We start from the raw sequence: 72089 nt of genomic DNA, 5'->3' as shown, positions 1-72089 counted from the left end.
TTTGTCGCTCGTGACTTCTCCCAGAAGGAAGCTATAGACTATGATGAGATATTTTCACCTATTGCCCGATATACCACAATCCGCTCGATCATATCCCTTGCTGATTCGCAAGGATGGAACCTACATCAGATGGATGTCAAGACTGCGTTCTTACATGGTTCGATCAAAGAGGAGGTCTATGTGGAGCAACCAAAAGGATTTGAAAGTTATGATCGAGAATCTCATGTGTGCAGGTTGAAGAAGGCCCTCTAGGAGTGAAGTCGACCCTAAACTTTACTTTAAGTTTATATATGACAAGCCTCTCATATTGGTGCTATATGTTGACGACCTCTTTCTAACAGGTGCAGACCCTCTCATTCACGAATGTAAGAGGGAGTTGGATTCTGAGTTTGAGATGAAAGACCTAGGACCTATGCACTATTTCCTAGGACTGGAAGTCTGGCAAAAACCAGGGGAGATTTTCCTATCTCAAGGAAAATATGTGGTGAAGATATTGGAGAGATTCGACATGGTGGACTGCAAGCCCGTAACTACCCTGATGGAGCTTGACTTCAAGAAGTTAATCGATAGTGCTGCTGAACCTATTTTATGAAATGCTACTGAGTATCGTCAACTAGTCGGAGCATTAATGTTCTTGGTGAACTCCCGTCCAGATATATGCTTTATAGTCAACACATTGAGTCAACATATGGTTGAGCCTCACCACTCACATTGGATTGGTGCCAAGAATTTGTTGAGATATCTTCGTGGTATAATCACTCATGGGTTGAGATACAATGTCGGAGATGTGAGACTACTTGGGTATACTAATGTTGATTGGACAGGCAGTGTGGTGGACCAAAAGAGCACTTCCCGGTGTTGTTTCTCTTTGGGATCTGCCTCGATATCCTGGTTGAGCTGGAAGCAGAAGTCGGTGGCTTTGAGCGCCGACGAGGCAAAGTACATTGCTACTAGCATGGCCTCCTATGAGGCAGTCTAGTTGCAAAAGCTCTTCAGTGAGTTGTTTGGATTTACATTGGCTACCACCGTGATCCTGTGTGACAAGCAGAGTGGGATCTGTTTATCAGAGAATCTCGTATTTCATGATTGATCCAAGCATATCGATATCAGGTACTACTATATTTGAGATATGGTGCAGCGAGGAGCAATAAGGCTCCAACATATCAGTACAGATGAATAGGTCGCCAACATTTTGACAAAGCCCCTAAGAAAGATAAAATTCCTGACTTTCTGAGAACAACTTGGTGTCATTCAGAGACCCTCTTATGAGAGTCGAGTATGATGTATTGAGCTTTGGGAGCTCCAGGGGGGCACGGGGTACTTCTTGGAGCGACATGTGACCACAAGATGACTCACCATCCCCCGTGGTGCACTATGTATAGGGTAAAGGTTCAACCTTCCCCTGTGACACCCCATGGCGAGTGGAACAGGATGATTAGTTCTCCTATGGGCCAGGATGATTTGTTCTCCGTGGCGACTGTGGAACAGGATGATTAGTTCTCCTGTAGGCCAGGATGATTAGTTCTCCATGGAATCCACTGGACATGATGATTAGTTCTCCTGTCGAGGCATCCTACCCATGTAGTCTGGTACTCATGGGAAGTACCTCCCATATGATCAATGAGCAGGGAAATGAGGATAGGGACCATAGTAGTACTATCGATGGACGCATCGTTGTATCTACCATACTCCCTATGCTAGGATGACCTCCATTGATCTGGGATCAATGATACTGATCTAGGATCAGTGAGAGTGGTTCACACTCTGAGACTGACTTCGGGTCAGTGGAGGATGGTATGATACATCCTCGATCATTTATTTTTCTTCATAGTTCAAGCAGAGCAGAGTGGGGTCAATTTGTACATGACAGTGCATTTGATGGATAGATAGTAGCGACGGTTTGACGGATTGCAGATGAAGTTCTCCCTAGTTGAGAGGGAGTGTTAAAATTGGCAACTAGGGCCAAACTCCATGTGGATCACCTTATTTATGGCTTCCGATATTTTTCCTAGATTCCTCTCGTCGAGAGGTGTAGGATTGATCTAAAGATCATCCGATTCTGATAAGTATTTATGGAGATATGAATTTATTTTGATTATGGACAAATTGTCAAGGTCAGCTAGCAACCTTATGTGGGCTCAAAATCCCAATAGTCACATCTATTCAGCCTCAAAATTTGCATATAAATACAAGGACCCTCCTCCTCATTTAGACAATTCATTCACTCATCTTCTCTCTCTCTCTCCTACACATAAAAGGAGCCTCTCTCTCTCACACACCTGTGGCTGAAAGGAAGACGTCCTAGGGCAAGGAAGACGTAGAAAGAAGGATGCTAGGGCAGCAAGTCATCTCTTTGACCAGTGTTGACCATACAAAAGTGCAGATTGGGTGTGGTTGCCTCTCCTAGGCAGGCTGCAATTTTTGGCACGAAAACCAAGGTGATATGAACTCTGGTTTTCCCAGTGTGGACTGCCCTAGTTTAGGGCTGCAAGTTGACTTCAGAAATCTGCAAATTGACTGTACTTTTGGGGTTGTTCAATCGTTGTTTCTTCAGGTTGTTCGAGGACAAGTTGACTGGAAATTAACTAATCATTTTAGAGGTTAATTTCAACTAGTTTGACCAAGTTTGACTTTGCTAATCTAGGGTTTGTTGTCGCTGATATAAAATTACAGAATTTAGATTTTGTATTATTTCTCTCTGTTGAACTATTGAAGATAAAAGAAGATTTGATCAAAAGGTTTCCCCACATTGGGGTTTGTCCCTGGCTAGCCGCCACATCTTGTGTCCCTTGTCTTGGCTTGTTTTCTGTTGATCATTTAATGTTCTATCTGCACTTTAGTTAATGTATATGTGATTGCTAATCTGTGGGTAATAAGAAGAAAAATAAGTAAACTTCTCTAAGTATAGAACATACCATAATTTAACATTTTCTTAGTCTTCTTCAGTCGCGCTTTGCGACCCATGACTGCGGTCTTTCCTCTATCTTATGATTTATTTCCTGATTTCATGAGGTTATGTTCCATATCGCCCTCAAAAAAAATATGACTTTCAATATGTGCCCCCGTAAGGTACAATCTTCACCTTAAAAACTGTCATGCTTGACAAAAACCCAAATAATTTTGTAGACTGATAGACTTTACAAAGCCCTAAATTCTTTTTCCGATAAAAATTCCCAAATCCACAAAACAATTATCACTTAACTCTTCCTTATAATAAACCATACACCTTTTTTTTAATATATAAAGAAAACTTCATAAATACCGTACCAAGTAAAACCCTCTGTGACTCTTTTTATAACCTTCAACTTAGTCTTTTATAAAAAAAAATCTATAATACTTCAAATATATGTAGAAAGTCCTTTTTTCAAACATACGAAGAAATACCATTTTGTTTTATGCACATGCCATTTTTTTAAAAACCTTAAAGAAAAAACCTTTGGAATCTAATAAATAAGCTCATGTGACTTTAATTGAATTTTCTCGTTCTCTTCACGGTTTTTTGAAAAATGCGTTCCACTTTGAATTTCACTTACACTAACTTTTTTGTGTTGGAGGTACTACACACCTAAGCATTTCATTATTGGAAAATGTGGACACTTAGTTAGAGCATTCACTGACATGCAAGGCTTCAACATTGGAATCTTCACCAGATTGACGCCTTTGACTGTCCATGCATGCATGGGACTACATGCAAGATCCTTTCTGCATGACTTACTCCCTAATTTGCTCATCCTTTCAATCCGCAATTGGCTAGTTCTCTCTAGAACTTGTTGTAGGTGTCGAGTCCTCTCATTGATCACCACTATGGTGAATTACTTTGGGATCTTCACCTAGTGATGTTATATCATGAGAATTGTAACCTATTTTCTGAATATCAACATAATCCTTTTTGTTCTTTCGATTTTCTTTTAGTGTTTTTGCTTGCAACGCTGTGTGTTCAACCTTTACTAGTTAAATTCATCTATGCAGATTTCCTCACACATTTACACTCTGCTAGTGGCGGCATAAAATTCCACTCTAAAGAACTTGCTGCAAGAACTAGGGCTCTCTTTTACTAAAGGCGGCTCAACAAATTGGACTTGTAGACTAGCTACATACACAGAAGTCGTTGGCTCAAGGCTACGGACTTAGCAAAATAAAAAGGAATCACTGCTTTGTACTCCTTCCTTCCACTAAAATATTAAATGGCTTATCACTCTATTGCGGAGGCACTTGTGGCTCTCTCCTCTCCCACACTTTGTTCTTTGAGGATTCGTGGAGGCACTTACGGCTTTCTCTTCTCCCACGCTCTGTTCTTTGAGGATGCCATGATGGTTGTTGACTGCAGCTGTGGCTGTTCACAGATCTTCCAAACCATAAATTTTTCCTTTTAGTGGATTTTGGCTTTAGCCTGGCTCTGATACCAATTTGTTGGAAAGATGGAGGAGGCAAAGCATGAATTCACACATAAAACATGAGTTGCTGCTCTTCTATTGATCACACAAAACTTGATTCTTACAATGAACCCGGTGAAGGGTATTTAACCTTTTCCAAGTAGTGACTTGCCTAAAATATCTTGACATGCACACACTTAACTCAATTAACTCACACTCTAAATATGAACTGCACTTAACTTTTCATCCATCACTCGACTTAACTCAACACTTAACACTGAGTTAACTGATTCTGTAATTTTAGCCAACTCCAACTCCACATGGAAGAGTAATTACAATTTATAAGTAGATAAAAGAAAAAACCCTTTGTGAAACCCTAATGGGAAGAAGTTCTTTCTAAAACATTAAAAATAATAAAAAATAAGAAGTTTTTTCTAAAACATTAAAAATAATAAAATTAATTTTGTTTTCGAAAAAAGGAAGGCAACCCTTAAATCTGGTAGTGACATTCGAATACTCACCATTTCGTTTTAAGATCCCATTACTAACGTTCTCCTACCCTCTGAAGATTATGAGAATGCACGAAGAAGCATTATCTCTGAACACAAAAATACACCTTTTTTAACCCTGAGAAAGAAGGCAATCAATAATATCAGTTACAGAATGAATATTTTTCTACTGCAAATATAACAGGAAAAATACTAGAAAATACAACTATTATAGTAGTTCATTTAAGGCTTTATCTTGAGAAGAGTCACAAATATAGTTCAAAGGAACACTTTTTCCTTAGACAGGTTGCAAAGCCAAAGTGCCATTGTATGACAAATGGAGGCAATATGGTGGAGGACGATAATATGAGCACACCTATTAATATGATGTCGATGGGAATGGCAGATTATCGTTGAATACGAGGGCAGAACCCTAGCCATAAAAGTTGCGAAAACAGAGGTAAAATAAAGAAGAAATGAAATGGCACTTTAGTGATTAAGGTCATTAACTGGGTATGAAACCCTATCGTTAATCTTGATCGTTGATTTTACAATAAATTATTTGAACCGTCACCGTCAGGTGAGGCCATACAAGTATTGCAAACGTGGCAATATGGAATGGCTTTCCCACTTGGATGCAGAACAATCCAAAAGGTTTCCAAGAACATAGATAGTTTCAGGTTCTCATACGAATAATCCCATATTAAGATGAAAAATAAGGAAAGAAAACCTTATATACATTTGTGCAATAATCATAAACCAAAACTTATGAGACTCCTTTAATGAAAGTGTATTGCATACATGATTGGATCAATAAAGTAATTACGTACCTTGGAAAGGTTAAAGTATGTTGAAACAACTACGAGTACACATGGTATACATATTTCTCAATTGTGGAATAGACTAAGTCCATTCTTAAAATACGAATGCAGGGGGATTTTATGATAGAACCCCAACAAAACCCAATCTATTATCCAAATAATAAAGATTACCATATAACCATTTATAACTTTACTTCTTCGTAAAGTAAACAATAATCTATTATCAAAAAAGGAAAATACAGATTACCATATAACCATTTATAACTCTACTTCTTCGTAAAGTAAATAATAATTTACTATCAAAAAAGGAAAGAAATATCCAATGTATTATCCAAATAATAAAGATTACTATATAACCATTCATAAGTTTAGTTAAGGAAAATACAGATTACCATATAATCATTTATAACTCTACTTCTTTGTAAAGTAAATAATAATCTACTATCAAAAAAGGAAACAAATACCCAATGTATTATCGAGATAATAAAGATTACTATATAACCATTCATAAGTTTAGTTTTTCGTAAAGTAAACAATAATCTACTATCAAGATGTTGTGACAGTTAGATATGATGTTGTTTGGTTAAGGAGGGATGATATGGCTAATTATTGAAGAATGAATTTATAAGTTTAGTTTTTCGTAAAGTAAACAATAATCTATTATCAAAAAAGAAAGAAATACCCAATGTATTATCGAAATAATAAAGATTACCATATAACCATTCATAAGTTTAGTTCCTCGTAAAGTAAGCAATAATCTACTATTAAGATGTTGTGACAGTTAGGTATGATGTAGTTGATGATATGGCTAATTATATTAGTTTAAAAAAATAAAATTAGTTGGGGTGTGAGGATTTTTACAATGAGAATGTCGGAGTAAAAAAGAGTTATAAAATCTCATTTTAGTCACGTTATTTTATTATTAGGTTTCCATACCTTAGGACTTTTTATTCATAATGATGTTATGCTTTCTTTCTATACTCTAGAAAAACAGATCTTGATGGAGCCCATATTTTCTCAATGGATACAATATACTCATGGTAAGGCGTTGTATGATTTTGATGTACTCCTATCTTCAATAAGTGTTCCAATATTTGATGTAGGTAATCGTATATGGATACCTCTTTGGTTAAATGTTATTAATAATAAGAATAATTTATTGTTCTCAATAAACGGTCTTGGATACATTTTGGTTCATCATGTTATTTCTCTAGGTTTACATACAGCTACATTGATCCTAGTTAAAGGTGTTTTGGACGTGTGTGGTTCTAGGATAATGCTAGATAAGAAATATTTTGGTTATAGTTTTCCTTGAGATGGTTTGGGACAAGGTGTTAATTGCAATATCTAGGCCTAGGATGCTTTTTATATAGTACTTTTATGGATGTTGAATATTATTGGATGGGTTACTTTCTATTGGCATTGGAAGCATATAATGTTATGGTAGGGTAATGTAGTGCAATTTAACGAGGCTTTCACTTATTTACTGGGATGGTCAAGACATTATCGATGGTTAATTTCTTCACAACTTATTAATGGATACAACCCTTTTGGTATGAACAATTTATTTGTTTGGGCGTGGATGTTCTTATTCAGGAATCTTGTTTGGCCTATAAGATTTATGTTCTTGATTTCTTGGCATTGATGTTGGTAGGAATTGATTGAAAATCTCACATGAGCCCATGAATGCACACCTTTAGCTAATTTAGTTTGATGGAGAGATGAGCTAATATCCTTTCCATTTTCAAGCATAATTAGTTGGTTTAGCCCACTTTTTCATAGCTTATATATTCACTTGTGCAATTTTTTAATTACCTCTACATCAAGTAATTTCGTTAATTCCTCATCAATTTCATGAGTGAATGGGATATCATTGTTCAATGAAAATGCCCCACAGAGAAAAGTAATCAACACAATATTTTTCCATTAATCTATATTTTTATTCTTGAGAAGTAACAATGCCGATTGAACTGTTATGGAGAGAAAGAGTCTCATTTAGAGAGAGAGAAAAAGATACAAGCATTGGAAATAAATGTCATTTTATTCATCAATATTTGGAGGAAAAAAGAAAAATTTCATCATTAGATGACAAATGAAAAACTCATGTAAAATTGCAATATTCCCCACATAATAGTGCACCTAAATGTCTCCATCGATGTTGTTCTTCGACTTGAAGACATAGGGTCAATTATTAGGATTTTAGATTGTCTTGACACATACTCCATGAAATAGCCTATGCATATTTATTTCACAGGATAATAAATTCAAGTTGGTAGGAAGAGGAAAATAAAGTCTTTGAAGTTTATTATGATAATGGAAAAGTACTGCCACCACTGTATAGGGATAGGCATAGTATATCCCATAATTGTTTGGTGTACCCACTTTGATTATGATATTAATCAATGGTATGGAGTAGAGTAGTTTGGTAGCTCATAAGTCCCATAACCTTGAGGTCACAAGTTCAAATATTGTCTTCACTAGGCCAAAACATTTGAAGTATTCTTGCTACTTGACCAACCATCGAGAGAGCCAAGTGCAATAGGTACACCAATCACTAATAAAAATTGATATGGAAATTAATGCAAACACAACCAATTGGAAAATAATAGTCATGGTTGTGATCTTACAAGCTCCCAACCATCGAGAGAGGCAAGTGCAACAGGTACACCAATCACTAATAAAAATTGCAATGGCAATAAATGCAAACACAACCAATTGGAAAATAATAGTCATGGTTGTGATATTACAAGCTCCCAATAGATTGAGTAGATTATACCATCTAATCCACAATTTTCAGTTCTAATCAAATTCACTAAGTGTTAACACTCCGTAAATTTCCCTGGGCTAAGGAGAGAAATCCAAGAGGTAAACCACATACCACTTGTATGTTAAGGTCTAGTCCCCCTAATCTTAAAGAGGTCTCTCTCGTTGGATCAACTATCAATCAAAGATTGATAGGATGTGGATTTTAGAATGGTTATTAAGCTCAGAAGGTAGATGCCATAAGATTTAATGAAAATTGTTGGGAGAGGGAGCCACTAAAATATAAGATCATAGAAAATTAGGGCATGCATGAGCCATCTAGATAACAGAGACAAGGTAGGAACATATTCCAAGTTAATTATTGATTGTAGTATAGTGAAGAATAAGGGAAACATAGAAATATCCAATCAAATGCAACAAAGCATATGATAATGAATTATACTACATAACTAATGACCAAATATTCAAAAGAACCATGACAGAGTGATGAAGAATTCCATCATGTATGAGATCCACAATTATCTTAAGCATGTAAGGATGAATTCAAGACAACAAATTCATAAATGGATATCAAATTAATATAAAGAAAACACAAAAATTGAAACCACACACCACAGAAATATCTGAAAACAAAGGCACAAGCATGCTCTGAGCATTTTATTAAAATATTTACACATAGTGGGCCTCCTCCTACTTTCAACGATTCCTTGTTATATATCCATTACATCATATGATTAGCCATTAAATACCATTTCATCCAAGGACCAGATACATTGCATTCATCCACTAAGTGGATCAAAATCAAGCTACCAAAACTGATTTTATCCTAATCTTCTAGTTGGTGGCCTATCGGTGCGTTTTATCATTGTTTATAATAGAACAACAAGATTCAGGTCATACACATGAATAACATTAAACTCAAAAAATCATCATTATCCTCATATGCCTCGCCTGAACAACATTAAACTCATAAAATCGGTTTTATACATCTGACCATAGTCCTTTGGAAAATCTCAAATTGCCTGCCATCGTGCCAAAAACTTTCTTAGAATGGCAAAAACTCCTCTAGATGCCTTGGTACATTCCCCTTCTCCCTTATCGACCTCCTTCAGAGCTTATCGAGTCACTTTTCCGGCTTTTCGGGTTCCTTTCGAACAGTCTAGACCATTAAAAACATGGTGGATTATCAAATAAAATCTTGACTATGGAAAGGATATAAGCGTCTTTGCATTTTAAGCCATTAAGCATGGGAAATTATGCGACAAATGTTCTCCATTGCCATTTTATTTTTCTCAATCTCATTTCCCATAAATGGGCCCCACCATCCATCACTACTTCTATGAACATGCTTTGTTAAAGCCCATGCTCCCATTGTCAATATATTTCATTTAGATTGTTAACAACGAAGAATGAGGATCTCAAAACATATGTTGGAGGTGGAAGTGCATAGGAATAGCTCTAGTTGTGGATATGAGTCCCAATAAAGTTGTTACTCCTTCAACTTGTAAATCCTCTCGGTGCATGGAGGAACAAGTTTATAAGTTGACAACTTTCCTGATGTCAGCAGATTTCCCATGCTTGCCTGTGGTATGCAATAATTGATGCCAAGTTCCAAATATCATTTTGAAGCATATATCTCCAAGCATAGTGACCATATTAGACATAAAGATATATGGTTGGGAAAGTACTGTAGAAACCACAATCGTCAAAACACTTCCAGATTTTTCTTTTTCTTCAGAGTAGAACCTTCGATATACTTGTACCCCTTCCTTGACTGTTTGATACCAGGAATAATGTTCCCTATACTCTCCGCCTCTATAATTTCATAAAAGGAACCATACCAATTCACAACCTTCTCAGTAAGCAGTAAACATCGATTTACAAGAAATTTGCAGGCAAAATTATATTGAATTCCCAAGAGCACATCTTCCTTCCATTGTATTTTGTCCATTTCTAAGTTGTGTAAAGAAGGGTTCTTGCATATCAATATGAAATTTTTCCCTCTCTAGCATATATGTCATCCACACTTAACAATTATCAATTATCAATTATCTTCATCCACGCTTCAAACTTCAATGCCCATGTTTCATTTTCGTTAATTCCTGGCATATATTCATTCTTTCTTGGAAAGGTTCCACAAGTTTTGGACTTATACAATGTAGTTGCTAACTGTTTATACAATGGATAACTGGCATGCCCTCCTCAAGTGCTTCTAAAAACCCCCCTCGGAATTTAATGAAAAATAATTTATGATCGTGCGGATGCCTTGCAGGGTGCCAAAGAATCGATGCGAAGTGGTTGGGCAGCATTGTGCAACGACCAGGTTGGGTAGCATTCGATAGTAAAATTTGAATTCCCTATATATAGCTATCTTTTCCTTTTCCCAAGCTTTTGAAGAGGGATTTTTACGTGGCCATAACTTTTGATTCTTGCATCCATTTGGGGAGATCTATAGTTCGTTGGAAATTTGATTTAGAGCCCTTCATATTTGATTCTACCCACAAGGTCATTTTACAAAAACTTGATAGGAAAAAAGCCTTCCCAACCTTAGACTGGTTTGATTAATGACCCTTTTAACATGAAAACCTTTTAGGTTATGACACCCAGTAATTTATGGGCTAAACTGACCAAAATGAATAGTAAAATACCAACACCACTGATTCCTCTTGTAAGACCCTAACACCATGAAAAGAATTTGACCATAAATTGATAGAAATTTTCAATCTTTTTCAATTTGAAACTTGAGTATACCAGGAAATAATTTCACTTTTTCAAATCTTCATTCTTTCTCCCCATAAAAAAAAATATAACACATTATTTAAAATTATAATCCCAACTATATAATTAACCAAAAAAAATACCAATCAAAACCATATAATTAATATTTTGTAAAAATAAAATTATATATATATAATATTAATTAATCGAATAATAATACAAAATTCTATTAAATTATTATTATATATATATATATTCGGGCAATACCTTAATATACTTTTCTCCTTTTATCACTCAGTAACCGCGAAAACCTTTTCCCTAGGTTTTCCCTAAGCATGATAAAGGTTAATCCCTTACCTCAATTATGTGTCTAAGCCGAGAAATAGCCGTAAAAGAATAATGTTTGATAAAGAAGTCACCATTGTTATCAATATTTTTAAACCATTTTTATTAATATTTTAAAACCAAAGTTAATTATAAATTTATATATTTTTAAATTAGCACAATTAACTATTAAATAAAATAATCTAAAATTTAAATATATTTATAATATTTGTTTAATGGTTAATTGAGTTTAGTTTGAGTGATAGTAAAAATGTTATTTTCGCTTAAATTTAAATCTTCTATGTAACACTTTAAGTTTATTATATCAACGATAAGTGTGTTTATTTTGTAATAAAATATCTCTACACTTGTTATCCATAAATTAGTAGTTATATTCCTCACACACTAGATACATGTTACTCATGTTGGTGCGACTGCAACAACAACATCATCATCATCATCATTTCTGTTAGATCTAAGACTTTTATGATCCATATAGTAGAGAAATGCCTTTAGCATTAATCACATCATTAATAATGCCTTAAAATTACATGAGCGACAACATTATCATCATCATTTATTTTTCACCATTAATAATATTTTAAACTATATCCAATTTTATGTAAAACCAAATTCAAAAATTTTTGATAATCAATAAAATAATTAAAAAATAAAGCAACCTAAAAGATCCTTACGCCCTATAATTATTAATCAAATAATAATTAAAAAATAGAGCAGCTTCAGATATCCCTACCCCATCTAATTATTACTCAAATAATTAAAAAACAAAGAGAAGGTTGGAAGATTTCCACCCTATATCATTTATACGTAATCAAATAATTAAAAATACAGTGGTTGCCGTTGAAAATAATATTTAATTGAATAAAAGAAAATATCAAATGACCGAACTTCTAAATAAATTAATCATCATGCATGTTCAGCCCTTGATTCGCGGTTAATTATCAAACACACTTTCGGGTCCCCTTCACATAAAGTCATTGAAAATTAGGGATTTATATTTCCAAAGTCGTATACCCTTACATGGGGCAAACACAGAGACAATGTAGGGAAACGAAGGGACAAAAGATGCCGAGTATCTGGCTTCTTGAAAGCATTGGAAGGGGTGGAAAGACGCGAAGAGGTCAACTATCTATTTTGAAATTGCGAGAAGGAAAGGGGCGACTTATGAACGAGTATTTAATTGGTCTTTTCATTTGAAAGTTATCCTTTTCATTTATTTAACAGGATAGGTATTGAAACGAACGACGGACACGGACGATGCACTGTCTTTTTATTTTATAAATCTGAGCATGAAGCATGTTCGCAACACATGAAATCCTTGCCGTTGACTTTTAAACCCACGTTGGCTCATCTACCCGAAATTGATACATACAAGCCTTCAGCGAATTATTAATTAAATAACTAAAAAAATATAGCAATTTGGAAGATCTCTACCCTGTATCATAATAATTAAAAAAATACGGTAAATACAGTTGAAAATAACTGAATAAAAAAGAATGTCAAATCATAAAAAAATTCGTACATCCTAAAAAATAGAGCAACTTCCAAGATCCTTACACGATATAATTATTAATTAAATAATAATTAAAAAATAGAGCAACTTCCAAAATCCATACACGATATAATTATTAATTAAATAATAATTAAAAAATAGAGCAACTTCCAAGATCCCTACACTATATAATTATTAATTAAATAATAATTAAAAAAATAGAGTAACTTCCAAGATCCTACCTCATATAACTATTAATTAAAAAGTAAAACAACTTCGAAGATCCCTGCACCCGATAATTATTAATTGAATAAATCAAAAAATAATTAAAAAATTAGAGCAAGTTGGAAGATCTCTACCCTGTATCATAATTAAAAAATACACTGAGTACAGTTGAAAATAATATTTACCTAAATAAAAAGAAATATCAAATCACGGAACCTTTAAATAAATTAATTATCAGGCATGTCCAGCTTTTGATTCCCTATAAATTATCAAACACGCCTTACAGGCCCCTTTGCATGAAGTCATTGAAAATTGAGGGTTTATATTTCCAAAGTCGTATAGGGTTACACCACATAATTTATTCAATGACGGGGAAGAAGATGGAATCATTAATAGCCAATTATTAGAGCAAGTTGGAAGATCTCTACCCTGTATCATAATTAAAAAATACACTGAGTACAGTTGAAAATAATATTTACCTAAATAAAAAGAAATATCAAATCACGGAACCTTTAAATAAATTAATTATCAGGCATGTCCAGCTTTTGATTCCCTATAAATTATCAAACACGCCTTACAGGCCCCTTTGCATGAAGTCATTGAAAATTGAGGGTTTATATTTCCAAAGTCGTATAGGGTTACACCACATAATTTATTCAATGACTGGGAAGAAGATGGAATCATTAATAGCCCAGGGTCACCCCACCCAGGCTTCGAGCACTACCCAAACACTTAAGGTTCAAAAAGTATCACTAGCGGAAATGGCGGAAAGAAGAAAGCAAGGATCGTGTTACTACTGTGATGAGAAATACTCCCCGGGGCATAAATGCAAGGAACCCAAATTCTTTCAAATTGATGCTACTGATCACAGTTCATCGGAGGAAGCCCCACCATTTGAGGAACCAGAGGAGGAAGATGAGGACAACCAGCCGGACAATGCGCTCCCAACTACACCTAACGAACCAGTTATCTCACTTCATGCTTTGGCAGGGATTTCTTCTCCCCAAACTCTCAAAATCAGAGGTTTTATTAAGCATCGCCCTGTAGTAGTCTTGATTGATAGTGGCAGTACGCATAACTTTATCCATCAAAGAGTCGCTGAAGCAGTGCATTGTTTTGTTAGAGCAGTCTCTAATTTCCAGGTCCAAATTGTTGATGGGGGGACAATGAAATGTGAAGGCCGCTATGAAAATGTCAAACTTCAAATGGGGGATTATCAGCTAAAGACCCACATGTTTGCCATACACATGGGAGGGTGTGACATTGTCTTGGGTGTTGAATGGCTCCGCACACTCGGCCCAATCACAATGGATTTCCAGGAGTTATATATGAGCTTTAAGCAAAACAACCACACACATACCCTCCACGGACTCCAGGCGGGTGCTCCCTCTATCATCAGCTCGCATAGGATGGAAAAATTGTTAAAAAAGGGCCACCATGGAGTTATAGCCCAATTTAATGCCATCCAGGCCTTCGAACCCACTTCTCTTCATATTCATCCTGAGATGCAACAAATCTTAAAAAACCATCTTCTGGTCTTTGACAAGCCTCATGAGCTTCCACCCTCGAGAGGGGAACATGATCATAGCATTACTTTGGTCCCAGGGGCCCAACCACCAAATGTGCGCCCATATAGATATTTGTTCGCCCAAAAGAATGAAATTGAAAAAATCATCAAGGAACTCCTGGAAGCAAGCGTCATTTGTCCTAGCATTAGTCCTTATTCATCACCTGTGGTCATGGTGCTCAAGAAAGATGGGGAATGGCGTATGTGTCCAGACTTCAGGGCCCTCAACAAGCTAACTGTCAAAGATAAATTTCCCATCCCGGTTGTCGATGATTTGTTGGATGAACTAAATGGGGCTCAATTCTTTACTAAGCTCGACCTTCGCTCGGGCTATCACCAAATTCACATGAAATAAGTAGACATTCCAAAGACTGCTTTCCGAACTCATGAAGGCCATTATGAATTCTTGGTCATGCCATTTGGTCTTTGTAATGCCCCGTCCACTTTTCAAAGCCTCATGAACCACCTACTCAAACCATATCTCAGAAAATTTGTCCTTGTTTTCTTTGATGACATCCTCATCTACAGCTGCACCTGGGCCACACATCTTCAGCATGTAGATATGCTCTTGCAACTGCTCCGGAAGCATAAATTATTTGTCAAGATGTCCAAGTGCTCTTTTGGCATGGAAGAAGTTGAGTATTTGGGCCACATTGTGGGGCGTGAAGGTGTCAGGGTGGACCCCAAAAAGATCCAGGCAATGCAGGATTGGCCTCAACCAAAGACCTTGAAGAGCTTGAGAGGATTTTTGGGTCTCACAGGCTACTATCGCAAATTTGTCTACAATTATGGTCGCATTGCTAGACCCCTCACTCACCTTCTCAAGAAAAATTCATTTCTTTGGAATGATGAAGCGCAACAGGCATTTATAGCTCTCAAACATGCCATGTGTTCCACTCCCATATTAGCACTACCCGACTTCACCAAATCTTTTGTGATTGAATGTGATGCTTTAGGTACGGGTATTGGGGCGGTCTTAATGCAGGAAGGTCAACCCTTGGCCTTCACTAGCCAACAACTAAGTGGGACAAATCTGGGACAGTCTACCTATGAGAAGGAGATGATAGCCATCTTACATGCAGTAGATACCTGGCGACCATACTTATTGGGGCGGCATTTCCAAATCCGCACAGACCATCAAAGCCTTAAATATTTTTTGGAGCAACACCTATCCTCAACACAACAAAATAAATGGCTCGCCAAAATGTTGGGATATGATTATGAGATAATTTACAAGAAAGGGCGCGACAATGTCATAGTAGATGCTTTATCACGCCAATTTGAGGAGGAAAGCACCCTACTCGCAATCTCCCTTCCCATTCCAGAATGGATTAAAGAGGCTCGCAAGGAATGGTTTTCACATTCTTTTCTCTCGCAACTCATTAATAAATTGTAGGCGAATCCAAATTCCACAGCGAGCTACTCTTAGCAGGATGAGATTCTTCACTACAAGGATAGAGTCATGATATCACCAACATCCACCCTCAAAAGTTGCATTTTGGTGGAGTTGCACTCATCTCCCACTACAGGCCATTCAGGCTTTCAGAATACTTATGCTTGCACTCGGCGTTCATTCTTTTGGACAGGCATGAAAAATGACATTCTTACTTTTGTAGCTGAGTGTGACGTATGTCAGCGCCACAAAGGAGAAGTAGTCAAATCCCCAGACACATTACAGCCATTGCCCATCCCGACCTCAATCTAGACAGAGTTTTCTATGGACTTCATTATGGGTCTTCCGAAGTCAGGCAACAAGTCAATCATCATGGTGGTTGTGGACAGACTTTCTAAGTATGCTCATTTTTGCACACTACCCGACCCTTTTACACCGGCTTTGGTGGCTCAATCTTTCATGGACCAGATCTTCAAATTGCATGGCATGCCCACTTCCATTGTGTCTGATCGTGACCCGATCTTCACCAGTAACTTTTGGCAGGAACTCTTCAAGCTACAAGGTACCCAACTACAACTCAGTACTTCCTATCATCCCCAAACTGATGGTCAAACTGAAGCAGTCAACAAATGTCTGGAGACCTACCTTAGGTGTTTCACTTCAGAAAAGCAACATCTATGGGTACAGTGGTTACCTCTAGCCGAATGGTGGTATAACACTAACTATCATGCCACCACCAAAATGACTCCATATGAAGCAGTTTATGGTCAACTCCCTCCTTCACCTACTTCTTATATTCAGCAATGCTCGAAGGTACAAGCAATGGATCAACTCCTACAGAACCGCACAACCATGCTGGCCCACCTCAAAGAGAATCTCCATCAAGCTCAAAACCGCATGAAGCAACAGGCAGATCAACATCGTTCAGAACACAAATTTCAAGAAGGGGATCATGTATTTTTGAGGTTGCAACCATATAAGCAAACATCACTCAAAGACAAGGGTTGTCAGAAATTATCTCCAAAATTCTACGGACCATATCAAGTACTTTAGCGCATCGGAGAAGTAGCCTACAAGCTAGCTTGCCACCCAAGGCAAAAATCCATCCAGTCTTCCATGTCTCATGCCTCAAGAAAGTGATTGGGAACCATTGCCGAATTCAAACCAGTCTACCGGAATTGGATGAAGAAGGTTCAATCTGGCTCCAACCTGAATAGGTTCTTGACACGCGAGAACGGCACCTGCGTGGCCGCACGATCAAGGAAGTCCTCGTCAAGTGGAAAGACACCTCTCCAGAAGATGCGACCTAGGAACCAACCACTGTCCTTTAGCAGTTTCCGCAGCTTCAGCCTTGAGGACAAGGCTATTTTTATGGGGGAGGGCATGTTAGGGTCCAACCCTAACCCCCTTATTTATGTAATAGGGTCAAGTCATAGTTATAGTTAAGTAAAGAGTCAATAAAGCCCATATTAATAATTGTAAGTGGTTGACCCACATTTAAAGAAGGGACCACAGTTAGTTGCAAATGGGCCATGGTATTAGATAGATGGTATTAATAAGAACCATGGTATTGACCCATGGTATTGCATGTATGAATCCTATATAAAGGATAGAGACTCCCCTCGAGGAGCGTCATGTCTTATTTTGTAATCGAGCCTAGCTCTATTGGAGGTTGCCCCCTCGAAGAGGCAAGTGAACATTGCTTTCCTTTTTTAATAATAAAATACTTGTTGTTATTTCTTATTGTTCTGAATTCTGTGTATATTTCTTCGCATATTTGGTATTCTGGTATCTTCTCGCAGGTCAAGAGCATAACATTCGAGCAATACCTTAATATACTTTTCTCCTTTTATATCACTCAGTAACCACGAAAAACTTTTCCCTAATCACGATAAAGATTAATCCCTTAGCTCAATTATGTGTCTAAACCAAGAAATAGTGCTAAAAGAATAATGTTTGATAAAGAAGTCACCATTTTTATCAATATTTTTAAACCATTTTTATTAATATTTTAAAACCAAAGTTAATTATAAATTTATATATTTTTAAATTAGCGCAATTAACTATTAAATAAAATAATATGAAATTTAAATATATTTATAATGTTTGTTTAAGGGTTAATTGAGTTTAGTTTGAGTGATAGTGAAAATGTTATTTTTGATTAAATTTAAATCCTCTATGTAACATTTTAAGTTTACTATATCAACGATAAGTGTGTTTATTTTGTAATAAAATTCCCAAAATTTTAATTTTATTATCAATCATTATTAGATGAATGGTGGGGATTTAGCCTCCAAAGAATATTCTAGAATATTTTTAGTACTACTAGTAATCCAAAACATTGCTTCTTATCCCTATTTATTGCCTCTCTAATATCAACAAAAGTGTGAGAGTGAAGAGGAGCTCCTCTATGAATTCTCATATTGAGATTCAAAAAATATTTCACCATCATATATCTATCACTTTGAATGTTCAAATTGAATTCAAAATCTCTATGTTGAAAAATATAAGATGAAGAATGATCCATAGCATCAAATCAATCACTTTCTTATGTTACAAGTATTGAATTGAATTTAAACTCCATGGATTTGATTTAGACGCATGAAACAACAATTACTATTTTCAACATTGGTATCTTACATTACATATAATAGTGGATAATCATTATTGTTCTAACTTTAAGGGTTCATTCTAGTGTTTGAATTTAATACATTTATTCACACTACAAATGTTCATGCTCATATCTTCGTAAAATGTTATAATTTTAACACATTTATTCACATTAGAGTTGTTCATATTCATATCTTGGTAAAAATATTAGAATTCTAACCCTAATGAAAAGAGAGTGATGTTGCATCACCACTTTTCCAAATGAATATAAAATCCAACACTAAATGTGACCTTTAAAAAACAAGGACTTGGTCAATTTCTCGTTAATTTGATAACTTGGTTTATTCCTACACTAGGTACTTTAGACACATCAAACTTTAAAAAAACATACACCATGTAGAAAAATTATGGTGATTTATGATATTAAAGTTTAATGGATAATGTAGTTTATTATGGACATTGTAATGGACAAGCTTAAAAAGATTACCTTTAACTGGAATTTCTTAAGAAACCACAAAAATCCTCCATAAGAATAAGCACCTTATAGAAAGTAATGCAAAGGAATCAAAGTTCAATTTCCATTTACTTTATTTTAATTCTTCTAGGTTTTGGTCTTTTTGGGGTATATTTCCTCATCAAATTTGTCCAAAATTTGGTAGAGATTTGTTGGGATCATAAGTTGGATTTGTAAAGTTTACATAAGTAGGGTTATACTTTCTGGTCAAATTTATCCAAAATCCCCTATAGATTTGTTGGAATCACAAGTTTGAGTTGTGAAGTTTGCACGATCCAAGCGCCCCATGACTTTTTCACAAATTGAATTTATTTATGAATTCAAAATCATTTTTTTTGTGATTATAGGAATCGACGACTAGGTCGACTTCATACTCATATGACACAAGGTCAATTCCGACCACTACTATTATAACCCCTAGGTCCTTATGTATGCCCCTTCCACAAACATAGGTAAGTCGGGGGCATTTGAACCTCGAGTTTACTTTACTCATAACACTTCATTTTTAAAATGCTTGCCAATTGAACTACCCACTAAAACTTAAAAACCCATTTTAAACGAAAAAGAAAATCAAGATGGAATAAACAAAAATCTTTACTTTATTCAAATAAAATTCCAAAACATAAAATAATCACACTACATCAATACACTTGAATATTTTTCATAATATTTTGAATAACAAATTTTAAAATATCTCTACACTTGTCACCCATAAACTAGTACCTATATTCATCACACACTATACACTTGTTACTCATCAAGAAGCAACTACATTCTCAATACACTTGAATATTTTTCATAATATTTTGAATAACAAATTTTAAAATATTTCTACACTTGTTACCCATAAACTAGTAGTTATATTCATCACACACTATACACTTGTTACTCGTCAAGAAGCAACTACATTCTCAATACACTTGAATATTTTTCATAATATTTTGAATAACAAATTTTAAAATATCTCTACACTTGTTACCCATAAAGTAGTAGCTATATTTGTCACACACTATACACTTGTTACTCATCAAGAAGCAACTACATTCTCAATACACTTGAATATTTTTCATAATATTTTGAATAACAAATTTTAAAATATCTCTACACGTGTTACCCATAAACTAATAGTTATATTCATCACATACTATATACTTGTTACATTCGTCACACACTATATACTTGTTAAGCATCCAACAACACCAACTTTAAAATATATCTACACTTGCTATCTATAAACTAGTAGATATATTCCTCACACACTATATACATGTTACTCATGTTGTTGCGGCGGCGGCAACATCATCATCATCATCATCATCATTTATGTTAGATCTGAGACTTTTGTGATCCATATAGTAGAGAAATGCCTTTCGCATTAATCACATCATTTCTTTCTCACCATTAATAATGTTTTAAAATTGGATCAACAACAACATTATCATCATCATTTATTTTTCACCATTAATAATATTTTAAACTATATCAAATTTTATGTGAAACCAAATTCAAAAATTTATGATAATCAATGAAATAATTAAAAAAGAGAGCAACTTAAAAAATCCTTACACCCTATAATCATTAATGAGCAGCTTCAAATATCCCTACTCCATCTAATTATTAATCAAATAATTAAAAAAATAGATAAGGTTGGAAGATTTCCACCCTATATCATTTATACGTAATCAAATAATAAAAAATGCAGTGCTTGCCGTTGAAAATAATATTTAATTGAAATATCAAATGACCGAACTTCTAAATAAATAAATCGTCATGCATGTTCAGCCTTTGATTCGCTGTTAATTATCAAACACACCTTCGAGTCTCCTTCACATAAAGTCCTTGAAAATTAGGGATTTATATTTCTAAAGTCGTATACCCTTACATGGGGCAAACACAGATACAATCTAGGAACATAGATTTAATTGAATAAATCAAAAAATAATTAAAAAAATAATATTTAATTGAACACAGATTTAATTGAATAAATCAAAAAATAATTAAAAAAATAGAGCAAGGTGGAACATCTCTACCCTGTATCATAATTAAAAAATACACTGAGTACAGTTGAAAATAATATTTACCTAAATAAGAAGAAATATCAAATCACGGAACTTTTAAATAAATTAATTATCAGGCATGTCCAGCCTTTGATTCCCTATAAATTATCAAACACGCCTTACAGGCCCCTTCGCATAAAGTCATTGAAAATTGAGGATTTATATTGCTAAAGTCGTACAGGCTTACACCGCATAATTTATTCAACGAAGGAGGGAGATGGAATAGTTAATAATTAAATAAGAGAGACTAGTAGGAGAGACGGGTTGTTCACAAGGTTGTGGAAAAGTCTTCCCCGCGTGCATGATGGTTAAAATGCCAATCACGCTTTCCAGGCATTTTCGCAAAAATCATTGAAAATTTTCCGTTTTTATTAATAAATTCGTAGCATTTAATTATAAATATTGGAATGTGTCTAGTCCCAATACCCATTGCTCATTCAGAAAGCACGTATTTTGCTGTGTTGCATCCTCAACCACTCTGAGAGATAAATATCTTAGTTTTCCATTCGTCTTACTTGTTTCTCTAATGGCTTCTTCTTCCAACCCGATTGCTGCAGCTGCAACCACCAACAGCGACTACTACGACGTTTTCTTGAGTCACTGCGGTCCGGATGTTAAGAAAACTTTAGCAACCCATCTCTACAAACGCCTTATTGTCCATGGACTGCGTGTCTTTCTTGACAAGGAAGAATTGGAGGTGGGAGACCACATACCTTCTCAGTTAAAGGTCGCTATTCTGTCTGCGTCAGTTCATATAGCAATATTCTCCACCAATTACGCAGAGTCAAGTTGGTGTCTAAATGAACTTCTGTTGATGTTGGAGTCAGGGAAAACTATTGTTCCCATCTTCTATGGCGTAAAGCCTGATGTACTTCGGTGGACGCTCGGTGAAAACGGAGTGTATGCTCGACATCTGAACATTCTAGAAGGGAAGAAAACAATTGACCCTCAGTCTCGTCTAAAGAGGTCAAGGTACGACCCCAACAGTATCCAAGAATGGAGGAGCGCTCTTTCTCACGCTGCAGATTTAATGGGTTTTGTGGTGGAGGCCGAGGCTTGTAACAGGTAAGAACCACTAATTCTTTAGGCTAGCTACTCTTTTTATGTTATAAAAGCTATATGTAGGCGTTTCTTACTTACTAGTCGAGTTATTCTGCATATGATGTAGTGACGATAGCCAACTCGTTGAAGACGTCGTGGAACGGGTGTTGAAGGAACTTCCAAAAACACCCCTCAATGTTTCCAAATATCCCACGGGATTCGATGACAAAGTACGAGATTTCGAGAGAAGCGTGTTAATGCCTCAACAAAGTGGGGAGACTAGGGTTGTGGGAATTGTAGGCCTTGGTGGGGTGGGCAAAACCACCCTCGCAAAAGAATACTTCAATCGTGAGAGATCAAAATACCATAGATCTTGTTTTTTACTTGATATCAGAGAAAAAGTAGCCAGTAGATCTTTAGATGCCCTGCTGAGTACGCTTGTGAAAGAATTGACTGGATCCCAAGTGTCAATCGACAACATTGATCAGGGTATAGAGGAGCTGAGAAGGCGTGTCTCGCGATGTAGCTCTCACGCTCTCATAATTCTTGATGATGTGGATCATATTCACCAGCTGAATGTATTACTTTTTCTGGTGAAGGATGTTCTCAGTTCAGGTAGCTTGATCTTAGTTACCTCTCGTAATAAAGATGTTATTACAAGCTTCAGGATTGTAGAAACATCTATCTACAAGCTTGAAGGCCTCAAGCGACAACACTGTTGAAATTATAATTGCAACTGCAGTGAACAGAACAGCAGCAGCTACTTTATTCATTTGTCGTGATCCGGCGCCCCACATTTTTTCCCAATCTTTTAAATCACCGTCATTACCATCTTTTCACTCTTTAATTATTTCTGTGTTTCCAGAAGGATGAAGATCAGCTACAACACTACATCATTACTTCTCAACAACCATATTAATGAGCAGAACGACTGAAAGAGAAAAGAACAAGCCTCGAGCCGACGCAGCATTTATCAGTCATAGATTTCATCACCACCGACTCAAGAAATACAGCAAAAGATCAAATCTGTTAATCATGAGCAGCAGAGATCAGCAAGTTAAAGCAGTGATGACCCTTTCCCGCACTATAAAATGCAGAACACATCAGTGTAGAAAAATATAGATAGATAGATAGATTGAAAGTCCTTTTGTAACACACAGCAGTGTAGAACAAGAGAGTTTTTTTTTGTATTGCACAGCAATGTTGAAATTTTATGAGATAGTTGTTTTGTGGAACTGAAGCGTTCATGTTGTAATCCATCTGTCAAGAGGAAGATGCTCTTTAGCATAATATTTTATGAAAATTCTTCTACGTGAGGAAGACTTATTTTATCAGTTAGTTTATCGTTCATAAATAGAAGTTTCTTTTTGCCTGTTGCGGTTACACCGTAAGTCGAAAAATACTTGACGTCAAAAATCCCTGTTGTTGTTACACCGTAACTCAAAAAATACTTGACGTCAAAAAGTTACGTTGCTGCAACACCAAAAAGTTACGTTGCTGCAACACCAAAAAGTTACGTTGCTGCAACACCACGAACAGCGTTGCTGCAACACAAGTTACAGCAACTGAAAAAAAACTGTGTTGCTGCAACACCGTTTCTAGAGAACGAATTTTTCTGTTTTTCTGAGTTAAAAACAGAGTATTTTTCTGTGTCAAAAACAGAGTATTATTTTGATCAGTTTTTTATCCTGAGGCAAAGTAGATTATTATTTTATGCTCTGTTCTTGTGTTTTTGAATTATCAGAAAACAGAGTATTACTCTCTGTTCATATTTTTGTTGTTTCAGAATTTATCAGAAAATTCTCAACAGTGGAAACCAAGGATTTTTCCACTGTATTTTGTTTGGAATAACCAGAAATTCCCGACATGGTATCAGAGATTGTCCAGGCTCTTTGAAGACATCAAAGAAGCTGAAAGAAGATTTGTTGCTGCAGCAAATTATCTAGCAGAGCGAAAACGCTGTCAAGGTATTTTTCAGATTAGTTTTTTGTGTAGCTGCTGAAGACAATTAAGTGATTTTTTTTTACAGTCAAGTATTGTAATAATGGCTAGCACCAGCCTGGGTATGTTTAATACCCAGCTCCCACAGTTCAATGGGAAAAATTATGACTACTGGGCAATAACCATGAGAGCCGTGTTTGTCTCACAAGATTTATGGGAACTTGTTGAATATGGATTTGAAGAACCAGCAAATGAAGACGAGTTTATTGGATTAACTCAGGCAGAGAAAGAGCTGTTGAAGAGCAATAAGAAGAAGGGCTCAAAAACCTTTGTACTTTTATATCAAGCAGTGCATGAGAGTGTGTTTCCGAGGATAGCAGCAGCCAAGACATCCAGAGAAGCATGGCAAACTCTCAAGACAGCCTATCAAGGCATGGAGAAAGTGAAGACAACAAAACTACAGTTGCTGAGGAAAGATTTTGAGAACCTGCGTATGAAGGAGTCAGACAATATTGACTCATTCTTCACACAAGCAATTGGTTTGGTCACACAGATAAGGTCTCATGGAGAAACTCTTGAAGAAAGGAGGATTGTGGAGAAATTATTGAGGTGTCTACCCTCAAAGTTTGATGTGATTGTGACCACCATACAAGAGACAAAGGATCTCTCAAATTTTTCAGTTGATGAACTTCATGCATCACTGATAACACATGAGCAGAGGTTGAGTAGAAATGAAAACTCATCTCTAGAGCAAGCATTCAAGACCCAGATGTCATTTGGAAGAGGAAGAGGTCAAGGCAGAGGAAACAAGAGAGGAAGAGGAAGAACCCAATACAGAGGCGGAAGAAACAGTCCAACAAACGTTCAAGGAAGAGGCAGCAATCCAAATCAGAACCAAGGCCATGGCAGCAGTCAACAAAGTGGACAACATCATGCTCAAGGACAAAGGTATGAAAAATCCAATGTCCAATGTTATTATTGTAAAAAATATGGGCACTATTCAAATGAATGTAGGAAGAAGCAGCATGATATGAGTAATAGATCTAGTGCAAATATCACTAGAGAAAATATCAGTCAAGATAATGTGTTGTTAGTTTGTAATATGGCTGAAACAAACAGTGAGGATATATGGTTTCTAGATTCTGGTTGCAGCAACCATATGACAGGAAACATAGTCCTGTTTTCTGCTTTAGATCAGAGTGTGCAATCACAAGTCACACTTGGGACTGATAGTAAAATTTCTGTTATGGGAAAAGGAGAAGTTAAAATATTTACAAAGAAAGGTGAAAAGAAAACCATAGCAGATGTTTATTATGTTCCTGGAATGAAGTGTAATCTCTTGAGTATTGGACAGCTTGTTCAGAAGGGTTACAATGTTTTCTTTAAGAATGATGTATGCACCATCATGGATAGATTACCCAGCAAACGTTGTATTGCTGAAGTGAAGATGACAAGGAACAGGATGTTCCCTCTCAGAATAAGGGCAGATCTGAAAAATAAAGAAGTAATTGCAGCAGTGACACAAGAGGCTCTCCAAAGCGTACCAAAGGATGAAAATTGGTTGTGGCATTTGAGATTTGGACATCTCAACTTTGGAGGTCTTAATTTGTTGAGTAGAAAATGAATGGTAAGAGGATTACCACTGATAGAAAAGCCAGACAACCTTTCTGAAGGTTGTATATTGGGGAAACAACACAGAGAAAGTTTTCCAACCGGAAAAATCATAAGGGAAAAAACACCCTTAGAAATTATCCACTCAGATTTATGTGGACTGACGCAAGCTCCATCACTTGCAGGCAGCCAATATTTTCTAACATTTATTGATGACTTTACCAGAAAGACTTGGGTTTATTTTCTGAAGAATAAGAGTGAAGTGTTTGAAAAATTTCAAAATTTCAAAGCACTTGTAGAAAATCAAAGTGGGTTGCGTATCAAGGTTTTGAGAACTGACAGAGGAGGTGAGTATATCTCCAAAGAATTTTTACGTTTTTGCAGAGAAAATGGAATTCATAAGCAATTTACAGCAAGGTACACCCCGCAGCAAAATGGAGTTTCTGAAAGGAAAAACAGAACAATCATGGATATGGCGAGGAGCATGTTGAAGGCAAAGCATTTGCCAAATGATTATTGGGCTGAAGTTGTACACTGTGCAATATATATTTTGAATAGATGTCCTACAAAAGCAGTGATGAACAAAGTGCCAGAAGAAGCATGGAGTAGGAGAAAGCAAGGAGTCACCCACATGAAAGTTTTTGGTTGTGTGGCTTATAAACACATTCCAGATCAGCTAAGGAAGAAATTGGACAGCAAAGGGGAGAAATGTATTTTCATTGGATACAGTGAAGAATCCAAAGCCTACAGATTATATATCCCATCCACCAAAAAGTTTTTTGTGAGCAGAGATGTTCAATTTATTGAAGAGGAAGCTTGGGATGGAAGCATAGAGAAAACAGTTAATGTTAAAAACTGTTTGTCTCATGATGATGATGAGGAGGAGTTGGCTGAAACACATCCCCAAACAGCAGCGCCAACAACAGAACAGCAAGAGACACCCTTGAGGAGAAAGGAGAGTGCTTCTCCAAGCACACCACAAGGAGGAAATTCAAGTGCATCTACAAGCACTTGCACACCGAATGAAAGAGGTAAGAAATTCAGAAATTTAAGTGATATTTGTGATGAAGGAATGAATTCTTTGTTTGTTTTGTATTGTCATGTTGATGACCCTGTTCATTTCGAAGATGCAATTAAAGATAAGAAATGGATAGAAGCTATGGATGAGGAGATGAATGCCATAGAAAGAAATAAGACATGGGATTTAGTTGGTCTACCAAAAGGTAAAGAAGTCATTGGAGTTAAATGGGTCTACAAGACCAAAAGTAATGCCGAAGGAAAGATAGAAAGGCATAAGGCAAGACTTGTTGTCAAGGGATACAAGCAGCAATATGGGAGAGATTATGAGGAGACTTTCGCACCGGTTGCAAGAATGGAAACAGTAAGAGCAGTGTTGTCCATAGCAGCACAAAACAAATAGAAAGTTTACCAAATGGATGTGAAGTCAGCATTCTTGAATGGAGTATTAATGGAAGAGATTTACATCGAACAACCTCTAGGCTATGAGAAGAAAGGCCAAGAGCACAAAGTCTGCAGATTGAAGAAAGCTCTTTATGGGCTAAAGCAAGCGCCAAGAGCATGGTACAGTAGGATAGATTCCTATCTACTAGAAAACGGATTTGAGAAGTGTGAGGGAGAACCCACTGTTTACATCAAAGAAAAGGACTGTAAAATTTTAATTGTTGTGTTATATGTTGATGATGTGATTTTTACAGGTAATGATGACTACCTCATTGAAAATTTCAAATCAGTCATGAAAGAAAAATTTGAGATGACTGACATGGGTTTGCTGAGATACTTCTTAGGAATAGAAGTAGATCAAAATTCAAATGGAATTTTTATTTCACAAGCAAAATATGTAAATGAAGTGTTGAGCAGATTTAACATGCAGGACAGCAAGGCAGCAATCACTCCCACAGTGATGGGATTAAAACTCAGCAAAGAGGACAGCAGCAAAGATTTTGACCCTAGTGTGTACAAGAGCATAGTTGTCAACCTCATGTATTTGACTGCAACTAGGCCAGACATAATGTATGCTGTTAGTTTAATTTCCAGATTCATGGAGAAGCCAAAAGAAACACATTGGCAGGCAGCAAAGAGAATTCTGAGGTATGTTAAAGGTACAAAAAGGTATGGCATATTTTATACTGTTTCAGAATGTTCAGATTTAGTTGGATACACAGATAGTGATTGGGCTGGAAGTGTAGATGACAGGAAAAGCACATCTGGTTACATTTTTCACATAGGTTCAGGAGCCATTTCATGGGCTTCCAAGAAACAGCCAATTGTGGCATTGTCTACAACAGAAGCAGAGTATGTGGCAGCTATAGCAGCAGCATGTCAAGCAGTTTGGATGAGGAGAATGTTGAGAAGTCTATGCCAGGAGCAGGCAACAACAACAATTATTTTTTGTGACAATAGCTCAGCTATTGCATTATCCAAGAACTCTGTATTCCACAAGAGAACGAAACACATAGACACGAAGTTTCACTACATCAGAGAATTGGTGAACAATGGAGAAATCATTTTACAACATTGTAGGACTCAGGAACAGGTTGCAGATATTCTGACAAAGCCATTGGATCAGAAAAGTTTTGAGTTTTTAAGGAAATGTTTGGGTATGATTGATAACCCAGCAGTTGAAATTAAAGGGGAGTGTTGAAATTATAATTTCAACTGCAGTGAACAGAACAACAACAGCTACTTTATTCATTTGTCGTGATCTGGCGCCCCACATTTTTTCCCGATCTTTTAAATCACTGCCATTACCATCTTTTCACTCTTTAATTATTTCTGTGTTTCCAGAAGGATGAAGATCAGATACAGCACTACATCATTACTTCTCAACAACCATATTAATGAGCAGAACGGCTGAAAGAGAAAAGAACAAGTCTCGAGCCGACGCAACATTTATCAGTCATAGATTTCATCACCACCGACTCAAGAAATACAACAAAAGATCAAATCTGTTAATCATGAGCAGCAGAGACTTCATAAGCAAGTTAAAGCAGTGATGACCCTTTCCCGCACTATAAAATGCAGAACACAGCAGTGTAGAAAAATATAGATAGATAGATAGATTGAAAGTCCTTTTGTAACACACAGCAGTGTAGAACAAGAGAGTTTTTTTTTTGTATTGCACAGTAGTGCTGAAATTTTCTGAGATAGTTGTTTTGTGGAACTGAAGCGTTCCTGTTGTAATCCCTCTGTCAAGAGGAAGATGCTCTTTAGCATAATATTTTGTGAAGATCCCTCTATGTGAGGAAGACTTATTTTATCAGTTAGTTTATCGTTCATAAATAGAAGTTTCTTTTTGCCTGTTGTTGTTACACCGTAAGTCGAAAAATACTTGACGTCAAAAATCCCTGTTGTTGTTACACCGTAACTCAAAAAATACTTGACGTCAAAAAGTTACGTTGCTGCAACACCAAAAAGTTACGTTGCTGCAACACTAAAAAATTACGTTGCTGCAACACCGAAAAATTTACGTTGCTGCAACACCACGAACAGCATTGTTGCAACACAAGTTACAGCAACTGAAAAAAAACTGTGTTGCTGCAACACCGTTTCCAGAGAACGAATTTTTCTGTTTTTCTGAGTTAAAAACATAGTATTTTTCTGTGTCAAAAACAGAGTATTATTTTGATCAGTTTTTTATCCTGAGGCAAAGTAGAGTATTATTTTATGCTCTGTTCTTGTGTTTTTGAATTATCAGAAAACAGAGTATTACTCTCTGTTCATATTTTTGTTGTTTCGGAATTTATCAGAAAATTCTCAACTGTGGAAACCGAGGATTTTTCCACTGTATTTTGTTTGGAATAAACAGAAATTACCGACAAACACTCCCAAGAGCTTTTTTGTTTGCATGCCTTCGGCCAGCCTCATCCTGCTGCACAATTTGAGCCATTGGTTAAAGCATTTTTGGATGCCTGCCAAGGATTGCCGTTATCTCTCCAAGTAATTGGCGCACTTCTTCACAACAAAGGTGATTTGGAGTATTGGAATGACCAACTGCACAAAATTTCTAAAATACTTCCCGAAGATATACAAAGCATACTAAAAATTAGCTACGATCGTTTGGATCCAGAGGAAAAGAAAATATTCTTAGATATTGCATGTTTCTTTACTGGAGAAACGGACAATGGATCGGATGATGACGAAATGCATCAAGACAGGGATACCGCCATAAGAGTATGGGATGGATCCGGCTGGCATGGACGGTTGGGTCTTCGGAACCTACAGAACAGATGTCTCGTGGACGTCGTGGAAGGGAAAGGACGCAGAAAGCTTCAGTATCTAAGAATGCACGACCACGTGAGAGACCTGGGCAGATATCTGGGAGTGAAGGAACCTCTCGGGGGACATCGCCTTTGGGAACCAACTGACAACTTTCTTCATAATATGTCCGACCAATCAGCTGTATGTATTTCAATCTCTTCATTCAAAATACTGTCGTGTTGTCAAATTTGTGTGTGTCATGTTTTAAATAATTCTTAAACTACGCGAGGATATGACATTGTTTCTAACCGTTTAAGAAAACAATTTAGGTGTGTGGACTTGTGCACGTGGACTCTGGGAGCCACAACAAAATGATTTTCAGATTGTTCGGTGAAAACGTGGAGTTGGCCAATCGTCCCATAATTAGTATAAGCAGGTTGGAGCTGCTTATGACTGAGGGTAATTGCTCGGAAGACATACTGACAGGGGTGGACTGCCTAGAATATCTCATATGGCTCCACAGCCATGGGTTTCCCTTCGATTCCCTGTATCCCTGGATTCCAATGGAGAGATTAAGTGTTTTAAATGTGGAGGGGAGAAGTTTGAAAAGACTCTGGGGAGATGATAATTTTGAGGTATATTGTCCTTCTTTTTTCCGTTGGTAATGTAAAAAGCCCTATTGAATCCTTTTGTCTTTGTACCCCACCAGACATAACGTTACAAGTTACAATGCAGGCACCTCTACAGTTGAGGCAGTTGAACATCAGGGCTGCTCTATTAGAGTTTCCAAAGTCCATAGGACAGCTGAAGTACCTTGAGAAGATTGTCCTGCAGCCTTCCCGCGGTGCTACTGGGAATGCGCCTCTAAAAACTTTGCCGGATGAATTTTGCGATCTGTAGTGCTTGCAACACTTGGAGCTTATTTATTCTGCAGAAATGGAGTCTCTGCCGGAGTCCTTTGGAAACTTAAAGAACCTCCGACATCTTCAGTTGGACAATTGCGCAGCATTGCGGGCGCTTCCAAATTCCTGCGGGGAGTTAATCCGACTTAAACATCTCAGTTTGAGAGAATGCTATAGTTTAACCATGTCCAGCGAGGCTCTTGGAAATTTCACCACACTTGAATATATAGATATGACTTATTGTCGTCGTATTGAAGAATTACCTCGTCAAGTAGCACATCAGCAGAACTTATCACAATTACTTTTAGAGAATACAGGGATAGAAGAATTGCTAAGTGCCATCGCAGATTTAAGAGCTTTGGAAATTCTGTCAATCCCTCCGCTGGCAATGCTGCCGGCTTGGGTCGGTTACCTAAGGAGTTTGAAGGAATTGAAGATCTGGCGGTTGGCAAATTTGAAATGTTTGCCCGATTCTATTAGAGAGTTGACTAAGTTGGAAACATTGGATATTGCGTGGTCAGGTGTCGAATGCTTACCACCATGGATCATGGAGCTGAATAATCTTGTTCCATTATATGTAATGGAGTGTCCGTTAAGAGACCTGCCATTCAACAGACTTGGAGGGGAAAGAGAAACCGGTGGAAATTCGATTGGGTGCATGCTTGGCCTTCGAGACTTAACCCTAGACTCGACAGAGATATCGGCCGTAGAATTTGGTAGAGGTGTTTTCCCCAACCTCGAACGTCTTTATATCGACAGTTGTCCACTCCTGGCGGAGGTTAAAGCATTGCCAAATTCACTCTTAGAAGTAAAGTTGTGTCATTGTCGTCAGTTGAAAAAAATTGACGGGCTTTGTGGTCTTGCAAAACTTAAAACACTAGGAATAAGAACCTCTCCAAATTTGAAAGAGCTTTCTGGTCTTGGAATGTTGACATCTTTGGAGAGGTTGGATCTTCATAAATGTGGGGTCGCAGGAATACTCGACTTGAAACCACTTACAAAGCTTCAAGCGCTAAGGGTGTCAAAGTGCCATGCGTTGGAAGAACTTGAAGGGATCGAACATTCGATGTTGTACTTGAGGGCCCTTGATGTTAGATGTTGCAATCTGAGATGGGCTGAGGATCTGCGCCGACGAGCAGAAGAATACCCAACTCAACTTGACGACGCCTCATATGTAACTTGCTTTAGTGCTGACGACTACGAATACCAAAGTGATGACACTGCGGATTCAAGGTATGTAAGTGTTGAGGAAATTGACAATGTTTAAAACATATAAAGCATTTCCAATATGAAAAGTTAGATTTGATCGGTAGTGGATCTATACCAAAAAATCCTTTGTGAATATTTAATGGAAAACAAATAAACCATGTCTACTATCGAAAGGTAATTAATGTCTGATATGTCGAAGATTTTTTATATATAAAATGTTAGTGAATGTTTCATTGCACTTTGCAAGCACTTAACGTCGGAAAATTAGTCTTAACCATTGCGTTAATTAGATTGATAACAACCATATGTGTGGTACACATTAACGGCAGGGTGCGGATTTTTTTTGTACAGTGAAGGATAAAAGTATTTTGTTTACAGACTGAAGGATAGAAGTTTTGAGCAGGTGTATAAGTTTTCTGTTCCGCAATACACATCAAACATTTAAAAAAGAATGTGTAAGCATTTAAGAAGGAATGTGTATTTAATGAAGTGTCAGTGAATATATATGGTCAAACATTTATTCTATAACTTTTACTTGCAGTCCACAACATTTGCAAGTTGAGAAAATCATTTATTTTGTACAATCGACCATCTTGTGTCTTAATGTTTTGTTTAGTTATATGTATGTTTTGATAAATATGAATGTAAAAGTGTGAAACATCCGCAACACACATGAAGCATTTAAAAAGGAATGTGCATTTAATGAAGGGTTGGTAAATATGTATGGTGAAACATTTATTCCACAACTCTTACTTGCAGTGCACAACATCTGCAAGTTCAGAAAATCATTTATTTTGTACAATCACCCATCTTGTGTCTTAATGTTTTGTTTAGTCATGCATTAATGTGTCAAAAATGTATGTTTTAACAAATATGAATGTAAAAGTCTTTTGCACAGTGGAGGGTGTAAGCACAATCGAGGGTGTAAGTCTGTGAGCTGAAAATGATAAAATCATGCAACAAATTTTGGTGGGCCCCTGAAAATAGATTGTTAGGGGGTCTCACAGTCTGTTACTCAACAATCCTCAGTGAAGTGTAAATCACCCTAAGAAGTTTTATTTACTTGGCGAAGGAGCGACAACCTTCATGTGAATGTATTTCATGCATTAAGAATTATAAACTAAAGTTGTATTTTATTTCTGCAAGTGATTTGTTGAGAGAAAGGCTCATCTCCTCAGCGCCTGTAAAATCTTTCACATGGTATCGGAGTAGGCTAAACTTTGTTAGTGTAATAACAAGTGTTTTTACTAGGAGTTAAAAGGTTATTTTGAAGGCATATTTTTGGAGTGTATTTACCAACAGTGAGAGTTTTTTTACAATCTCAGATACCTCAGTTTAATGGAAAAAATTATGACTACTGGGCTATTACAATGAAGGTTCTGTTTTCTTCCCAAGATATTTGGTATTTGGTGGAGAATGGTTTTCAAGAATCAACAAATGCAATATCATATAATGCTTTGACATAAGATGAAAAGGATTTGTTGAGGGAAAACATGAAGAAGGATGCAAAAGCCCATCTTTCAAGCACTTCATGAAAGTATTTTCCTAAGGATTTCAATAGAAACAAAGTCTGAGCAAGCATGGGACACCCTCCAAACAACCTACCAAGGCATGGAAAACGTGAAGACAACAAAACTACAAATGTTAAGGAGAGACTTTGAGACAATTTGTATGAAAGAGTTAGAGAATGTAGACTCATTTTTTACACATGTAATTGGACTGGTTACTCAAATCAGATCTTATGGTGAGACACTTGAGGAAAGGAGAATAGTTGAGAAATTTTTGAGAAGTCTGCCAGCAAGATTTGATGCCATTGTTTTGGTTGTAGAAGAGAAAAAGGATCTCTCACAATTTTCAGTGGATGAGCTTCATGCATCACTGGTTTATCATGAACATAGATTGAACAGAGCAACAAACTCCTCATTGGAGCATGCCTTCAAGACACAAGTTTCATTTGGTCAAGGTAGAGGAAGAGGAAGAAGCCCGCACAGAGGTGGAAGAGGCAACCATTCAAGCTCAAGTGGAAGGGGAAATAACCAAAATCTAAGTCAATGCCCAAGCCAAAATCAAGCACAAGGTCAGAGGTATGATAAATCTCAAGTTGAATGTTATTACTATAAGAATTATGGTCATTATGCAAATGAGTGTAGAAAGAAGAAACGTGATATAAGTATAAATTTCACAAAGTAAAATCATAACCAAGATAGATGTTTTAGCTTGTAATGTAGCACAAGAAAAACAAAGCGATGTATGTTTTCTATATTCAGCGTGCAACAGCCACATGACAGGGAACATAGAAATGTTTTCCAATTCAGATGAAAGTGTAAAATCTGAAGTGACATTAGGGAATGATAGAAAAGTATCTGTCATGGTCAAATTAAGAATCACTAATCTAACAAATAAGGGGGAGAAGAAGTACATTTCATATGTTTATTTTGTCCCTAGTTTGAAGCATAACCTCATAAGCATTGGACAACTCTTGCAAAAGGGCTACAATGTATTTTTCAAAAATGATGAGTGCAAAATTTTGGATAAGTCTCCAAGTAGAAAAGTTCAAATGACAAGCAATAGAATGTTTCCCCTAAAGTTAAAATATACTTTGAAGGAAGAAGGTACCAAGCACAATTGTCAATGAATTCACAAGAGGATAAAATAAAAGTTGCAGTTGTCACACAAGTAAACTTTGAAGCAGAAGTCAAAGATGAAAATTGGTTATGGCATTTGAGATTTCGTCATCTCAACTTTGGAGTTTTGAATTTGTTGCACAGGAAAGGCACGGTGAAGGGATTTCCACTCATATAAAAACTGGATAGCCTGTGTGAAGAATGAATCTTGGTAAAACAAAATAGAGAGACATTTCCAACAGGAAAGTCAATAAGGGAAAAGGCACCTTTGGAGATTATCCATTAAGATTTGTGTGGACCAATGTGGATACCCTCAATTGGTGGAAACTACTGTTTATTGACCTTCATAGATGATTACACAAGGAAGACATGGGTCTACTTCCTAAAATAAAAAAGTGAAGTGCTTGAACACTTCCACCAATACAAAGCTCTCGTTGAGAAGCATTGTGGACACTACATCAAAGTCTTGAGGACTAACATAGGTTGTGAATACATCTCAAATGACTTCCTTCGATTTTGTAGGGAGCATGGAATTCACAAGCAATTTACAGCAAGGTATACAACTCACCAAAATGGTGTCGTAGAAAGGAAAAATAGGACCATTATGGAAATGGAAAGGAGTATGTTGAGGGCAAAGAATTTGCCAAATGATTATTGCGCTGAAGCTGTCACTTGTGAAACATATATCATGAATAGGTGTCCAACCAAAAGTTTCAAGAATGTGGTTCCTGAAGAGGCATGGAGTGGAAGAAAACATATTGTCACTCACATGAGAGTGTTTGGATGTGTGGCTTATACACGTCCCAGATGAGTTGAGGAAGAAGTTGGACAACAAGGGGGAGAAATGCATTTTTTTGGATATAGTGATGAATCCAAAGCACAAAATCTCTACAATCCATCAACCAAGAAGGTCATAATCAATAGACGTGCAGTTCATAGTAGAGGAAGCATGGGATGAATGTTCAGAAAAGACAATCAATGTGAAAGCATGTATACCACATGAAGACAAAGAGGATTTGACTGTAGAAAGGAATTCCTCAATAGTCGCTCCATTGTTATTGCTCTCAACCTCTTTCTTCAATTCCTTCTTCTTACCATCAAGAGAACTGTCATTCAACAAACTTGAAGGGGAAAGAGAAACCAGTGGAAATTCGATTGAGTGCATGCTTGGCCTTTGAGACTTAACCCTACAATCGACAATGATATTTGTGACAACATTTGGTAGAGGTGTTTGCCCCAACCTTTAAAGTCTTTATATCTACAGTTCTCAACACCTGCCGAATTTTAGAGCATTGCCAAATTCACTCATAGAACTAAAGTTGTGGCATTGTCATCGGTTGGAAAAAATTGACGAACTTTGTGGTCTTGCAAAACTTAAAACACTGAAAATTAGCAAGTGTCCAAAAGTGAAAGAGAATTTTGGTCTTGGAACGTCGACATCTTTGGAGAGGTTGCATCTTCATAAATGTGGGGTCATGGGGATAGTAGACGTGCAGCAGCGAATAAAAATTCGAGTGCTAAAGGTGTTAAACTACCATGCGTTAGAATAACTTGCAAGTTTCAAACATTTGATGTTGTCATTGAGGGCGCTTCATGTTTCTAGGTGTCGCAATCTACGATGGGCTGAGGATCTAAGTGATCTACCATCCCAAGTGATGATGACGCCTCATGTGTAACTTATCTAAGTGGTGACACTGCCCAAGTGATGACTACGCCTCGCATGAAACTTATCCCAGTGATGACTCTTTCGATTCAAGGTATGTACGTGATGAGGAGATTGACAATGTTTAAAACATATAAAGCATTTCCAATATGAAAAGTAAGATTTGATATGTAGTAGGTCTATAATAAAAAAATTCTTTGTGAATATTTAATTGGTAAACAAATAAACTAGGCCTACCATCGAAAGGTATTTTTTATATATAAAAGGTTACTAAATATTTCAATATGTTAAGATTTTTGTTATGTTTCTATGATATTAGTATCAATTAAGGTCTCATAGTAACTTACTTAACTTCCAAGTAAGGAAGTTATATTTTCAAGGTTAATTCTTTAATTTTTATATAAAAATCAAAGTATATTTATATATTATAATTCAAATTAGTTTGCTCATTTCAATAGATGGCCAATTTTTTTAATAAGATATGTATCTTTACTTTTTATGATGAGATAATATTGTAGCTTGAAAAGTAGGATATACTCAACTCAGTGAGGGATGATCTTAAGGAAAACGAAAAGTATATTTTCCATGATCTCCTTCTGCACCAAAAACAAATGAGTCCAATAAGGGAAGATATGACTATGTCACGATATTTGTTTATTTCTAATTACTTTAGTAATTTTACTATTTATTAGTTCTATTATTTTATTTTTATCTAAGTACTTTTAATTATTTTATTTATTGCTATTAACTATTATAATTATTTAGGTTGTAGAATGTGTTTTTGACATATATATTGATAATGAACCTAAATATTTTGATATGATTTCAGACATTTTTATCCATTCTACAATGTTTTCAAATTTCACCATTTCTAATGATATCCATGTTGATTGTGATATCTATTAGCCTAGATCTATTTTAATCTCGGATCTATTAAGCACCGAGAGGGATCAAATCTCTCGAGGTGCAAACCTCTTTTTTGAGTGCAAAATTTGGGGAACCTCAGATATATCAAGCACCAAGAGGGATCAAATCTCTCGAGGTGTAAACCTCTTTTTTGAGTGCAAAACTTGAGGAAAGGTTTTCACCTCGAGATATTTGATCCCTCTTAGCACTTGATACATCCAAGACTAAGATGGATTTAGGCTGGTTATATAATATCTATATTTGTATTTATCTGTCTCTTTCTTATTCCCTCTCTCTATCTCACCCCCCAAACATACACACTCTCTCTCTCTCCATATCTATCTATTTCTCTCTCCCTCCCTCTTCCTCTCCCTCTCTCTCTCTTCCCTTCTCTCACTCTCTCTCTCCTCTCTCTCTTCCCTTTTGCTCTCCTATCTACCTCACTCTATCTCAATCGCTCCCTTGTCACTCCCTTTCTCTCCCACCTCCCTCTGCCTCTCCCCACAACACTATCTCCCTCTCTCTTCCCTCCAACTTTGTCATTGTCTCCCCCCTTCTCCCCTTATCTCTCTCCCCTCCATCTGTGTGTCTCCCCCTCTCTTTATTCCCCTCTTCTCCCTATATCTCTCCTATCCTCTTATCTCTCTGCCCTCCTCTCCTCTCTCCCTCGCTCTCTCTCCATCTCTCCCTTGACACTCCCTCTCTCTCTCCACCTTTATCTCTCTATGACTTTGTTCTTTCCTCGCACTCTCTCCCCTCCAACTCCATATCTCTCTCCCCCTCTCTCCTTCGCTCTCTTCATTCCTCTCTCCCTCCTCTCTCTCTCCTTCCTCTCTTTCCTACTCCCTCTCACCTCCCTCTTATAACCTTTTTTCCTTTAGATTTAATTAAAAAAATGGTATAAAATATTTTGATTGTGAAATAAGTTATGGTTTTTTGGCATGTGGTATTGATAAGCCATGATTGGTCCATGGTATTGTAACAAAGTCTATTCACAAGTTTATAATATCAATGACAAAGTGAGGTTGAATACCCATAGTTAAGAATCTTGTCATATTGTTATAAAATATTTTGACTGTAAAATAAGTTATGTTTTTCAGGCATGTGGTATTGATAAGCCATGGTATTAGCCTATGTTATTGTAACAAATCCTATTTACAGTTAATAATATCCATGATAAAGTGGGGGTGAATATCCATGGTTAAGAATCTTGTCATATTGTTATAAAATATTTGACTGTGAGATATGTTATGTTTTTTGGGCATGTGATATTGATAAACCTGGTATTGGCCTATGGTATTATGACAAAACCTATTTACAAGTTAATAATATCCATGATAGAGTGGGGGTGAATATCCAATTTTAAAAGTCTTGTCATATTGTTATAAAATATTTTGATTGTGAAATATGCTGTGTTTTTTGGGCATGTGGTATTGATAAGCCATGATATTGACCCACGGTATTGTAACAAAGAATATTTACAAGTTGATAATATCCATAATAAAATGGAGGCGAATATCCATGGTTAAGAATATTTTCATATTGATATAAGTATTTTGATTGTGAAATAAGTCAGGGCTTTTGGGCATGTGGTATTTCTAAGTCATAGTATTGTAACAAATCCTATTCACAAGTTAATAACACCGAAAATTGCAACAGATGTTGTAAAGGAAATTTCGTAAGTCATAAATTCCAGAAGAATCTTGACATATAGAAAATCGCTGAATATAAAAATTAGTAAACAAAATGCCATTCAAACACATATTTACACAATTTGATCATAAATCTCAACCTCTGATAAATTTCATGAGTGATGTGCATGGACTTGCCTCATATTCTTATACTCATATGTCTTGGTAAATAAATGAGTAAGCTCGGCCAACTTATGAGACTGACTAGAAACCGAAGCTGTTTGGGATGGATTCTCAGACAAAACAATCTCATACACATCTCCATAAGAGCTCATTCCTTCTGCCATCAGCTGCCAAAACATGGACCTGCCTCCTATTCTTATACTCATATATCTTGGTAAGTAAATGAGTAAGCTCAACCAACTTATGAGAATGACTAGAAACTAGAGCTGTTGTGGATGGATTCTCGGACAAAACAATCTCATACCCATCTCCATATGAGCTCATTCCTTTTGCCATCAGTTGCTAAAACATGGCCCCTCCATCTGCTCCTCCCCATCTAGTAGATGCATATACATGTTTATAAACCACGTCAAGTAAATTGTCTCTCTCACTCGTGTGAAATCTCGATTCTTTGTAAGATTTCGCAAACTCTGCAAACGAAACTGGTTTTTTCAATATCTTGCTTCCATCTTCAAGATGGCTCTTTATCCAACTCTACAAAAATGAAACCTAGGTCTCCTTATCTACCCCAACAAGCCTTTAAAAGTTCAAATTACAGTTCAATATATTAGTGCAAACTCAAACATTATCATCAAGAAATTAACACATGTTACTATAATAATGCACTGCCTCCCTATAATATTACATGAATGAATGCAACCGCAGTTGTGACTCAATCAATTTCTGTAAAACCCCAACATCTCAAATATAGATAGAAGTCCAGAGAACAGATTTAAGTTTGTAAAAACCTATCAATATCAATATTTTAATCACTCCTATACAGTGTAAACATGGGAAGAAAATATAAAGACTTCCCATATGTCAGGATAGGAATGAACTATTGCAAAATCAATTCCTCTAATTTGGTTATTGGTGATGAAATATGTGCCCACGGAGAAGCCTAGATTGATCTCTCTTTTGTATTCTCCATAAAAACCTTCCAAACTAGCCTCCAGAATATGGTTTCCATCAATTGATTTGACATGGCTAGCCATCTCCTCTATCCATCCCTGTTTGCTCATCACAGTCAAAGCAATACCATGTTTGCTCATCACAGTCAAAGCAATACCATGTTTACTCACAACACTTACCATCATTACCAAAATAATGAATCACTAGTAAGGAAAATTTTAAATAGAACTCTACCAAACTATGAGTCTAGAAGATCTAGTGTTCAACAATAGAAATGAGACCTTAAACTAACATCCTTGCTTGAATCTCTAATTACATTTGTTTTCCATTTTATAGTTTTGATTCAAATAAAAAAGGTGATATTTGACTTCGATGGTCCTCCCGGAAGGATCACTTTGACAACGAGGGTCATTCATGAGCTCCCATGCAAATATTGTAGGGTCATACTTGTAGGCTACTCGAGTAATGTTGGTCACTCTAGTCAACACAGTCTACAAGAAAATGCTTTATTGAATGCATATTTAATATTAACAAAAAGTCATTCACCATTAATCCAAAATCCTTACTAACAACCAAATAATTTACTGAGAAGAAAACCAAAACCTAAAAAAATAAACTAAGAAAAACATAACAAGCATATTCACTTCTTCAATGTTATCATCATCAGAGTTTTGGTGACAAGTATCTTTGCTTGCATGCTTGGTTTATCAATCAAACTAAATTGAAATGGGAAATTGTCATATTTCAACCAAATCACATTGTGTCTACGTAGTAGGCCTACACAGGAGTACATAGGATGATAAGAAACATGTGAATAGTGCCAACTAGGATTTCTAAATCTAAGCCAAGGATTGGTAGTGAAATTAGATGTTTTGAAGACAACTAAATTTGGAGAAGTAAAGGACCCTTGACTATGAAGAACTTTGAAATCTATTGTAAGGGGTTCCTTGTAACTTGTATATCCTATGAGAAGAAGAAGCACCACCTGGTGACTGAAAAATGCATGTCATCAAGCTCTTAGAGAAAGGATTAAGCCAATTCTTACTCTTAATAATATTGATAGGCTCTTCCTTGAGTTACAAGTTGATGGGGTGGATGTGTATCAGACCTTATCAAGGGTTATTGAGAATGTGAATGTGGTCATGGCTACTTACGAGGATGATATGCTTGGGGATGTTCAAGTTTATCCAAATAAAGGGACAATTGCATTCTCAGTTGGGCTTTACATAAGACATTTTAGGACATATCTTTTGGAAAATGGAATTTTACCTTTGCAAAGCTCAGGGAAGGCCTTTCAGGACCAATGTGGTATAGTTCTTTTAAGATTGAAATTTTTCTTAGATAATTATTTTAATGAGTTTACCAAAAAGTAGTTTCCTTCTTTTAAGGAGTTTCAAAGAGATGAGGTATAGTGGAAATTTTGGATTTAGGAAGAATAACTACAAGTTAGACGGTAAAGGAATTTGTGCTTTGTGATCAGCCTATCAGGTATGTTTCTTAAAGAATCAAAATATTTTGATCATCCTATCAAATATGTTTCTTGAAACATTACCTAGAAGGTATATATCAGGACAATAACATACTTCATTAGAAGCATGAAGCATGCTAATGAAAACCATGGGAAATTAAATAAAAACCATTTGCTTGAGTTTCATGATGTAAGATTCCAATCATTTAAACCATAGGTTATATTTTAAGTGTTGAATTAGGGTAGATGGTGGGCAATATTTCTAATTTCAAGGAGATGGTGGGCAATACTACTTCTTGGAATGCGTTGAGAGAAGCCAAAGTGGAACCTCCAATCCAGATATTGTATTTTATCTTCCTAGGAGAAACCACCAAGATCTTTATGCCATCTAAAGCAAGAGCTTGGATCTCTTTGTCCATCATCATGATATTGTTGGTGACAAGTATCCTTGCTTACATGCTTGGTTTATCAATCAAACTAAATTGAAATGGAAAATTGTCATATGTCAACCAATTCACAGTGTCTACGTAGTCTGCACACACAAGAGTACATAGGATGCTAAGAAACATGTGAACACTACCAGCTAGGATTTCTAAATCTGATCCAAGGTTTGGTAGTGAAATTAGATATTTTGAAGACAAACCAAACTTGGAGAAGTAAAGGACCCTTGACTATGCAGAACTTTGAAATCTACACTGTATTTTCTCTCGGGAGGAGCAACCACCTTGATATTTACGTCATCTGAAGCAAGAGCTGAGATATATTTTTTCATCCAATGAGCACTGCCTGGAAACATAGTGGATTGCCCACTCAAAACTATGTTTCCACACAAGTCCTCTTGGATATTTTCGTCGCATTTCTTAATACAGTTGTAAGTAGTTGCATGTAACCCTGGAGCTTCTATTCCAATGTGGGTAGGCTGGAACAAAACCTTTGGACACCTAAATATTTCAGAGCGAAGTGTAATCACCTGCCCATCTAGAAGCTCATATTATTTTCTAATGCAATAGAGGTATTTTCTCGTTCCATATCCTTCTCATAATCCATTGCAACATATCCCAATTTTTCCTTTATATCTCGAACAATTTCTCGCTCTGTTGTTGTAGTGAAAGAGTACCCCTCTTTGTTATCATATTGCATAGTGCATTAGTTATGTCTCTACTTGTAAGGTCTATTCTATCGATTTCACAAGAGAGGGTATTGCCTTCATAGATGGGAACAACATAAGTGAGACCATCTCCAGAATCAACAACAATACCTGAACATAATTGGATATTGGAAAATATAAAATTATTGTTTTAAATATGTATCAAGCATAAGTTGCCATAAACATAACTTAACTATAACTCATTAAAAAACCAAATGAAATACACTTATATGAATTATAAAATGACTGACTTGACACCCTTCAATGACTATTTCCATTTTACAGATAAAATACAATTATCATAGCCATCTCTTGGGAGTGAAATTCATTCATATACGGCCCTACTCCGCCTTTCCATTCACATGGATTCAATACCACTGATGGAATGGGTACGATTATTATAGAACCCATGTTACTTACCATTCACCGTGATTTAAGGACTTTACAAATAATCAATCAAATAGCTCGATATTTTGTTACCTAACACACTTGCAGTTATGAAAAAATCACCAAATATTTACACAATTTGACCATCAATTTCAACCTCTAATAAATTTCATGGTCGATGTGCATGGACCTGCCTCCTATTCTTATACTCATACATCCTGGTAAATAAATGAGTAAGCTGAGCCAACTTATGAGACTGACCAGAAACTAGAGTTGTTGTGGATGGATTCTCAAACAAAACAATATCACACCCATCTCCATATGAGCTCATTCCTTCTGTCATCAGTTGCCAAAACATGGCCCCTCCAGTTGCTCCTCCCCATCTAGCAGATGATGTACATGTTTATAAACCACATCAAGTAAATTGTCTCTCTCAATCATGTGAAATCCTGGGTCTTTGTAAGATTTCCCAAACTCTACAAACATACCTGGTTTTTTCAATATCCTGCTTCCATTTTCCATATGCCTCTTTATCCAACTCTGCAAAAATGAAAGTTGGGTCTCCTCATCTGCCCCAAAAAGCCTTTAAAAGTTCAAATCAGACTTCAATATATTAATGCAAACTCAGACATTATCATCAAGCAATGAACACCTGTTACTATAATAATGAACTAACCACCTATAAGATTACATGAATGAATGCAGCAATAACTGTGACTCAATCAATTTCTGTAAAAACCCAAAATCTCAAATATAGATAGAAGTCGAGAGAACAGATCTAAGTTTGTAAAAATCAATCTAAAGCTATTAATCACTACCATACAGGATAAAAATGGGAAGAAAAGATAGAGACTTACCATATGTCAGGATAGGAATTTAACTGTTGCAAAATCAAGTCCTTTGATTTGGTTATTAGTGATGAAATTTGTGCCAACAGAGAAGATTGGATTGATCTCTCTTTTCTATTATCCATAAAAAACTTCCAACCCAGCCTTCATAAGATGGTTTCCATCAATGGATTTGACACGGCTAGCCATCAACCTCTGATAAATTTCATGGGCGATGTGCATGGACCCAAATATGGTTTCCACAAATGGATTTGACATGGCCATCTCCTCTATCCATCCCTATTTTCTCATCACAGTCAAAGAAATACCATGTTTACTCACAACAATTACCATCATTACCAAAATAATGAATCACTAGAAAGGAAAATTACCCATAGGAAAATAAATGGCCAAGAAACGATGTTTCTGTCAAGTTTCTGTTTCTTGACCATTTATTGGAAACATTAATTGTTCTACCATTCCAGTGACATGGGGTTTCAAAAGTGTTTTAGGAATAAAATGGGAAAAATTTTCACACTGGCTAAAAAGTAGTCGTTGAGAGAACTTTTAGATTACCAACAACGGATTCAACTCTATAGTAGACTGTTGAATATTTCAAGAGGGATCATATTCCAAACCTCAAAATGGCAACAATGAATTTGGGATGTCACAACTCCAGGAAACATGTGTGTAAGTGCATGCATTCAATTGTCAAATGAGCTAAACTATAAGGCTTGAACTTAGTGGGCACCCAATGTTGACTGAATTCTTGCATGTACTTTCGTCCATGTTGTTATTTGTTTCTTTATTCATTTAGTCATATGGTACAATTGTATGAGCATGACCTTTATCACCCTCTTTGTCGATCTCTATTGAGTTTACGCAACCCAATGGCCCCTGAAAAATGTTTGTAGTTTCTAGTTGATCCTCTCTAGGGTACATTAACCCCAACAGTGGTGCATAGGTCTCCCTCATGAGTAAATACAATTTTAGGGTGTCTTTAGATAGAACAAGTTCACTCCAAATTGAAAGTAAAGCTGGAGTTTACCTATAAAGTGAAAAAGGGACTAGTAGCAAAAAAACTTAGGTAGTTAAAATGCTTTCTACCACTTTGTGTCAACCCATGGAAGTTATTCAGATGTATGCTGACTGGTTCAATGAATCCTTTACACACATCCCACTTGCTGGCTTCGAGAGTATGGTAAAAGTTTAAATTTTAGCTTCATAAAGACTTTGGATGTGTGACAGTGAAGTATTTACTCACAACGCAAGACTGGTCAACTAACTTTAAAGTAGCTACTACCAATAACTCTACCATTTGAATTGAGCCAATCACTTAAAGGTTACTCTTTACAAAAATGTGCATTACTAAAAACAATTGCTAATCTCTCCCATGGGACTTGCAAACTTGTAATGAATCCAATCCCTGCAATAGATATGGATAGTTTAATAACACTGTCTATGCCAATAGATCAGTGCTTTTGAATGGAAAATGAAAGCATTCCATGAAAAATGCATGTAGAAATTTTGAATAATATGACACATATTCACAGAGATTATCCCGATTATACACTATTGCGGAATACATGCATAATACATAACCTCCTCTACGTTGATCATCAATTTGCAGAAGTAGAAACAATAACATGCGCACATAGAAGCATCAATCACACATATCAACACAGTATTTTCCTGGGGAAAGCATCTCGCTAAAAACCCCAACTATCTGTTTTATGCACATGCCATTTTTTAAAAACCTTAAAAAAAAAACCTTTGGAATCCAATAAATAAGCTCATGTGACTTTAATTGAATTTTCTCATTCTCTTCACGGTTTTTCGAAAAATGCATTCCACCTTGAATTTCACTTACACTGACTTTTTTGTGTTGGAGGTACTACACACCTAAGCACTTCATTATTGGCAAATGCGGACACTTAGTTAGAGCATTCACTGACATGCAAGGCTTCAACATTGGAATCTTCACCAGATTGATGCCTTTGACTGTCCATGCATGCATGGGACTACATGCAAGATCCTTTCTGCATGACTTACTCCCTGATTTGCTTATCCTTTCAATCCACAATTGGCTAGTTCTCTCTGGAACTTGTTGTAGGTGTCGAGTCCTCTCATTGATCACCACTATGGTGAATTACCTTGGGATCTTCACCTAGTGATGCTATATCATGAGAATTGTAACCTATTTTCTTAATATCAACATAATTCTTTTTGTTCTTTCGATTTTCTTTTAGTGTTTTTGCTCTGCAAAGTTGTGTGTTCAACCTTTACTAGTTAAATTCATCTATGCAAGTTTCCTCACACATTTACACTCTGCTAGTGGTGGCGTAAAAATTCCACTCTAAAGAACTTGCTACAAGAACTAGGGCTCTCTTTTACTAAAGGCGGCTCAACAAATTGGACTTGTAGACTGGCTGCATACACAGAAGTCGTTGGCTCAAGCCTACGGGCTTAGCAAAATAAAAAGGAATCACTGCTTTGTACTCCTTCCTTCCACTAAAATATTAAATGGCTTATCACTTTGTTGCGGAGGCACTTGTGGCTCTCTCCTCTCCCACACTCTGTTCTTTGAGGATTCGCGGAGGCACTTATGGCTCTCTCTTCTCCCACCCTCTGTTCTTTGAGGATGCCATGATGGTTGTTGATTGCAGCTGTGGCTGTTCACAGATCTTCCAAAACATAATTTTTTCCTTTTAGTGGATTTTGGCTTTAGCCTGGCTCTGATACCAATTTGTTGGAAAGATGGAGGAGGCAAAGCATGAATTCACACATAAAACATGAGTTGCTGCTCTTCTATTGATTACACAAAACTTGATTCTTACAATGAACGTGAAGGGTATTTAATCTTTTCCAAGTAGTGACTTGCCTAAAATATCTTGACATGCACACACTTAACTCAGTTAACTCACACTCTAAATATGGATTGCACTTAACTTTTCATCCATCACTCGACTTAACTCAACACTCAACACTCAACACACAACACTTAACACTGAGTTAATTGATTATGTAGTTTTAACCAACTCCAACTCCACATGGAAGAGTAATCACAATTTATAACTAGATAAAAGAAGAAACCCTTTGTGAAACCCTAGATTTTTCTAAAACATTAAAAATAATAAAAATTAAGTTCTTTCTAAAACATTAAAAATAATAAAAATTAATTTTATTTTCAAAAAAAGGAAGGCAACCCTTAAATCTGGTAGTGACATTCGAATACTCACCATTTCGTTTTAAGAGCCCATTACTAACGTTCTCCTACCCTCTGAAGATTATGAGAATGCACGAAGAAGCATTATCTCTGAACACAAAAATACACCTTTTTTAAACCTGAGAAAGAAGGCAATCAATAATATCAGTTATAGAATGAATATTTTTCTACTGCAAATATAACAGGAAAAATACTAGAAAATACAACTATTATAGTAGTTCATTTAAGACTTTATCTTCAGAAGAGTCACAAGTATAGTTCCAAGGAACAATTTTTCCTTAGACAGGTTGCAAAGTCAAAGTGCCATTGTATGACAAATGGAGGCAATATGGTGGAGGACGATAATATGAGCACACCTATTAATATGATGTCGACGGGAATGGCAGATTATCGTTGAATACGAGGGCGGAACCCTAGCCATAAAAGTTGCGAAAACAAAGGTAAAATAAAGAAGAAATGAAATGGCACTTTTGTGATTGAGTAGGCTCATTAACTGGGTATGAAACTCTATCGTTAATCTTGATCGTCGATTTTACAATAAATGATTTGAACCGTCAGGTGAGACCATACAAGTATTGCAAACGTGGCATATGGATGGCTTTCCCACTTGGATGCAGAACAATCCAGAAGGTTTCCAAGAACATAGATAGTTTCAGGTTCTCATACGAATAATCCCATATTAAGAAGAAAAATAAGGAAAGAAAACCTTATATACATTTGTGCAATAATCATTAGCCAAAACTTATGAGACTCCTTTAATGAAAGTGTATTGCATACATGATTGGATCAATAAAGTAATTACGTACCTTGGAAAGGTTAAAGTATGTTGAAACAACTACGAGTACACATGGTATACATATCCCTCAATTGTGGAATAGACTAAGTCCATTCTTAAAATAAGAATGCATGGGATTTTATGATAGAACCCAAAAAAAAAAAACCCAATCTATTATCTAAATAATAAAGATTACCATATAACCATTTATAACTTTACTTCTTCGTAAAGTAAACAATAATCTATTAATATAATCATTTATAACTTTACTTCTTCGTAAAGTAAACAATAATCTATTATCAAAAAAGGAAAATACAGATTACCATATAACCATTTATAATTCTACTTCTTCGTAAAGAAAATAATAATCTACTATCAAAAAAGAAAGAAATACCCAATGTATTATCGAAATAATAAAGATTACTATATAACCATTCATAAGTTTAGTTAAGGAAAATACAGATTACCATATAACCATTTATAACTCTACTTCTTCGTAAAGTAAATAATAATCTACTATCAAAAAAGGAAAGAAATACCCAATGTATTATCGAAATAATAAAGATTACTATATAACCATTCATAAGTTTAGTTAAGGAAAATACAGATTACCATATAACCATTTATAACTCTACTTCTTCGTAAAGTAAATAATAGTCTACTATCAAAAAGGAAAGAAATACCCAATGTATTATCGAAATAATAAAGATTACTATATAACCATTCATAAGTTTAGTTTTTCGTAAAGTAAACAATAATCTACTATCAAGATGTTGTGACAGTTAGGTATGATGTTGTTGTATGGTTAAGGACGGATGATATGGCTAATTATTGAAGAATGAATTTATAAGTTTACTTCTTCGTAAAGTAAACAATAATCTACTATCAAAAAAGGAAAGAAATACCTAATGTATTATCGAAATGATAAAGATTACTATATAACCATTCATAAGTTTAGTTCCTCGTAAAGTAAACAATAATCTATTATTAAGATGTTGTGACAGTTAGGTATGATGTAGTTGTATGGTTAAGGACGGATGATATGGCTAATTATATTAGTTTAAAAAAATAAAATTAGTTGGGGTGTGAGGATCTTTACAATGAGAATGTTGGAGTAAAAAAAAAGTTATAAAATCTCATTTTAGTCAGGTTATTTTATTATTAGGTTTTCATACCTTAGGAATTTATATTCATAATGATGTTATGCTTTCTTTCTATACTCTAGAAAAACAGATCTCGATGGAGCCCATATTTTCTCAATGGATACAATATACTCATGGTAAGGCGTTGTACGATTTTCATGTACTCCTATCTTCAATAAGTGTTCCTATATTTGATGTAGGTAATCGTATATGGATACCTCTTTGGTTAAATGTTATTAATAATAAGAATAATTTATTGTTCTCGATAAACGGTCTTGGATACATTTTGGTTCATCATGTTATTTCTCTAGGTTTACATACAACTACATTGATCCTAGTTAAAGGTGTTTTGGACGTGTGTGGTTCCAGGATAATGCTAGATAAGAAATATTTTGGTTATAGTTTTCCTTGAGATGGTTTGGGACAAGGTGTTACTTGCAATATCTAGGCCTAGGATGCTTTTTATATAGTACTTTTATGGATGTTGAATATTATTGGATGGGTTACTTTCTATTGGCATTGGAAGCATATAATGTTATGGTAGGGTAATGTAGTGCAATTTAATGAGGCTTTCACTTATTTACTGGGATGGTCAAGACATTATCGATGGTTAAGTTCTTCAAAACTTATTAATGGATACAACCCTTTTGGTATGAACAATTTATTTGTTTGGGCGTGGATGTTCTCATTTAGGAATCTTGTTTGGCCTATAGGATTTATGTTCTTGATTTCATGGCATTGATGTTGGTAGGAATTGATTGAAAATCTCACATGAGCCCATGAATGCACACCTTTAGCTAATTTAGTTTGATGGAGAGATGAGCTAATATCCTTTCCATTTTCAAGCATAATTAGTTGGTTTAGCCCACTTTTTCGTAGCTTATATATTCACTTGTACAATTTTTTAATTACCTCTACATCAAGTAAATTTGGTTAATTCCTCATCAATTTCATGAGTGAATGGGATATCATTGTTCAATGAAAATGCCCCACAAAGAAAAGTAATCAACATAATATTTTTCCATTAATATATATTTTGATTCTTGAGAGGTAACAATACCGATTGAACTGTTATGGGGAGAAAGAGTCTCATTTAGAGAAAGAGAGAAAAAGAGACAAGCATTGGAAATAAATATCATTTTATTCATCAATATTTGGAGGCAAAAAGAAAAATTTCATCATTAGATGACAAATGAAAAACTCATGTAAAATTGCAATATTCCCCACATAATAGTGCACCTAAATGTCTCCATCGATGTTGTTCTTCGACTTGAAGACATAGGGTCAATTATTAGGATTTTAGATTGTCTTGACACATACTCCATGAAATAGCCTATGCATATTTATTTCACAGGATAATAAATTCAAGTTGGTAGGAAGAGGAAAATAAAGTCTTTGAAGTTTATTATGATAATGGAAAAGTACTGCCACCCCTATATAGGGATATGCATATAGTATATCACATAATTGTTTGGTGTACCCACTTTGATTATGATATTAATCAACGGTATGGAGTAGAGTAGTTTGGTAGCTCATAAGTCCCATAACCTTGAGGTCACAAGTTCAAATATTGTCTTCACTAGGCCAAAACATATGAAGTATTCTTGCTACTTGACCAACCATCGAGAGAGCCAAGTGCAATAGGTACACCAATCACTAATAAAAATTGATATGACAATTAATGCAAATACAACCAATTGGAAAATAATAGTCATGGTTGTGATCTTACAAGCTCCCAACCATTGAGAGAGGCAAGTGAAACAGGTACACCAATCACTAATAAAAATTGCAATGGCAATGAATGCAAACACAACCAATTGGAAAATAATAGTCATGGTTGTGATCTTACAATCTCCCAATAGATTGAATAGATTATACCATCTAATCCACAATTTTCAATTCTAATCAAATTCACTAAGTGTTAACACTCTGTAAATTTCCCTGGGCTAAGGAGAGAAATCCAAGAGGTAAACCACATACCACTTGTATGTTAAGGTCTAGTCCCCCTAATCTTAAATAGGTCTCTCTCGTTGGATCAACTATCAATCAAAGATTGATAGGATATGGATTTTAGAATGGTTATTAAGCTCAGAAGGTAGATGACATAAGATTTAATGAAAATTGTTGGGAGAGGGAGCCACTAAAATATAAGATCATAGAAAATCAGGGCATGCATGAGCCATCTAGATAACAGAGACAAGGTAGGAACATATTCCAAGTCAATTATTGATTGTAGTATAGTGAAGAATGAGGGAAACATAGAAATATCCAATCAAATGCAACAAAGCATATGATTATGAATTATACTACATAACTAATGACCAAATATTCAGAAGAACCATGACAGAGCGATGAAGAATTCCATCATGTCTGAGATCCACAATTATCTTGAGCATGTAAGGATGAATTCAAGACAACAAATTCATAAATGGATATCAAATTAACATAAAGAAAACACAAAATTGAAACCACACACCACAGAAATATCTGAAAACAAAGGCACAAGCATGCTTTGAGCATTTTATTAAAATATTTACACATAGTGGGCCTCCTCCTACTCTCAACGATTCCTTGTTATATATCCATTACACCATATGCTTAGCCATTAAATACCATTTCGTCCAAGGACCAGATACATTTCATTCATCCACTAAGTGGATCAAAATCGAGCTACCAAAACTGAGTTTATCCTAATCTTCTAGGTGGTGGCCTATCGGTGCGTTTTATCATTGTTTATAATAGAACAACAAGATTCAGGTCATACACATGAATAACATTAAACTCAGAAAATCATCATTATCCTCATATGCCTCGTCTGAACAACATTAAACTCATAAAATCAGTTTTATACATCTGACCATAGTCCTTTGGAAAATCTCAAATTGCCTGCCATCGTGTCAAAAACTTTCTTAGAATGGCAAAAACTCCTCTAGATGCCTTGGTACATTCCCCTTCTCCCTTATCGACCTCCTTCAGAGCTTATCGAGTCACTTTTCTTGCTTTTCGGGTTCCTTTCGAACAGTCTAGACCATTAAAAACATGGTGGATTATCAAATAAAATCATGACTATGGAAAGGATATAAGAGGCTTTGCATTTTAAGCCATTAAGCATGGGAAATTATGCGACAAATGTTCTCCATTGCCATTTTATTTTTCTCAATCTCATTTCCCATAAATGGGCCCCACCATCCATCACTACTTCTATGAACATGCTTTGTTAAAACCCATGCTCCCATTGTCAATATATTTCATTTAGATTGTTAACAACGAAGAATGAGGATCTCAAAACATATGTTGGAGGTGGAAGTGCATAGGAATAACTCTAGTTGTGGATCTGAGTCCTAATAAATTTATTACTCCTTCAACTTGTAAATCCTCTCGGTGCATGGAGGAACAAGTTTATAAGTTGACAGCTTTCTTGATGTCAGCAGATTTCCCATGCTTGCTTGTGGTATGCAATAATTGATGCCAAGTTCCAAATATCATTTTGAAGCATATATCTCCAAGCATAGTGACCATATCAAACATAAAAATATATGGTTGGGAAAGTACTATAGAAACCACAATCGTCAAAACACTTCTAGATTTTTCTTTTTCTTCAGAGTAGAACCTTCGATATACTTGTACCCCTTCCTTGACTGTTTGATACCAGGAATAATGTTCCCTATACTCTCCGCCTCTATAATTTCATAAAAGGAACCATACCAATTCACAACCTTCTCAGTAAGCAATAAACATCGGTTTACAAGAAATTTGCAGGCAAAATTATATTGAATTCCCAAGAGCACATCTTCCTTCCATTGTATTTTGTCCATTTCTAAGTTGTGTAAAGAAGGGTTCTTGCATATCAATATGAAATTTTTCCCTCTCTAGCATATATGTCATCCACACTTAACAATTATCAATTAACAATTATCTTCATCCACACTTCAAACTTCAATGCCCATGTTTCATTTTCGTTAATTCCTGGCATATATTCATTCTTTCTTGGAAAGGTTCCACAAGTTTTGGACTTATACAATGTAGTTGCTAACTGTTTATACAATGGATAACTGGCATGCCCTCCTCAAGTGCTTCTAAAAACCCCCCTCGGAATTTAATGAAAAATAATTTATGATCGTGCGGATGCCTTGCAGGGTGCCAAAGAATCGATGCGAAGTGGTTGGGCAGCATTGTGCAACGACCAGGTTGGGTAGCATTAGATAGTAAAATTTGAATTCCCTATATATAGCTATTTTTTCCTTTTCCCAAGCTTTTGAAGAGGGATTTTTACGTGGCCATAACTTTTGATTATTGCATCCATTTGGGGAGATCTATAGCTCGTTGGAAATTTGATTTAGAGCCCTTCATATTTGATTCTACCCACAAGGTCATTTTACAAAAACTTGACAGGAAAAAAGCCTTCCCAACCTTAGACTGGTTTGATTAATGACCCTTTTAACATGAAAACCTTTTAGGTTATGACACCTAGTAATTTATGGGCTAAACTGACCAAGATGAATAGTAAAATACCAACACCACTGATTCCTCTTGTAAGACCCTAACACCATGAAAAGAATTTGACCATAAATTGATAGAAATTTTCAATCTTTTTCAATTTGAAACTTGAGTATACCAGGAAATAATTTCACTTTTTCAAATCTTCATTCTTTCTCCCCATAAAAAAAATATAACACATTATTTAAAATTATATCCCAACTATATAATTAACCAAAAAAATACCAAACAAACCATATAATTAATATTTTGTAAAAATAAAATTATATATATATATATATATAATATTAATTAATCGAATAATAATATAAAATTCTATTAAATTATTATTATATATATATATATATATTCGGGCAATACCTCAATATACTTTTCTCCTTTTATCACTTAGTAACCGCGAAAACCTTTTCCCTAGGTTTTCCCTAAGCATGATAAAGGTTAATCCCTTAGCTCAATTATGTGTCTAAGCCGAGAAATAGCCGTAAAAGAATAATGTTTGATAAAGAAGTTACCATTGTTATCAATATTTTAAAACCATTTTTATTAATATTTTAAAACCAAAGTTAATTATAAATTTATATATTTTTAAATTACCACAATTAACTATTAAATCAAATAATCTAAAATTTAAATATATTTATAATATTTGGTTAATGGTTAATTGAGTTTAGTTTGAGTGATAGTAAAAATGTTATTTTCGCTTAAATTTAAATCCTCTATGTAACATTTTAAGTTTATTATATCAATGATAAGTGTGTTTGTTTTGTAATAAAATATCTGTACACTTGTTATCCATAAACTAGTAGTTATATTCCTCACACAATATATACATGTTATTCATGTTGGTGCGGCTGCAACAACAACATCATCATCATCATCATCATCATTTCTGTTAGATCTAAGATTTTTATGATCCATATAGTAGAGAAATGCCTTTAGCATTAATCACATCATTTCTTTTTCATCATTAATAATATTTTAAAATTGCATGAGCGACAACATTATCATCATCATTTATTTTTCACCATTAATAATATTTTAAACTATATCCAATTTTATGTAAAACCAAATTCAAAAATGTATGATAATCAATAAAATAATTAAGAAATAAAGCAACCTAAAAGATCCTTACAGCGTATAATTATTAATCAAATAATAATTAAAAAATAGAGTAGCTTCAAATATACCTACCCCATCTAATTTTTAATCAAATAATTAAAAAAATAGAGAAGGTTGGAAGATTTCCACCCTATATCATTTATACGTAATCAAATAATAAAAAATGCAGTGGTTGCCGTTGAAAATAATATTTAATTGAAATATCAAATGACCGAACTTCTAAATAAATTAATCGTCATGCATGTTCAGCCTTTGATTCGCTGTTAATTTAACAAACACACCTTCGAGTCTCCTTCACATAAAGTCCTTGAAAATTAGGGATTTATATTTCTAAAGGCAAACACAGACAATGTAGGGAAACGAAGGGACAAAAGATGCCGAGTATCTGGCTTCTTGAAAGCATTGGAAGGCGTGGAAAGACGCGAAGAGATCGATAATAAATTCCCTTTGCATGGAGGAATCTCCCGTATTAAATAATAATTAAAAAATAGAGCAACTTCCAAGATCCTTACACGATATAATTATTTATTAAATAATAATTAAAAAATAGAACAACTTCCAAAATCCCTACAAGATATAATTATTAATTAAATAATAACTAAAAAAATAGAGCAACTTCAAGATCCCTACACCATATAATTATTAATTAAATAATAATTAAAAAAATAGAGTAACTTCCAAGATCCCTACCTCATATAACTATTAATTAAAAAGTAAAACAACTTCGAAGATCCCTGCACCCGATAATTATTAATTGAATAAATCAAAAAGTAATTAAAAAATTAGAGCAAGTTGGAAGATCTCTACCCTATATCATAATTAAAAAATACACTGAGTACAGTTGAAAATAATATTTACCTAAATAAAAAGAAATATCAAATCACGGAACTTTTAAATAAATTAATTATCAGGCATGTCCAGCCTTTGATTCCCTATAAATTATCAAACACGCCTTACAGGCCCCTTCGCATAAAGTCATTGAAAATTGAGGATTTATATTGCTAAAGTCGTACAGGCTTACACCGCATATTTTATTCAACGAAGGAGGAAGATGGAATAGTTAATAATTAAATAAGAGAGACTAGTAGGAGAGACGGGTTGTTCGCAAGGTTGTGGAAAAGTCTTCCCTGCGTGCATGATGGGTAAAATGCCAATCACGCTTTCCAGGCATTTTCGCAAAAATCATTGAAAATTTTCCGTTTTTATTAATAAATTCGTAGCATTTAATTATAAATATTGGAATGTGTCTAGTCCCAATACCCATTGCTCATTCAGAAAGCACGTATTTTGCTGTGTTGCATCCTCAACCACTCTGAGAGATAAATATCTTAGTTTTCCATTCGTCTTAGTTGTTTCTCTAATGGCTTCTTCTTCCAACCCCATTGCTGCAGCTGCAACCACCAGCAGCAACTACTACGACGTTTTCTTGAGTCACCGCGGTCCGGATGTTAAGGAAACTTTAGCAACCCATCTCTACAAACGCCTTATTGTCCATGGACTGCGTGTCTTTCTTGACAAGGAAGAATTGCAGGTGGGAGACCACATACCTTCTCAGTTAGAGACCGCTATTCGCAATGCGTCAGTTCATATAGCAATATTCTCCACCAATTACGCAGAGTCAAGTTGGTGTCTAAAGGAACTTCTGTTGATGTTGAAGTCAGGGAAAACTATTGTTCCCATCTTCTATGGCGTGAAGCCTGATGAACTTCGGTGGACGCTCGGTGGAAACGGAGTGTATGCTCGACATATGAGCATTCTAGAAGGGAAGGAAACAATTGACCATGAGTCTCGTCGAAAGAGGCCAAGGTACGACCACACTACTATCCAACAATGGAGGAGCGCTCTTTATGACGCTTCATATTTAGTGGGTTTTGTGGTGGAGGCCGAGGCTTGTAACAGGTAACAACCACTAATTCTTTAGGCTAGTTGTTCTTTTTATGTTATAAAAGCTATATGTAGGCGTTTCTTACTTACTAGTCGAGTTATTCTGCATATGATGTAGTGACGATAGCCAACTCGTTGAGGACGTCGTGGAACGGGTGTTGAAGGAACTTCCAAAAACACCCCTCAATGTTTCCAAATATCCCACGGGATTGGATGACAAAGTACGAGATTTCGAGAGAAGCGTGTTAATGCCTCAACAAAGTGGGGAGACTAGGGTTGTGGGAATTGTAGGCCTTGGTGGGGTGGGCAAAACCACCCTCGCAAAAAAATACTTCAATCGTGAGAGATCAAAATACCATAGATCTTGTTTTTTACTTGATATCAGAGAAAAAGCAGCCAGTAGATCTTTAGATGCCCTGCTGAGTACGGTTGGCAAAGAATTGACTGGATCCCAAGTGTCAATCGACAGCATTGATCAGGGTATAGAGGAGCTGAGAAGGCGTGTCTCGCGATGTAGCTCTCACGCTCTCATAATCCTTGATGATGTGGATCATATTCACCAGCTGAACGTATTGCTTTTTCCGGTGAAGGATGCTCTCAGTTCAGGTAGCTTGATCTTAGTTACCTCTCGTAACAAAGATGTTCTTACAAGCTTCGGCATTGTAGAAACATCTATCTACAAGCTTGAAGGCCTCAATCCACAACACTCCCAAGAGCTTTTCTGTTCGCATGCCTTCGGCCAGCCTCATCCTGCTGCACAATTTGAAACATTGGTTAAAGAATTTTTGGATGCCTGCCAAGGATTGCCGTTATCTCTTCAAGTAATTGGCGCGCTTCTTCACGGCAAAGATGATTTGGAGTATTGGAATGACCAACTGCACAAAATTTCTAAAATACTCCCGGAAGATATACAAAACATACTTAAAATTAGCTACGATGGTTTGGATCCAGAGGAAAAGAAAATATTCTTAGATATTGCATGTTTCTTTACTGGAGAAGCTGACGATGGATGGAATAATCACGAAATACATCGAGACAGGGATACCGCCATAAGAGTATGGGATGGATCCGGCTGGCATGGACGGTTGGGTCTTCGGAACCTACAGAACAGATGTCTCGTGGACGTCGTGGAAGTGGAAGGGGGAGGACATAGAAAGAGACAGTATCTAAGAATGCACGACCACGTGAGGGACCTGGGCAGATATCTGGCAGAGAAGGAACCTCTCGGGGGATATCGTCTTTGGGAACCAACTGACAACTTTCTTCATAATCTGTCCGACCAATCAGCTGTATGTATTTCAAGCTCTTCATTCAAAATACTGTTGTGTTGTCCAATTTGTGTGTGTCATGTTATGAATAATTCTTAAACTACGCGAGGATATGACATTGTTTCTAACCGTTTAAGAGAACAATTTAGGTGCGTGGACTTGTGCACGTGGACTCTAGGAGCCACAACAAAATGATTTTCAGATTGTTCGGTGAAAACGTGGAGTTGGCCAATCGTCCCATAATTAGTATAAGCAGGTTGGAGCTGCTTATGACTGAGGGTAATTGCTGGGAAGACATACTGACAGGGGTGGACTCCCCAGAATATCTCATATGGCTCCACAGCCGTGGGTTTCCCTTCGATTCCCTGTCTCCCTGGATTCCAATGGAGAGATTAAGTGTTTTAAACGTGGAGGGGGAAAGATTGACAAGACTCTGGGGAGATGGTAATTTTGAGGTATATTGTCCTTTCTTTTTTCCGTTGGTAATTAAAGAGCCCTATTGAATCCTTTTGTCTTTGTACCCCACCAGACATAACGTTACAAGTTACAATGCAGGCACCTCTACAGTTGAGGCAGTTGCACATCAGGGCTGCTCTATTAGAGTTTCCAAAGTCCATAGGACAGCTGAAGATCCTTGAGAAGATTGTCGTGGGGTATTCCACCAATGATGGAGTGCCTCGGCCTCTGAAAACTTTGCCGGATGAATTTTGCGATCTGCAGTGCTTGCAGCACTTGGAGATCATTGGCTATTCAGAAATGGTATCTCTGCCGGAGTCCTTTGGAAACTTAAAGAACCTCCGACATCTTCAGTTGGACCATTGCTCAAAATTGCGGGCGCTTCCAAATTCCTGCGGGAGGTTAATCCGACTTAAACATCTCAGTTTGGTTAGATGCGATAGTTTAACCATGTCCAGCGAGGCTCTTGGAAATATCACCACACTTGAAGTTATAGATCTGACTTATTGTCAAAGTGTTAGAGTATTACCTCGTCAAGTAGCACATCAGCAGAACTTATCACAATTACTTTTAGAGGATACAGGGATAAAAGAATTGCCAAGTGCCATCAAAAAATTAAGAGCTTTGGAAATTCTGTCGTTCCCTCCGCTTAAAAGGCTGCCGGCTTGGGTCGGTTACCTAAGGAGTTTGAAGGAATTGAAGATCTGGCATTTGGCAAATTTGAAATGTTTGCCCGATTCTATTAGAGAGTTGACTAAGTTGGAAACATTGGATATTGCGTGGTCAGGTGTCGAATGCTTACCACCATGGATCATGGAGCTGAATAATCTTGTTCGGTTAGATGTAATGGAGTGTCCGTTAACAGACCTGCCATTCAACAGACTTGGAGGGGAAAGAGAAACCGGTGGAAATTCGATTGGGTGCATGCTTGGCCTTCGAGACTTAAGCCTAAGCTCGACAAAGATATCGGCCGTAGAATTTGGTAGAGGTGTTTGCCCCAACCTTGAACGTCTTCATATCTACGAATGTGCACTCCTGGCGGAGGTTAAAGCATTGCCAAATTCACTCTTAGAAGTAGAGTTGTGGCATTGTCATCAGTTGGAAAAAATTGACGGGCTTTGTGGTCTTGCAAAACTTAAAACACTAGAAATTAGCTACTGTCCAAAATTGAAAGAGCTTTCTGGTCTTGGAACGTTGACATCTTTGGAGACGTTGGAACTTCGTAAATGTGGGGTCGCGGGAATACTCGACTTGCAGCCACTGACAAAGCTTCGAGAGCTAACGGTGTCAGAGTGCCATGCGTTGGAAGAACTTGAAGGGACCGAATATTCGATGGTTGACGAATATTCGATGGTTATTTCTGGATGTCCCAATCTGCGAGGGGCCAAGGATCTGCGCCAACGAGGACCTGACTGATGACTTGTCGAGTCAAAGTACTCGAGATGTCTCGGATTCAAGTAAAGTGTAGAGTAGACTGATAATGTTTAAGACATCATGCTTTTCCAATATGAAAAGTAAGATTTGATATGTAGTAGATTTATTTATATATATATATATATATATATAACTTTGTAAATATTTAATTGGAAAACAAATAAAGCAACCAAATACCAAAAGTAATAATGTCGTAGTTCTCTTGTATATAAAATGTCGGTGATTATTTCAGTGCGCATAGGTTAATTTTTTTATTATGTTTCTAGGTCATTAATATTGAATACAATATTAAGGTATTATAATGACTTGAATGTCATATTTTCATCATTCATATTTATTTATTTTTTTAATATCAAATTATGGTTTTTCTCTACATATAGATACTGCAATCTTTTATCTTTTATAATTTTAAAGCTCATTTATCCTACCAAACAATTCAATTTTAGTTAAAGCATATAATAAATAAAATTAAAATTAGAAAACAACTATCTTTTTAATTAAAATTTTCCATTACGCATTATATAAAGTTATGACTTCGATGGAGCTATCAACATAATAATTTTTCTATTTTAAAAGACGATACACCCTTTTTAACTCAATTTTTTTTTATATCTTATATTACTTATGGAGTATATTAATGATATTTGTACACTATATTAATAAAATTTATTTTGAATTTTGAATTTTAATTTTTTTATTATATTGAGTATTGAATTAGTTTTAATTTCTAAAGACTTTTCCCTTTGTTTATATTTATTATAATAAATGAAGGTTGATTTCGAAGTAGGATTTTCGAATTATTTATAATTTTTTGCTATAATTTTATTGGTGGGTGTAAGTTAATGATGAATTTTTATAATATAGTAGTAACAATGTAAATTTGGAAAAACAACAATATGTTAATTTTGAGAAATGATTAGATATATTTAAATAATGAGAGTGAAGGAGAGCTACTACATGAATTCTCATATTGAGATTCAAAAAATATTTCACCACCATATATCCATCACTTTGAATGTTCAAATTCAATTCAAAATCTCTATGTTGCAAAACATATGACAAGGAATGATCCATAATATCAAATCAGTCACTTTCTCTTGTATCAAGTTTTTGATGCAGAGACCTGATACAACCATTATTGTTTTCACCATTAGTGGTTTTTATTATTGATTTCTAACCAGTTTCTCCCATGTTTGATGATGACCCATAATCATGTTGTGGAGATTTCTATGTAATCGCTGCAGTATTCCAAACCCAATTTAAGACCAAGGACATGCATTGATCCTTTTCAACATTTATTTTGATCCTTTCATCTAACCTTACATTAATTGAAATCTCTACATATTCTAGCCCCATGTTTAGTAGGAAATCGTTGCTACAATTCTTTCCCCTATGTGACATTGTTCCTTCACACATTTCCAATAAAAATAATATTTACTTTTAGATATAGCATGTCTTAACTCCACTAGAAATGGTTCCATTTTATACTTATCCTGACTATTTCACAAGCATGTGTCTGTGTTCTTATTTGTAAAGAGACTTTATATACATGTATCACCTCACCATTTTTATTTTTATTTTGTAGGTAGTCCCATTTTTTTCTCTCTTCATTGAGGTTCCTTTGTTTATTTCAAGTTGTTTCTCTCTCTCATGTATATAAAGAAACATATTTCAACTATATGATATGTTCCTAGCCTCCTACATTATGGAGCATTATTATCATACAATTTTCATCCACCTGGAAAATTTGTGTGGTTCTAATTGAAGCCATTATAGATTAGCATTATCCATGCCTAATACGATGAATACATATATTATAGACCAATTATGTGATTTTTATCTGAGTCAAACTTCAAGTTGACTTTCACCTAGTTATTGTGTTGTTCCTTATTTTGTTACCCAACCACAATTATGTCACCATCACAGACGTCATGCTACCTTTTCTTTATTAGTCATACAATTATGTTAAGAATATTTCCATACCCACATGATACATATAGTCATGTGATTTGGGCATTGTTATGGTGTATTAATATTGAAATTCACTTAAATCATCAAAGGAGTAATGTAGGTATTTTTTAATCATCGTTTCTCATAAACAGAAGGGTACTTAGCTCTGCTTTATGTTCATTCAGGCATATGGGATCCCATGCCTAAATCCTTGGCATTCTCAAGTCTTGAACCAATGCACCTATAATCCCAACAACAACATATAAATACATGACTGACCCATGCATTTAAAATATCTTACTAATCTGTGCTAAAGTTATGTTTTTGATATTTTTCCAAAGGGTGAGAAAGACATAACTTCACTCAAATATCTTGTTTTTCCTTACACATGTGCTATCCATTTTTCCCTACAAATAATCATTGCATAACGGGAATTTTCTGTTGAATTTTGAAACTATGGGTGGTCTTCACAATTCGTCTAGCCCTCCAAAATATGAAATAAACAATAAATAAAAATATGTATTCCAATTCAGCTACAAAAGGAGGGAAAATGAATTTTGAAATTAAAATTTTTGTCACCAAGAAATCAATTCATTCAGCCACAAAAGTTCAAGTTTTCTTGACCCTTCAACACACCTATTTGGGCTCATCAATTTACTATATAAAGGCACTCGACTTCCTCCTCAAAGGACACAATTTGGATGACTATCTCCAATTGTTTCTATTCACGCATGTGAGAATAAGAGGATGAATTTGAGGTAGAATAAGAGGATATATTTGAGGCAAAATAAGAGGATGAATCCTAGGAAAACTTGGAGGACAAATATGAAGTAGACCAAAATTTATGAGGAAATTGCAGTAGGTCGAAATTTCAGGAGGCCAAATTTGTCTCTGGTTAACTAGGTTTGACTTGGCAATGTTTCTGGTTAGTTTGACTTTGTTTTTTAAAGGAAGATTAGATTGTGTCTTGTTGAATTGGATAATTTATCTAAGAAAAGGTTGTTGGTTTTTTCCCTAGAAGAAGATTTTCCCAAGGCAAATATTTGTGTCTCTTGTTTGTTTGTCTCCTTATGTTCCTATTGTCATCATTATTTATTCTACTGTTGTTATCTTATGTGTAATTTATTAGTGATGAATGCGAAAAAAGAAGAAGAAGAATTGAATTAAGAAATAATTAGAAGTAATGATCATTTTAGAATACCTTGAAAAATCAACATGGTATCAGAGTGAAGGTTAAATAACAATCATTGAAGAGACTTGAAGCAACTAGTTTTTTACTTTAAACTCCTGAGAAGCTTCATGGCTCCTTCACACCTTAAAAATATGCCATGATCCTTGAAGTAGGACATCAAACGGAAAATGAAAGTTTTGTTTAATCGTTGATGCCCTAGAAGCTTGTGTCAGAGGGTTGAAAGGCCTTGGGGATGATTGCAGGAAGCCGAGAGGCCTTAGGGTTGACCTCAGAAGGGCCTTAAGGTTGATAACCAAGACCAGAAGATCCTAGGAATTGGGCAAAGTAGGCCACATACATTGAAAGGGCCAAGAAGTCTCATATCCTAAATAATAGTCTAACAAAGTTATCTTGAGGAAGTTAGTCTATTGTAAGAAACTTGTTGAACATGCATTTGTGGTTTGCAAGACTGACCTCAAATAAGTTTGATCGAAACCTGGAAGGATGGGAAAATCAGTTCAATATTTGAAGTTGTTGAGAATCAACAAAATTACTTATTGATTGTGGTGAAATTACATGCTTAATCATATTGGACAAATCAGAGGTTGAAGAACTTGGATGATGAACCAACTAGAAATAAAATTTATGGCATGCACATAACAAAGTTTGATGAGTCTTGATGTTGAAGTCATAATTATAGGTTAATGAAATTTGACCGAACTCTATAGGCATAAATATTTTCTTAATATTCTAAGTCCTTACTAAAGGTTGATCACCTAAGGTTGCCAAACTGGCTTGTTTGGGATTCAGAACTGAACTAAGTAATATTAGAGGGTTTTGCATACAATTGTTTCTCCTCCAACAGTTTAAACACCTTGTCAACATGTTGAACATGATATTTTCAAGACTTATTGCAGATTATTATATCATCAAAATATACTAACACAAATTTTCTAAGGAAGGGTTTGAAAGTGGAATTCATTAAACCTTAAAATTTGGAAGGTGCTTTAGTAAGGCCAAAAGGCGTGACCAAAAAATCATAGTGACCTTCATGAATTTTGAATGTCTTCTGTCTTTATTCTAATTTGATGATATCTTGAACACATATCAATCTTGGTGAAATAAATTGCTCCATGTAATTCTTCAATGATACGAATGGGAAATTTATCTTTAATAGTGATTTTGTTGAGTTGTCTATAATCTAGACACATATGTCGTGATTCATCCTTATTGCCCACCAATAATACTAGAGAAGAGAAAGAACCTTGGCTAGGATGAATTATACCTACCTCTAGCATTTCTACAACCATACACTCAATTTCACTTTTCTGGGCATAGGGATTTCTGTAAGGTCTAATGTTTGGATGAACAACTCCTGGAATCAAGTGAATAGCATGATCATGATTACGAATAGGTGGGAGACCTTTGGGAGTCTCAAATAACTTTGAATGTTTGTCAAGGACTCTTTAGAGATCTGTAGAAAAGGATGAATTAGAGGTTTGAACATACAGTGAGCATAATAGTGAAATTACTTGTCATTGTTCCTTCTTCAAAATATTTGTCATGCCATTAGAGCTAATTATATTACTAGGTTTCCATGTGATACCCCTTCATTCAATTTCCTTTCATTCCTAGAATTTTTTTAAATAAAAGTTCTTGAAAATTAAAAGCTATCATCCCCAAAGATTATAACCATTGGAATCCTAATAAAACATCAACACCACCCATTGGAATGGAAAGCATTGGACTAGAAATACATATTTCCCCCATGGTTAGATTGATATTATGGCACCTCCCTGATAAATGTATAGTTCCTCCATCTGCAACCATCACTTAATGCTCTGGTGCTAGATATAGAAATAAATTCAAATACTTCACTATCTTACAATGAATAAACTTATGGGTATTTCCCAATTCAATCGACACTACTACCTTTTTATTCTTGATATATCCTTCCATCTTGAGAGTTTGAGGAGTGGTAATTTTTGCCAATGCATTACAAGATATGATCCAATTTATTTCTTCTTTTTCAACCACTTGGGTTGGTTCCTAGTGTATATCTTCTTATTTTGATGTTTCTTGTTCCTTTTCTTCCCCCTCTTCAAAATATATGTAAAATGATTTCTTATCAACACACTTATGACCTTTAGTGTATTTGTTATCACAACTATAACAAATCCCTTTTTCTATTTTTTCCTCTAGTTATTGTGGTGTCAAACGTGTAGGTCGTTGGAGGCTAGGAGTGACAACACTTCCATATTTATAGTTTTGAGTGGTAAACTTCCTTGTTTCCATAATTTTTCCTTCAACATTTCTCGGCACATTTAATGCATTCTCCAATGACTTAGGTTCCCAAAGGTGAACTTCATGTTGGATGTTATCCTTTAAAGTCACTATGAAGACATCAATCAAATGATCCTCTAGAATATCAGTTACCTTGATATTCAATCTTTAGAAGTTCTCAATGTGCTCCACAACTGAACCCTTTTGTTTGAGATTTATCAATTGGATAAAGAAGGTATTTTTCTTTGTATCCTCATAATGTGACATCAATTCTTCCGTAAAATATGTCCAATTGACAAGAAATTTACAAGAAAATATCCATAGATACCAAAAAAATTGATTGGTTTCTAAATATAAAGATGCAATGCATACCTTTTGTGTTTGTTGCACATCATGCAAATCAAGGAACTTCTCCATCTATAGTATCCATGTTACTGAATCCTTTCCATCAAACTCACACATATCGATCTTTGGAATATGGTAAGTCTTTAACCAAAATTTAGAGTCTCTAAAATTATGATTTGCTTTCCTTATGTTCTCATCATGAATTTCATCGGAATACCTTATCACCACTAGGAAGCATTTCTTGAAGCACTTTGTCAAACCTTCCTTCAAACTTTCCATGTATGATTTTAAACCTTTCATATCATATTTTATGTAAGCTTTTATGTTCAATTTTAAGCCCTTCATCGTTGCTTCCAGTTCATCTTTGGTTTCTCTTTGTGAAAGCCAAATTTGTTTCACTTGGTTCCATAATTTTGATATAACATGTTGCATTTCTTCCTCTTCTTCATGTATCATAGTAGAGCTTTCTGGGGGCTTAATAGGTTTAGCATATTTTTGTTTGGGAGGAATTTTGGAATCAATGAATGATATATATGCTTCACTATGCCCTTTAAATCGCTTCAAACTGATTTTTCAAATGAAAGTTATGAAAATTTAAAAATACACACATTTTAAGAGTTTTATTTTGATCTTGTTGATCTAGTTGACCTTGAAACTATTTTATATCTATAAATTCCACCTAACAACATATAAATTATATCCTAAGGTATTTCTCTATATTTCCAACCCATGAGCTAGACCGAGATTGGACTCTTGAAGATAAAGTTATGCCAAATCTCCCACGATTACCTATTTATGGTCTAGTTCAGTAGATCAAACTTTAATGGGATGCGACATGTCACTGTTTGAACCTTCAGCCCTGAAACCCATACCTAGAAAACTAAATATTGTATACTTTAAATTGCTTTTTACAGAATTCAAGTCCAATGCTTGAAGAGAAAGTTATGATGTTTTCCCTAAGACACTTGTTTGAGACTGAATTATGGAGCATACAAAAACCTTAGTTTCATTGGACCGTATCTATGAGAATATAGTGAACCAAAGTTTGAAAACTTGACATAATGTTCACTAATGTTTCAAATATACGTTGTCGAAGTTTTAGGTTCTTGAAGCCTTGTAGAAAAAAAAATTATAGCGAAAATGACAAGATGACCTATTTGAAGTAGTAAAATCCTAGGATCCAAAGATATATATCAAATGTTATGTATCGAGATCAAAATAACACAGAATCTTAAGAAAAGATATATCAATGACTTGATAATAATCCAATTTGAGGGGGAAACCTCCTTTTACATCACACAAGTGAATAATTTTTGGATGATTCAATTGGCAATACCTCCTTGGCATATGTATTAGTCTAAAGGGTCAAAATATAATTAGGGTCTACTAAACAATAATAATGTAAGGACACAAAATAACAACAATGGGCTTTTATGGGGTACAATTATAACGAAGTCCATAGGAAGCTTACCCAATCAACATACGTAGTGGGATGTGCTTTTGAAAATGCATACATTTTAGGGCTAACAATCCATAAAACAAAAATCACAACCATTAAGGTTGACGAATGCACCATAGCCAAATTATCTCATGAAATATACTAATCTAGGAAGTGAAGATTCATGGGATATTATGTAAGTGGCACATGTGAAGATGTAGGCACATACATGGAAATGGTGCATATGGAAGCTATATTCACTTCCTTATATGTAAGTGATGCATATACGAAAGTGAATATAGCTTACATGTGAACATATATGGAAGGTTCCTTCTATATATGTAAGTGGCACATATATGCAGGTCGACACATATATGTAAATTATGCATATACAATAGTTAATATAGTTTCCATGTGCACATATACATAAGCTTGCTTCTATATATATAAGTGACACATATATAAAATTCAGCACATATATGGAAGTGATGCATATATTAGGCATATCTATACGAAAGTGCATATATGGAAGCGAATTCAATAATAATAAAATATTATTATATTAATCAAAGCAAATATATGACTTATATTGTCTTCAACTTCTAGGTTATTATCATTGCAAATGGTTTTAATCAATGATAATGAATGAACTGGGGTTATCTCATGAAATTCACTAATCTAGGATGTGAAGTGCCATGGAAGATTATATAAGTGAAACATATACAAAAGTCAATACATTTATGGAAATGGTGCATATAGAAGCTATATTCACTTTTGTATATGAAAGTGATGCATATATGGAAGTGAATATAGCTTCCATGTGCACAGGTACGAAAGCTTACTTTTAAATGTAAGTGACACATAGAAGGAAATGGTGCATATACGGGAGAAACACTATTTGTGTATGTGTGTGTGTGTGTGGAAGTGCATATACAAAAGTGAATTCAATGATAATCAGATTTAATTATGTTAAATAAATCAAATATATGACTTATATTGTCTTCAAATTCTAGGTTATTATCGTTGCAAATGGTTTTAATAAATGATAATGAATGGACTAAGGCTATGAAATGTACTAATCTAGGAAGTGAAGTTCCATGGGATATTATGTAAGTGGAACATATATGAAAGTGAATATAGCTTCCATGTGCACATATACAGAAGCATGCTTCTATATATGTAAGTGGCACACGTAAGCTATATTCACATCCATATATGTGCCATTTCCATACATTGGAATTGATTCATATACGAAAGTGAATATAGACTCCATGTGCACATACACAAAAGCTTGCTTTTAGAAGTGACAAATATACTGAAGTGAATATATGGAAGTGCATAAATATACAAAATTGAATATACATAAGTGCGTGTATATACATAAGTGAATTCACTTCTATATATTTATGCACTTCCATACATTTATGCAATTTTATATATCAACTTATGTTTATTTATGAACTTCCATGTATTCACTTCTCTATATACGTCACTTACATATATAGAAGCAAGCTTATGCATATGTGCAAATGGAAGCTATATTCACTTTTTTATATGCATCACTTTCAATATATGGAAGTGAAGCAAATATGGAAGTGAATATAGATTCTATGTGCACATATATAAAAGTTTTCTTCTATAGATGCACCAAATATGCACTTTCGTATATTACTTCCATATATATATGATCTTCCATTTATTTGGCATTTCCTTATCATACTTGGAAGAGCATGATTAGTGATTGGGTATATATATATGCACTTCCATATATGCATACATGGAATCTATATTCATTTTTGTATATTCACTTCCATAGATGCACTTCTATATATGTACTTCCACACACACACACACATATATACTTTTGTATATATATGCTCAATATATGTATCACTCCATATAAACACCACTTATTTATATGCACCATTTCTATATATGTGTTGGACTCCACATATGTGTCAATTACAAATATATAAGCAAGATTCAATATATATGCACATGGAAGCTATATTCACTTCCATATAAAAGTGAATATTCACTTCCGTATAAATTTTGGATTGTAAGCTTTGTTGCTACAACAACTAATAAAAGTGGGATAAATTTTGTAATAAAAATAATTTAGTCAAGGATTGTGGTTTAAATGATTTTTTCCATGTTCAATATGTATTGAACTTCAAATATAAGGAAGAAATCCTAAGTTTATATTCATGAAAATATTAAAATAATACCTTCATCCACAACCACCTTATCTTGGAAAGGAGCACCTATTATAAATGCATTTTGATGGGAAAAAAAAAAAAATCTGAATTTGTCTACTCCTATATTGATACAAAAATAAAATTACAGAGAGGCAGTGGCCCCGAGAAGACTAGCCCATTGAAGTGGCATGCTCACAATACATCGCTTGAACACTGACCAAAAGACTTGGTGAAGACTGACTAGAAGAGCGTCCATGAAACAGAAAAAGCCAGTATCTAAGCTGTAAACTGACCAGAGATATATCTAGACCAAAATAGGTTGACTGGGCTCGTACAAGTAAATAGTAAAGCGCTGCCCATTCAGAACTAGAGATTGACTCAAAAAATAGCTTAATCCAAAACTGTGACCCAAAGACACAGTCAGGATAATGCCGTCCACGCAGGGGAAACCGGCAATTTAACATTGAAAAAAAGCACTGAACCTGAGAACTGTAAAACATATGATGACTATAAACTAGGTGGGAATTGTGCATCTTCGAACAACAGAGAGCCAAAAACCAAAAAACGCAGACTTGATTAAGCCTCATGAGAGGTGGAAGGCGGCTCTTTAACAATGCGACACCCATATTTGTAGGGGTCTTCATCCTCAGAGGGATGGCTCTCTTTGCCTAAAGAACCGCCATCAGTAGGGACGCTCGGACCGACTTGAATGTGCATGTCCTGGGTTGCAGAGCCACCAAGATCCTTTATCTGCGTATTGTCAATCTGAGAAATACCATGCTTGTCTTCTGCCCTTGTCTCCAGAGACACCCCTGGAGTATCAGCTACCAAGCCATAAGTATCCTCTCGAAGCTCAATGGTGACTGAAGCTATGAAGGAGGAATTACTGAGACTACAGGGGAACCGAAAATGAGTGGTGTGAGATTGGGAATTCGGAGAGCGTGCTGCTGTGATTAGCTACCCTCGACCCCGACCACGACCACTACTAGTAACGCGATAGCTATCAAAGCAGAATTCCAAGGCTTTAGACGAGGAGTCTGAGGTAGTGGAGGAGGGCTGGCGGGTGACACGGCCTCGGGAGCTTCCTCTCCTGCAGCTCATTCTCGGGCGCAATCTGGGCATGTTGAAATGAGCAAGAAGATCTGAACTTGCAACAAAACTGTAATGGCAGGGGGATTCTGAAAGGGGCCTAACTAGAGCTCGCAGGGGAGCACTTGGAAGGACTGAGAAGGAGTAGCCGCTGAAATTTCAAAAACGGCTATGTGAAGCATGAAATCCCAGCGGTAAATTAGCACAATGTTCCAGATCAAGACGATTCCCTAGGCTGGCTCGAGAGCGAGGCTCTGCGACAGCACTGGAGCAACAAGAGTGCAGGGGAGGAGCAAGAATGAAAAATAGGAGGGGCGCCAAAACTGATGTAATTGCAGGCAAGAGAGGGGGGATGAGCTGCATTAATGCGGCATTAATGTTGATGGCTGAATACTTTGAAACTGGCGTTATGCGAGGCTGGATGGCGGTGGTTGTAAGCCACACGCCGACCCACCAAGCCGCCCTCGTACAGATTGACCTGTTACACACCCACATCCGGGAGAGATATGTCTTGTTGCACCAGAAGAGTGCAATCTTGTTTGAGTTGTGCATAATTAGAACTGCTTATAGGACCGGAGAAGAAAGGGAGCTGTTGAATGACACCTTGATTAGCCAGTCTGTCCGCTACCTTATTAGCTGTACGTCGAATGTGCTTGAAGGTAATGCTGCGGGATGCCCTGAGCCATTCTTCAATTTGTTCCAATCTGCTTAGAAGCCTCCAACTCGAAGCGATCTTTGCTGCTGAGGTGCCTGAATGAATCTGAGTAGCTGCTTCTATTAATATTTGAGAATCCCCTTCTACCTCTAGAGGGGAAAAATTTCCTTTTCTACTATACAAATTCCTATCCATAAGCCTTCAAGTTCGACAACGTTGTTGGTGTCTTTTCAAAGCGATCCATGATATATGTGCAGTGCTGAGCCAACATCGTCTCTGAAGATGCCACCATAACCAGCCAGCCCAGGATTGCCCTTAGCAGCCCCATCAAAGTTCAGTTTGTAAGAAAGGGTGGCAGGAGGAGACCAATAATGGGGAGAAACAGTATGGATGGAGGAGCTGGGCTTGACTTGAGCTAAAAAAGTGAGGTCTAAGTTCCAATTTTTCAAAATGAGGGATTCCTGGGGTGAAGCTGGCCAATCCAACTCTTGCCAGTGTCTTAGAGCTAGAGTTTCTTGAAGGTTTTGTTTGAGAAGAAGCCACAGGGTGTCAGGGGGCTTACTAAGATTGTTAAAGATCTGGTTATTTCTCTCCTTCCAGATAATCCAATAGACAAAGCCTGGTAGTAGGGTCCAGAGGGAATTGAGAAGAAGGCTTTGGAAAGGATGCCAAGGCCAGTTCCTGATGGAGTTTATAATATCTCCCACACGTCTACCCGTTCTTCTGTTGCACGGTGTAGTTCTCTCCCAAAGTTGTGCTGCTAATGGGCATGTGTCCAAGAGATGCAAGATGGTCTCTATATGAAGATTGCAATTGGGACATCTGGAAGGCCCAATAAATCCTCGCTTTTGTAGATTATCCCAAGTGAGGATCCGTTGTTTGCTTAGTGGCCAAAGGAAAGTAGATACCTTGGGCCAGATGCTTGGTTGCCAAACCTGATCCCATAACTTATCCTTTATTATCTGCGTGGGTTGACGGAGAAGTTGGTATGCTTCCTTGGTGGTGAACATGCCTTTGGGTGTATATCCCCATCACACTTTGTCCTTCTGATCAGAGAGTTTAATTTTCCTGAGTTTAAGCTCTT

At 35.8% G+C, this 72089-nt stretch overlaps 2 protein-coding genes across 2 annotated transcripts; both read left to right on the top strand.

Annotated features, from left to right (window-relative positions):
* The first annotated feature begins 21892 nt into the window (after positions 1-21892).
* On the top strand, positions 21893-31077 carry LOC149213891 (disease resistance protein Roq1-like). The gene is made up of 5 exons (XM_089389199.1): positions 21893-22431; positions 22535-23022; positions 29786-30378; positions 30507-30812; positions 30913-31077. The coding sequence occupies exons 1-5, from the start codon at positions 21893-21895 to the stop codon at positions 31075-31077; spliced, it is 2091 nt and encodes a 696-aa protein (XP_089245325.1).
* A 25046-nt stretch (positions 31078-56123) lies between these two features.
* On the top strand, positions 56124-59858 carry LOC149213890 (disease resistance protein Roq1-like). Its single transcript, XM_089389198.1, has 4 exons — positions 56124-56733; positions 56837-58007; positions 58136-58441; positions 58542-59858. Exons 1-4 carry the CDS (start codon positions 56195-56197, stop codon positions 59856-59858), a joined length of 3333 nt encoding a protein of 1110 aa, XP_089245324.1. The 5' UTR covers positions 56124-56194.
* The last annotated feature ends 12231 nt before the right edge of the window (positions 59859-72089 follow it).

This window comes from Pinus tabuliformis, chromosome 1_1 (genome assembly GCF_031772625.1).
Source record: "Pinus tabuliformis cultivar Carrire ecotype Pingquan chromosome 1_1, CPIR1, whole genome shotgun sequence".
Classification (NCBI taxonomy): Eukaryota; Viridiplantae; Streptophyta; class Pinopsida; order Pinales; family Pinaceae; genus Pinus; species Pinus tabuliformis.
The sequence above is the reverse complement of the archived record's forward strand: the minus strand, read 5'-3'. Positions and strand labels throughout refer to the sequence as shown.

Excerpts from the sequence above, each read along its gene's own strand:
- LOC149213890 (XM_089389198.1), top strand. The coding sequence starts at position 56,195 with ATGGCTTCTTCTTCCAACCCCATTGCTGCAGCTGCAACCACCAGCAGC. Across the intron at positions 56,734-56,836 it reads GAGGCCGAGGCTTGTAACAG|TGACGATAGCCAACTCGTTG; the intron begins GTAACAACCACT and ends CATATGATGTAG. Across the intron at positions 58,442-58,541 it reads GGGGAGATGGTAATTTTGAG|GCACCTCTACAGTTGAGGCA; the intron begins GTATATTGTCCT and ends GTTACAATGCAG.
- LOC149213891 (XM_089389199.1), top strand. The coding sequence starts at position 21,893 with ATGGCTTCTTCTTCCAACCCGATTGCTGCAGCTGCAACCACCAACAGC. Across the intron at positions 22,432-22,534 it reads GAGGCCGAGGCTTGTAACAG|TGACGATAGCCAACTCGTTG; the intron begins GTAAGAACCACT and ends CATATGATGTAG. Across the intron at positions 23,023-29,785 it reads GAAGGATGTTCTCAGTTCAG|AAATTACCGACAAACACTCC; the intron begins GTAGCTTGATCT and ends TGGAATAAACAG.